General features: G+C 38.7%; 2 long non-coding RNA genes across 2 annotated transcripts in view; one reads left to right on the top strand and one right to left on the bottom strand.

The window, feature by feature from the left end:
- Positions 1–3,000, bottom strand: part of LOC122992593 — a 3,573-nt gene extending 573 nt beyond the window's left edge. Inside the window, exons 1-3 of the long non-coding RNA XR_006406075.1 lie at positions 2,499–3,000; positions 1,978–1,991; positions 795–869 (exon numbers count right to left, since the gene is read on the bottom strand). This is a non-coding gene — a long non-coding RNA (uncharacterized LOC122992593). The remainder of the gene's footprint in view (positions 1–794; positions 870–1,977; positions 1,992–2,498) is intronic.
- A 15,807-nt stretch (positions 3,001–18,807) lies between these two features.
- Positions 18,808–44,841, top strand: LOC122992898. Its single transcript, XR_006406171.1, has 4 exons — positions 18,808–18,897; positions 24,702–24,711; positions 35,133–35,139; positions 44,831–44,841. It is a non-coding gene; the product is annotated as an uncharacterized LOC122992898 (long non-coding RNA).
- Positions 44,842–72,089: the final 27,248 nt, after the last annotated feature.

Below are 72,089 nucleotides of genomic sequence, written 5' to 3'. Positions count from 1 at the left end.
GCATAGATGTTGGAGTCAGGGTCATACATTACATAAAACACTAAAAGAAGTAGCTTGTCAGATGTCCTTTTACAATATACGGGAATCAGAATTCAGATCCTAACAGTCACCATGGACAATAAGAGTATTATGGTTGCAGCTTTCGGTCATTTCACACAGGAAGAGAAGCACCGGCACAGGATGTGAAAGAGACACTAATGAGCTGGGGAATGCAGACCAAAGGTAAGTAATATAACTATTAACTTTTTTTTGTTTGTTTGATTTCTCTCATACACATATAATCATACACATGTGTCAGTTTTAACAATTGAAACATTTTGATGCCACACTACCTTAAAACCATGGTAACCGATTTGCATATTACCATATTATTGTTATGACTGTTATGAGTACTGTGATATTTTCATCTTTGTTTGGTTTGCCTTGTTTTTTGTACATATTATATTATGTTTTGTGCATCAACCTTTGTCTGTCCTTATGTAGTTTATCTGTTCCTATCATTGTTGTATCTGTAAAATCACTATTTTCTGTTTTGATTTCTCACCAATAAAAGATAAAAAAGTGTAAAAAATGTAACTATCTATTTTAGTTTTCCTTTTTATTGACATAAAATTAAAACTTAAAACTGATGATGACAAATATGACCAATGACTCTAATTAGAATGTGTTTTCATATTTTATAAATAACAGGCTCACAGTTTATGCAAAGCTTTAAAAAAATATTTTTGCAAATAAAAAAAAGTTTTTTCTACAACAGGCCTCTTCCTTCTTCTCTTCAATTCCATCCTCTTTACCTTTTCTCTTCTGTTCATTCTTGCCTCTTCTCTCTTTTATGTCCTCTATTTGCAAAGGCAAAGCTGGTGAAAGCCCTACATGGTAAAAACATAGTTTCTATAGTTATAGGTCCTTGAATGCCTCCGTTTTGCCCCTGAAATCTATTCTCCTAGTGCTAAAGTAAGAGCCAAACTGAGGGGTCATCATTAAGCCATGTCTATTTGTGTCTTCTTACGTTTATCTCTACCTCGGTATAGTGCCATGTGGATATGGAGAGAGCTTGTGTTGAACATGGTGCAAAAAGAGACAAGTGCTCAGTGACTCCTAGACAAAATAAGGTCAGTGGTGAAGCTGTTTCGGAAGTCTTCTGTAGCAAAGAGAATGTAGCAGAAGTGCGGCCTCATTGTTGTGACTGACTGCACCACTTATTGGTTAAGTACATTTACCATGATCAAACGCCTTCCTCAAGTGAACAACACTCTCTGCCAGATTGCAGATGACTTGACACGGGATGCTTCCCAGTGCAGGGCAAAAGCTGAGAGCTTTGCATGACTTGCTGATGCTTTTCACAGGACACACCAGTAGTGAATAACACTAATAAAACTGTAAAAGCTTTCTAAAATTTGACTAAATATTGTAAAAATTAATTGACTAAAATTAGAATAAAATGTTTTTTGCTTTCTTTAACTAAAACTAACAAAAATTAAAAGATTAAAATGCGACTAATATACATTTTAGTCAAAATATTAAGACTAAATTGAAATCATCTGCCAAAATGAAAACTTTCTCTCTGAATTCCAAACTTCTTGGCTACCTGCACTGCTACTAAACTCCGTTGTTATTGTGAATCAGGACACTAACATAGAAAACCATATGTGGCTGGGCTGTGGTAGGGCCCGGATTTGGTTTTAAAATTTCAAGTTACACTGACCCTTTAATATGCAACTCAAACCAGCTAAAAGCCCACAGATCCTGTATAATGATACATGTGACAGTAAATGATAGACGGAGACAAAGAATTCCCCCAAGATTACAGAACTGATTACTTAATTAAACAATTAAACAACAACTAGCAATTAAACAAAATATAAAAACAGGAAATTTATTAAATTTAATTGGTTTAAAAAAAAAAAACAACAACTTTACAATACAACGTTGCTGTGGATCGTGAGGGGAGGATTTATACTGAGACAGAGTACTCACCACACTCCTATGCCCTACACACACACAAAACATACACACAGCAAAGCAAAAAAAAGAAGGGAAAAAAAGAGAAAAGAATGCAAATTGTGAAGGAAGTGCAAAAATTACCACCAAACACACAATTATGAGGGTGTGAAGCACAGGTGAGAAACTCTATCACCAAATCCCCAATGTCTGGGTAGCAGAGAAAACAAGTTAAATTGACAACATTAGCGCCATGTGGCAGCTACAATGATCTATGTTATTAACTGCTTGGAGGAAAGCAATGAGTGCCACAAAGGTGCTGAACTAGAATATCTAGAACAAAAGAAACTATGACTAACTGAACTAACAGAAACCACCTAATGGAACTGAAGGCTAAATAATGTAGATGAGAATAGAACAGAGATAAAACAAAAACAAAGCAACTGTATTAACAATTATACAAAACAGCAGTCAAAGTCTACAAGAAAACAGATTAAATTAATTAATAAGCTGCCAAACAAATGTATAATATAAACAAATATAACATCGGCATTTACATCTCCTGCCTGATTATTGCGCAATACTCATACAGATGGTTCAACAAGTTGAAGCGGGGGTTGCTTTGGAGCGGGACCTAGAGTATAGCTGTATCCCAATTCAGGGGCCGCATCCTCGAAGGACGCGGTCTACAAAAGGCGTTTCCTTCGTAGACTGTGGAGGCCGAACCGAGTGTTATTGAATGAGATGGTCTGGTCTACGGAGGATTTCTTATTTGCGTCACCAGCTGTTCCTGCCCTTACCCTTGCATCACGAAACACCGCTCCTGTCGCCTAGCAACCTTGACAGCTGCAGTTGACAATCAGGACACATCTAGTGGACATGGAGCCAGAAATTTTTGTTTTATTTACTTTTTGTTTTACCATTTATTAGAGGAAATGGAGATGCTTCACCACCAGTATCTCAGGCTGAGAGAGGACCATGGCCAGGTATATTAAGACTGGTTAAGCTGTGTACTTTTAGCCAACAGTAATTCTGACCTTAGCTAGTTAACTACAGTTAGTTAACATAGTTTATATGGCTAATGTCATTTAACTTTGACAATATAATTTAAATATTAAATATATTTAAAATAGCCCCAACCTTACTATAATATTAAAAAGGGTCTTGTCATTAATCAGCTAAAACAAGTTGAGATAGATAGATAGATAGATATTTCTCTATCTTCTTCTTTCCCTAAACCAGCCCAGACTCCTATACTGAAGGGTAAACCTGAGTGTCCCTGTGCTGGACAGGTTTTTGAACCAGCAGGACACACGGCCTGATTTTCAGCTGAGCAGGGAGGCCCTGGCGGTGCTGCTGGACCTTCTCAACCAGGAACGGAGACACGGATGGGGTGCCACAATTGAGACCCTGTTGTTTCTCTTCTGGCTGGCAAGTGGGGCATTATACAGGGTGGTCTCCAGAATGTTTGGAATGCCTCGTTCCACTGTCTACCGCATGGTCCACAGAATCACTGAGGAGGTGGTGGCCATTTGCCACAAGGTCATCCACCTCCCAAAGACCGTGGAAGCCCTGGAGGCAGTATCCCGTGGGTTTGCAGGGCTGGCAAGACACAGAGCCTTCATGAAAGCTGCCATGTCCACATCAAGCCACTGAGCGGCCCTGATGATCAGTAATACAGGAACAGGAAACTGTTCCCTTCAATCATCCTGCAGGCTGTCTGTGACCATCAGGGCTGCTTCATTGACACCTATGTGGGCTGGCCTGGGTCAGTCCATGACTCAAGAGTGCTCTGCCACAGCCCACTGTACAGGAGTTCACTCAACCTTCCTCCAGGGCACTTCATCTTTGCAGAGGATACCTGTGCCTCCAACACCCACTCCCCCTCATCTTCCTACAAGAGGCCAGTACAGGGTGTGAGAGCCCAGCATTTAAATGGCCACCATTCCAGGGCACACTCCATTATAGAGCATGCTTTTGGGATGATGAAAACTAGGTTCCAGGCCATCTTCCTGCAGCGCTGGAGGTGCACCACACCTTTGTACCTCACGTAAGTAATCACTCAATAGGACTTTTTTAGAATACTGAAGTAAATAAAACAGGATGAATTATTTTTCAGGAGGTATAATTTCTTTTCTTTTTTAACCTTTTTTTTTTTTTTTTTTACCATTTTACCATTTCAGGTCATAACAGCATGTGCTGTCCTCCATAACATCTGTTTTGGGGCTGGTGACATCGTGGCCCTGGAGGATGAGTGTGAGGAGGATGTGGAAGAGGATGAGAATGGGGAAGAATGGGGAGAATGGTTTAGAGACAGTCAGTGGTGCTCCCTGGCATGACCAGCTGTCCACAGAGGTGTTTGTCCTGGAGGAGGTACCCCCACGGCTATTTTATTTTGCCTGTTGAAATATTTGATGTTGAGATTTCTTTTGTCATAATAAGGTTGTGAAGTAGTATTTTGTATGCACTGTCTTTTATTCTTGCCTCTTTCTGAAAACATCTTAGTGACACAGCAGCCGTCGATTGACTCAGCCCTGCAAACCCAGTTGATGGACGATGCGGTGGACAGTGGAGAGATGCATCCCCAGACACGCTCTGGAGACCACTTCAGATGATGACAGAAGACATCAGGGTCTTTATTGTGGCAGCCCATCCTGGTTCAGCAGCACCACCAGGGACTTCCTGCTCAGCTGAACCAAAATATACATGAACACATTTTCTAAGGCCTAATATTTATAAAATTTAACTTAAGACTTTTTGAGGACCTGCAGACACCCTGTTATTCCACATCTTATGTACTTTATTCATGTTGTAAATAGTTGTAAAGGCCGCTGTAATAAATGAATGAAATAAACAATGTATTTAACAATTACTTTATTTATTTACTAACAATTTTAATTCATTCATTCAACATTTTTTTTTTATTTTTCATCTAATCTCTTGAGTAGAGGGAAGTGTCTATCCATTCTCTCATGTCTTCCTTCCTGAGCTGAAGAAGCTCATCCTCTTTCTCTCTTTCTCTTAAGTGGCTTTGGCTGGCTTTCTTCCTCCTCCTGGTCATCCACTGTTGTACTTGGCCCTGGTGTGTCCTCAGGGATGGAGGCAATTAGGACAGGGGGTGTGGTGGAATGCCTCTGTCCCAACACCTCATCCATGAGGACAAACCATGGCCAAGTTGCAGTAGTGGGTTTCCCACTCACACCCTCTCCTGACCCTAGACAGTTGCAATCCTACGGAGAGGAAATCAATCATGGCAGTTGACAACAACAACAACAACAGCAGAAGCAGCAGCAGCAGCAAAGCTAATTTCAGCAAAAGTGTGTGTATTAACTTGCATGATTAAAATAAATATGATTTCAATTTAAAATCATATCTACATACATTTTTTTAATTATCCCTTTGTTTTTTTTGTTTTTTGTTTGTTTGTTTGTTTGTTTGTTTGTTTTTTGCTTGCAGGGGAGTCATCTTGTCTAGCAGGCCAGTTTTCTCCAGAATTGTCCTAATCACAGAGAGAAAATAAGAGAAAAGGGAAACACTTATCATGTTAAAACGGAGATGCAAACTTAGGAAGATCTGAAAAGGTGACACAGCAGAACAGACAAAAAATCCCCCAGAAATCATTTACTTGGACGTGTGGTCATGTTAGGAGCAGAACTTTTTGGTCTGGAAATGGAGAGTTTGCTGGGTTTTGTTGCGTGATTCTGCTTCTTAGCGGGGACATTCATCTAAATCCTGGCCCTGTCCATGCTCAGCAAATGCCAAGTGATGGTTTTCAGGATACATCCATGCTTTGTGAAGGAGTGGTGGGTTGGAAGCCGTTTAATCTTTGCTCAGTGTCCATGGCGTTAACCGAGGTGGCGTCTTGCCATTGTGGAGCTGTGATTTTCAATCAGTTGCACCCAAGCCTCACATGGCTGTGCTGTGGCTGGACAAACCATGGTTCTGACCTGCAGACCCACACAGATCATTATAATGCTACAATGCTACAAGGTAACTCTGTCATCCATCCTGAACTCAAATTACAAGAAGCTAATGATGAACAATTATTAAACTTTCAGTGCACTATTTGCAATGTCGTCGAGACAAAACAACAGAAAATGAAAATGTTTCAAACTGTAAATCCTGCAAAGGTGTTATGGGATTCAAATGTTAAACCTAAGGGTATTTTTGTGGACACTTAAATGTCAGAGGCATCTTATCAAAAATGGAACAACTTGAACAGTTATTAACAGATTCAAACCTTGATTATTTATGTCTTTCTGAAACCTGGTTAAACCATGCAATTCCATCTGATGTTAATATCCCGGGATATAATATCTATAGATGAGATTGCTCTCATGGTAAAGGAGGGGGTGTTATGGTTTATGTTAAGGAAAGCCTTCAAAGTAAACTAATGGAATTTTCTTGTGACACTCTTGAATGTGTTGGAGTGACCATAATCCTCCCCCCAGAAATGTCTTTTAATGTAATTGTATTGTATCGACTGTCAACTGCAAAGGAAGTTTTCTTTGATCATTTTACTGGTGTTCTTCAACAGTGTGATGGTAAAGAAGTATTCTTAATGGGTAATTTTAACTTTAACTGGTTAGATAAAAAATGTGGTTAAAAATTAAAGTTAAAGGATATTAGTAAAGGATTTCAGATGACTCAAATGATTAAAAGTTCAACAAGAATTATAAAATCCTTGCAAACCTTGTTGGATTTAATTTTTACAAATAAAGTGGTTTGCGTCTCAAAAACATACAATCTCATTACAGGTATTTCCAGTCACATACTCACTTTAGTTGCTAGGAAACTATCCGAGATGTGCTACAAAAATTGAAATATAACAGAAGGGGGAAAAAAAATCATATATTCCAAAGCAAGACCTGGGAATATTGGATAATGAATTAAGGCAAACTGACTGGACTGATTGAACATATGGTAAAAAAATGTGAGTGGGCTTGTGATAATTTAAGGTCTACATTAAAACAAACCATAGCTAAATATACAAAGGCAAATGAGTAGACAACTGTTACCAACTGTTTTAATGATGCCCTATGGCAATTAATGAAAAAGCGGAATGCAGCCCTTAAAAATCTTTAAAATCAAGTTTGTAAACAGATCACTTCACAAAAGTCTCAGAAATAAAGTTACAACACAATTAAGGAAGGCTAAAGCATATTTTTTTCTTGGAAGTAATTAAGTCTAAATTAGATAAGGAGGGGTGGTAGGAGCACTGTTTCATGACCTGCATAAAGCATTTGATACAGTGAGTTATCCAAAACTTCCATCAAAATTGTCCAAATTCAAACTTTCAGCTAGTACACTGAATTGGATAAGGTCTTATTTATCTGGTTGTTCACAATGTGATCGTATCAATAATGAATTGTCATCAATAAAATTTTGCACAATGGGAGTGCCACAAGGCTCTATTCTCGAGCCATTGTTGTTCAGTTTATACATCAGTCGTCTCCCGTCTGTTTGTGAGGATGTGGATATTCAGATGTATGTTGATGACACAGTCATCTACATTCATGGGCGAGATGCTGAACAAGTAGCCACTAAGCTCTCATTAATGCTTCATAAAGTTGCTAAATGGCTGAGTGACTCTTGTCTTACATTAAATACAACCCCTACCCCCCCCAAAAAAAACAGTGACGATTTATTTTGCTAATAAACAAAAACAAACCATGTATCCACAGCTTAGTGTTAATGGACAAATAATCAAAAACATTAATGAGGTTAAATATTTAGGATTCCTACTTGACTTAGTATGAAAAAGGTGAGTAAAAAATTGGAATATAACAATTAAATTTAGACATACTAGGAACTCATTAACAATAGAAGCATCAAAAACATTTTTGCATGCTATGCTTTTTTCACATCTTCATTATTATATGTCCTGCTGGTCACAGGCCAGTGAGACTGTGCTGAAACCAACTGAAATTCTTTTTAAACAAGCCTTTAAAGTTTTTGACAGGAAATCATTAAACCACTATCATTGAAACATATACAGGCTCTTAAGTTTTGAAAATCTCATTCTGTTTTCAGAAGTTCGATTGGTATTCAAGATAACTCACAATGCTGCCTTTCTACCATTGAAGAGCTCTAAGCAAATGAGCAAAACCTCTCGATCTGCTCTAAACTCAGACGTAAACATCCCTCTGCGGTCGACTGCCTTTGCACAATCTGCTTTTTCATTTACAGTCATCAAACATTGGAATATGCTTCCAGCTGAGCTAAAAACTTGCACAGACTTTCGTTTTTCCCAGGGTGCAAAAAAATGGATATTGAGCAATCTATCATGTCAACATTAATTTTACAGTGATTCAGATTTTAAATTGTAATGAATTGTGATTCTGTAGTTGTACTGGATGAATGTGCTGGTATTTATATGTTGATGTGTGTTTTTAGATTTGTCTGTAGAATTGTTAGTGTAATAGAGACTATGTAATGGTGTAACATATAAATGAATGTTTTTATTATCTCGTAACTGTTCTGTGTGTACCTGCCCAGGGACTGCAGATGGAAATTAGCTAATAGCTAAATCTGGCATCAATCATTTCTTCTCATTTTGAGGTTATTTTTTGTGCATGGTCCTTGTTTAGTGAAGACTAATAATGACAAAGTATAATCGTTGGCTGCAGTTAGAGTTGGAGACACGATTCCTTTTTTTGAAAAAATTGAATCATCACTGGTGTGCAATGAATCTTGGGATAGGTTGGGCCGCAAAGAATCTAGCCGTTGGATCCTCCAAATTCAGGAAAAGAAGGCTGCGTTTCTCAAAATTTGAAAGAGCCTTCGAAATGGGATGGCCTTGTCGTGCTGCTGTGATGTATTTGGTCTTCAAATGTAGCCTTTGAAGGATGCAGCCCCTAAATTGGGACACAGCTAACATAAAACAGAGCTAAAAGCACAAAGCAGCTATGCCTCAACTTAATAGCTAAAATTAACACCTACCAGGGCATTACACATAACAGTCACAATCTGTCGCCCCAGGGACCAGAGAGGAAAAGCAGCATACCGAGGGCTCATCAGTACGGCTCATATATTAAATCAAACAAATTGGAAACACAGAAGTAAGGAGGTGCAAAGGCCTGTCTAGCCCTACAGTGGCCCAGGAGGGACATTGCTTTTGCTGGCTAGTGGCTACACATTCAATATATGACAACAGTAAAACTGATTGCATTTTTCTTTATCCAAATTAAACAGGCGAGGACAGCCGTGGAAGAGTGGTGGCAGTTTTTGCAGTATTGTACACATAATGGTTATACATCCTTGATTTAATGGCCCTTTATGGCCACAGTATGAATGGCACACAGACCCAGCTAGACCATAATACTGTAAAACAAACAGGTGCACTGGCTACATAGCCAATGATGCAGCACTAGACTGAAGTCATGTGTGCAATTTTCAGTTCATGTAAAATATTTCAGCTGTTACTTTTGTGCAATCAGCTTGTCATTCATGAGACACTGTTTTCTGGATTTAATTTTGTTTTTCTTTCACATTGTAACAAAGAAAAAATGCGTAGTACTTCAAAGTAGTTCATAAATTACCCCTAAATAACTACTCTGAGTCAGAAATATTCATTGTCTAACTCTGACCAGGGTTTCCCAGGAGATTCTGAGATATTTGATAAATACAAGGCCAAGCCTTCCTTCTTATACTGACATCTTTTCTTCTTAGAATGAAATGGTTTCTTGTTAAAAAGTTCTTTCATCTCAGTTCATATTCATATTTTCTCATATGTCATATTTTCTTTTTGTTGCTATGTGTTATGACCTTTATTTAATTTCTAGGGGAACACAGGGAGTAACAAAACAAGTTTATCCAAAACCTTTGCAAAAATGGAATCAAAATGGCAGGAAAAGGCTGCTAAAACACTTAAAGTGTAACAATGAATGACGTTTATTTACAGAAAATGATTAACAGAGATAAACCAACTAAAATTGCAGAAATAGAAGCAAATATGGTGTCAGGGTCTAAATAATAAAATAATAAACAGAAAATCCCCACACTAACTAGAAAATTAAAAGCCTAGTTGCTTGACAGAATCAAATAGAAAAACAATACTAGCTCCCTAACTAACAGCCAAACAGAAAAGAAGGGGAAACAAAATAAATGACAAAGAACCCCTACGAGACTTCTTTAAAGTTACTAGTTCAACAAGGTACTTCTACCAACTATTTAGCAAAGATAAAGGATAAGATAAACAGAGCCGTATCAAGGTGCAATCAAAAACACAGAGTTTCAATAGCAACAAGCATGACAACAGCAGCACCAGCCCAACAAACAGCTCAGTGCCCAAATAACAAGGAGCATTGGGGGTTGATATACAGCTCCACTGACAAGCAAATGAATTTCAGGTGTGGGTGATCCAAGCACCCAGAGAGAGGTGTGGCAGACCTGAAACACAGCGAGAGAGACAGCTCTCTTCCAAAATTAGGCCAGTGGAAAGTCAGTGGACTAACACTGAGATATTTTTGTTATGTTAAAAGGATGAGTAATAATGACATAACAAACTGTCACTGCTGTTAGATTTAACCAGTTCTGTCAGGCATTATGGTCACAGAGACAGGTTTAGCATGCTACCTGGGAAACAAGCTCTGGGGAATTTATGATGATCATCAGCTCACCAGCATTTATTGTAGCTACAACATCACCGGCTGACAAGTGGTAACATTCAAAACAAAAAGATGAACAACACTGTTACATAATATATTTCAGGGGTTATGACTTTCGCTCACCCAGTCTCATAAACGGTAACACTGATTAAAATTTGCAAATTTGTTGCAGGTAAATCCTGATTTTAACATAAGAAATTTAACAAAAACAAAGAACTAATATTTGTGTTAAACTTTCCCACTTATTTCACTTTATCTGATATTCTCAATGCCTATAATCTCTCAGCTGTAAAACAGAGCTGCATGATGATCTCTCCAAGAACATCATAAGCCATAAAATTCAATGGATTTAATATATTCTACGTATTCTATTGTGAACTTTAGCTGTTGATGACTCCCTCCGCATCCCACCCAAACATTTCATAAACTATTCATCATCTTTTCATATATTTTTAATATGACCTTAGACAAAGATGAATATTTATGGAAAATAATGACCTGTTCCTCCAGCCAACAACTTCTGAACCAGAAACTGGAAACTTATCTTTAAAATACATGTATGTAAAACAAAACTACTGTTAAAATTACTGTTATTCTCATCTCTCTATGATACTGGGGATATTCAAATGTCAACATAAAATATTTCATGGTCAGATAAGACAGGAAAATAGCTAAAAATAGGAAGCTACCTCCTTTTTCTTCTTTTTACATCTTTTTTTCTCATTTTGCCTGAAGAAAGGGATCATCATACCTCCATGAACTTCACCTGCCACCTATTATCTGTCTTCTCAACTTGACGTTTATTGGTCCATCCTGACGTTTATGGCCCATTCTCATTCACTTTGAAAGTATAGACAGTCACTGAAAGCACCCATCTGGCTTTGATTTCCTTGCTGCTTGGAGCCCTTTGTCTAACCACTAGACTCCGATCCCTCATGAAAAGTGCACATGCACAAATACTGTACATAAACAAATCATTTATAACCCTCATGAAGATGGAGATCTTCAGCAGCAAAATGTCCACAGCAACTTAGGCAATACCTTAGTTAAAACAAAATTTGCAAAGATTTTTACATACAAAACAAAAAGAAATAAGTCACTTCAGTTCCATCACTTAAACATAAAGACTGAGTGAGAGATGGAGAGGAGGAAACTGAAGCAACATCCCACTGTGGGTAAACAGAGCAGCCAAGCTATTTTTATTAGTCAGCTCAATCTCTATGGAGACTTGGGGTGGGGATGGAACCTCCTTTATCGAAACCTGGCAAGTCCTGATCAGAAACCTGTGGGGATTTCTCTGTCTAAAAGAGAGAGCTCCCATAATGACGTCAGACATCTCTGAAGCATGAGGTCATCAGTTAGGGAAAAATGTCCCACTGATTTCATTTTTTGTAACAATGTTGTTGGGTGGGAATCGAAGGTCAAAATGTCTTTCTTATGTTGTTAAGACATTTAAAATTGACCCCATCTGTAGTTGCAAAATGTATAGTATATCACATGCTTCACATGTGTATGGTTGAGTTCATTCCAATCGCTGTAAGGTACCTGAAACTAAAGGCAGGGCCCTCCCACTTAAACCTTCAGTCTTAGATGAACAATACAGCTGAGTAAAGCCAGGATCATCTTCCACCAGGTCTGTAACTCCAGAACCAGGCATAACAGTGTACCTAAAATGAAAAAAAAACAAAAACAAACATGTTTCAGCACAAAGAGATTTTACTTAAGAATATGCGGGAATGATTGATGAGTTAGCTGTCACGTGTGGGGCCCAGGATCACGGCCCCTGTGCAACAAGCTCAAAAGCTGTCTGACATTCGGCACAAGCTGTCTCTCAAACTTCACCACACAGGAATTTTGGAGAGCATCACTTTTTATGCTATTAAAAGTATTCCGCTGTGGTCCAAATGTTGAAGAAAAATGTGATGCATTTAGAGTGCACTTAAGGTTAAGCCTATACTATTGGGCTGAGCTGTGAACTGGGAAAACCTTGGTGACCTTTTCAGTACTGTGTGTTCAAGTTCTTGTGTGTGTTAATATATATGCCTGTCTTTTCCATGCCAGAGCACATTTTCTTATGACACAACTGAAGCGCACAAATATGGATTTGCCAAAATACACATGTAAATCTAGCTATCTGAACATATTGTTATACAGTGTGAGAGATTGATGAGGGTGCCTTCAATAGACACCAAGAGAAAACCCTCGGGGGAGCAGAAATGACTCCAGTGTCTCAAAACAATTATACCTGTAAAAACTTTTCCATGGATATATAGATATATAACCCTCTTAAAATCCATAAATATATTTACTGAATCTTTTTAAATGCATAGCATGACAGTTGCCCTGTTTGTGTATATTGATGACATAATCAGAAACACAGTCTTAGCTTATATTGAACACTAACAAAAAACTGCCAAAGGCAAAGCCATTAAGCTGTACTCACAAGCTTTTTATTCTATAAAGCAGTTATAATCTTTTTTTAAAAATAATAATAATGTATCAAATGTAGAATGTGCAATGTCAGAGGTGTCGCACATAATGATGAACCTACGGAGAATTATCAGCGACTCTGCAGCTCCCCTCTGCTTTACAGAGATTTGTAGCGAGTCTCAGCTAATGGTTTAACTGTACAGCTGCAACTTTACTGTTTTGGTTCACTCTCAGCGCTCTCATAGCGTTGCTTTTGGTCACGGCAGGTAGCTGCTTTCAGAGAAAAAGCTCTAAAAACCCACTGTACACTCTCTACTCAGCACCAAATGGCAGACAGACAAAGTTAGTGATTAGCTGGTGAACATAATGGAGCATTTAGCAGCTAAAGAGATATTGTCCTCTAAGGTTGGTAGTGACCTAAAAGAGAGGGAATACTGGACTTACATTCACCAGGTGGAAAGAAACGCATCTCTAAATGAATGATAATGTTGCTCCATAACCATGTGATGTTTAAATGAGAAACTGTTGCTAACAAGTTCAACATATCAACTTAAAAGGTGATGATATGTCAGTGTTGTCTTCACAACGTGTTTCCGCTGCACCCAAGTGGCCAAAAAAAAACTGTTAAGCAGGTTATTGTTTGACATTTCAGGAAATACACTTAGTTGCTCTCCTGACAAAAGTTAAATGAGAAAATTGATATCACTTTTGTATCTGTCCATATAAAGCAGCTGGCTCTGTCCAAAGGTAACCAAATTCCCCTACCAGCACCCTAAAGCTCACTAATCAACACATCTTGTTTATTAAATCCATACACAAACCTAAGGACAAAAACGACAAGTTATGGATTTACAGTAGGTTATGTGTTGAACTATTTCTTGGCCGGGTGCAGTGAATTCCTCGAGTCTTGTCATCACCATGAGGTTCCCAGGCAACCAGCAGAGACTCTTAAGGCACCACATTTAATGGACAGATATGACAGTGGTATGGATCTCCTCATGTAACTCTTCATAAGAAAGCAAATAAGCGTGTTTCCCAAAAAGCAAAACTATTCCTTTAACGAAATTTCAAATATAAAAGGTATTTCTCCTCCGTACGCTGTTCATAATAATCTGCCCATGTTTTGTGGCTTTTCCTTGCCACACTGCCACAGTGAGGCTCCATAGAAATATATATTGGCTCATCTCTGGCAGCAGCATGCCTGTAAATAAATGCTTACCATCTCTTGTTGCAGCTCTAGAGGCATTCCCTCGTGTCCAGTTACCTTCCCATGTCAGTAGAATGCTAATATGCTCGTACGGCTTCATCGGATATGCAGGGTATGCCTAGGACGCCAGCCTGAGCATGAGCAGGGTCCCCTTGTGGAATGTTTTCCTAGGTATCATTTTCTCATTCCTTCCGACGTCTTTGAGTGCATGAGTTTAGGGGAGTTCAAGTACACTGAAATAGTATTGGGACCAGTGTTACGCAGTGTACACTATGGTGCCATTGGCCTAAATCCAGTTGATCTACAGTAGTAAAGTGTTTACTGAGCTTTATAGATAAAAAGAAGTAAACTGAGGATCAGGATTATTTCAGACTTGCCAGAGGGTATTTGTTTTACTATGAAGTGCAAGAAGGAAAGGACTTCATCTGCTTTTGGCCTTGTTTATTTCACTTTCAGAGATCTATAAAAAAACGAAGATGAGTTCTTGATTTAAATGAATCCAAGAAAACTCATTACTGCCTTTACCACACTGTTGTTCAACCTTGACAAGTACACACTGAATTTCTTTAGAACAACTGAACCAAGAATTGCCATACTCTTTGTGAAATGTGGTTGCAAGAATCCTGAGGCCTGTCATCTCTAATTTGTAATGCTGGATGGAAGGTTGGGACCATCAGCATTTTCATTGTGCATTTAAAATGTTCTGGAGCATGCCTGTGAACCAATGACCATTATGGATCATGTCAGTTTCTGTGGTTATGTCATGTCAAAATATGTATTCAAAATGTTTACCAGTGCTGTGAAAACAGTCACAGTGTCCAACGAGCGCCTAGATTCATACTATTGCCTCGCAGGACAAACACAGTGCACACAGTACCAGTCAAAAGTTTGGACACACCTTTAGTGTTTAGTGTTTTGACTGGTACTGTGTGCAAGTTCAATCTTGAAACTCTGAAACAACAAAACAATCTCACCACAATGTCCATTTAGTTGCTAGTCTAGAGCTTTTCAGCTCCCTCAGCAGATTGAGTTTTCATGTAATTGTAGATGTTCACATTTCCAGATTTCTGAGCACTTTAAGGACTTTTCACCTATATTGGCTTAAAGATTGAGATTTAAAGTCCATTGTTGACCTTAAAACAACAGCTGCCAAAAAAAAAAAAAAAATCAATGCAATGTCCATTCAGTAGCTTGATTATTTATACATGAAGTTTTTTGGACCAAAATCTGTAGTCCCATTTTGACTTACAAAATGGATCAATGACATAGCAGACAGAAACTGTCCCACTGTCAAAGCTGTGTGGGTGAAAATCACACTTTAGGATTTATGTATTTTATATTGAGTAGATTGGATTCTGCTTATTCAAGAAATTACTTGGTGCACAAGGTGTACCAAACCAAAGAAAGACGCTTGAATACATTACACGTAATACTCCAAATTTTATGGCTCTAAATAAGTATGTATTATAAAACAAATATATAAACATACACATTTTATATGTGATACTTGAATGGGTTATTTCACACAATAAGATAGTACTTTCAGTTTACTTTTGATGTGCACTACAAATACTAGTGAATACGTATTCCCAAATTTCTCATGGATGGGAATTTTTAAAGTAAAAAAGTAGTACATGTACAAGTTCATCTTAATTATATTTAGATGAATTCCCCTATAAACTAAATATTGTGCCAATTTAGTCTCTGTATAGCTATTATTAACTACTATTTTATGTAATATTACTAGTACATAAAATAGGATCAAGATGAATTATTCAACTATTGGCAGTTTAAGTTTATAGTTGTAATGATTGATTGCAGCTAGATGGTTTCTGTGAAGAAAGCCACACAACTCTTTGTCTTTCTATTTGGCAAAAACACACAGCAGTTTTTGTATCTGAATACCAAAAACAGAATGTGTGTCTTTCTGGATTCTGTTGTAGCCAGTGCTAAATACATTTACTAGAATTACTTTATCAACGACAGCTGATAAAATCTTTCAGGGATGGTTTTGATGTCAGTCAGATAAACTGAAGATTGTTTATTATACCCTGCATTTTCAATCCTTGTACAGTTTTATTGCCATGAACAAGGCCTTTTCAGCCTTGTATCTAATGAAACCTTCAATGATTTAAAGTATCCTGATGGCAACCTAGAAGACAAGAAGACCTAGTTAGTACAAGAACTAACATAATAACCCTTACGCAAGTTCAATCAAATGTTGAAAATACAACCCAGGGATTCAAAATTGAAGACTTAGGAATGATAATGATAAGATCTTTCTTCAAATTTATGTTCATTCGGTGGTAAACATGTCACCAGAACATTATCTTTAGAGCAGAAGTTACTGTATGCAAATCATATTCCTTGCAAATAATTAAAAACAATAAAACATCACTGCTACGCCGATGATGTTCAATTCTACATATCCACTTAATCCATCATCACTGTGACTCATTTCACCCTGACCAACTGCCTCACAGAAATTAAATCATGGATACAAGCAAATTTAATCAAAGTAAAATCCATAGCCCTCACTAAAACCATGCCCAACTTCTGTATCACCATTCATGCCATCTTATTTGAACAGCATGTGGATCTCATTACCAAAACAATCGTTTTTTCCATCTGGCTGTTCTGCCAATCTCTCTCCTTTTCTACTGCTGAAATTCTGATACATGCTGTCATTACATACCGACTTGACTACTGCAATAGCATTTTTCATGGTACATCATGGTGTATAGTACTCTCGTGCATCCAGCACTCTGCCTCCTGACTCACTCCTGCAACCACATCTTTTATTTGACATGTCAGGTCAATGTATCCTACCATCCTACAAAGAGATTTAATATACTTTAGGTCAAAGAACTTGATAGAACAAAACAAAATCACATAAGACCCTATTGACTTTATATGCCATCACTGATAATCCATATCATAAACAAGCAACAAGCCTTACAGGTAACTCAGGTCAGTAAAGAATCATGCACATGAATAATTTACAGGATAGATGGAGTTAAAAGCCAGTGTGAGGTTTTTCTGACGTTATTGTGCGTGCACAGTATCAGTGTGTTTTTGTACACGGTTTAATCTCTTTTTAAAGGATTTTTAGAAGGTTTTCTTAATGTAATAAAGTATTTCTCTTCCCTCTGACTCATTTAGCTACCCATTGCCAGACACAGCTTAAATTCTGGAACTCACTGATCTCCACTGTTGTCTAAAAACTGTTTAAAGTAGTGGTCGGCATTACTCAACATGACAGTGAACAAAGGTTGTTCTTTGTCCTAAAACAACATAATTGAGGACAGCAAGTGCTTTTTCCACCTTTTGAAAGTAGGTCCATTTTAGGCATATGAAACTTCAGTGTAAGCAAGGCAAAGTGCATGCTTAGGGATTTCCAAATCATTCTGTTTCCTTCATCTTCATGCATTGATGAAGGATATATACTCATACTTGTGTAAATATGTGAGTTGCAGTGATTGATAGTACTAAAAGTGCTGCCATATTAGCCAGTGTTTTTCAAAAAGGGTATATAGCTAAGACAGATAGACTAAGGGCAAGAATTTGAGTTGAGTTTTTGCCAACAGAACTGATGGCATTTTCTATTTTTATCATATGCACATGTCTTCTTTTCATGTCATCTACTTGAAAATAGCCTTTTCAAATTGACAAAATTTTGTCTTGTCAGTCTTGCACAATACCTTTGCGAAAAAAACCCATTTCTGTTTAGTTCATATTGACAAGTTTTGAATAAAAGAGAAGATGTAAGTACACTTTCAGACTCCAAGATAGTCCATGAATAAATGTAAGAAATACAATGTACTTCTATGTTGTATCATTGCCATATGTATGTCCACAATATCGTCAAAATTTTTTTAATTTAACTCCTACTTGTAGGATGAAAAAAGTGTGAAAGTGCAATAGATTATATAGATTATAAAATGTAAAATATTTGTATACTGTCAGGTAAAATAGCAAGACAGTATCTTTCTCCTCTAAACACCAGATCTTTGAAAATGCGTCACTGTGTCCAAAAACAATCTGGGAAACAGGGCAAACCATTTGTTTTCTGGCCTGTGAAAGAGAACCTTAAATTTTAATATCCTTAAATCTTAATATCAACAACTCAGCTATCTAGTGCAGTGCACGGACAGAAACCACAACATCTGGAAACTATAATCCAAACAAACACATGAACCATGACAGTAAATGCTTACATGCTGACTGCCAAGATACATTTTTTATCCATTTTATATGTCAATTACCACAAATAATTACCAAAGTGTATCATGCTATTTAGTACGTAAAACATCAAATGCATCAAGAGAGAGATGCAAAAATAGATGAACTTGGATTAACTCCTTTTCAGTGGCCCCAGCATCAACGATAAAGCACTCAGCTGTATTTTAAGCAAAACCATATCCTAAAGGCAGCAAGCAGCCTGGATTAAATATAAGGACATTTAGAAAGGAACGTCTCGTGGACTTTGGAGAGTTAGAAGGACAGCATTAGATTCCTTACACAAACAGTTTATGCAACCCTGTCTTCTAGATATTACATTCACATACAACTAAATTGCAGCAAAAAAAAAAAAAAAAAAAACAAGAAACATAATGCTGGCTGAAATACATTTTCTCTAAATATAATGACAAAATGTTTGTTGATTAACATGTTTGGCATGTTGCAAAAATTTTGATACTGAACGCATGAGTGAAATGTTCAGACACACAGTTCACAGCTTAGTTATTTTTTTCCCACCAAATTATCTGATCTTGCAGCACAAAATCTGCTGGAAGAAACTACAGCAATATTAAACCTTTTATGATTATTTTTGCGCACTGGGAGCACTTGGTTCCCAGTCCATAGTCTGGGGTTGCTTTCTCTGTGTCTGTCATTGCAGACTGCTAGGGCACACAAATGGTGTGAAAATAGTAACATTATATGGCTCTTGAAGTCTTTAAAAATATATTGTACTCAAGACTTGAGATGTTGTTAAAAGTTAACCAAGGTGGGTGATGTCAAGTTACTGGCCAATATGGTGGGTAATTAATCCATTTTTAGGACCGATATTCTAATAGAACAATAATGGCATGTAATGACAGCGAGGGAGTATCCAACCCCACCTGCTGTTTTCATTCATACAAGCAAAAATGCTCCAATATGTAAAAGGGATAAACTAAAACATGTTGTGGTGATTAATTATTTACTTTTCAACCAGGCATATCAATCATTTTGTAACTTTCAACAGCTGTGCCAAACAGTTATGCATGAGGAAGAGGAGAGACCAAACCAGCCTCAGTGTTGTTGTCATAGAGGTTCAGAGATGACAAAGGGCACACATCCACCACAAATGTGCTTCTGTAGGTTTATGATGTTGCTTTGGTAAACTGAACTTAAATGTCACATTATAATAAATTGTCCAAATTAGGATATAAAAGTCATATATATTTGGGAGAACAACAGACAGACCAACTGAGAGAAAGTAAGCATTGAGAAACTTAATGAGAGCCAGCTAATCCTCTTTTGAAGCTTAGTTTGACCAGCTTAAATTTTACCATCTCCTTATATAGCTATTGCTACCTTCCTTCCACTGTGAATTTCCCTCCCACCCACTCACCTCCCTTCCTTCCTTCCTTCCTCCCTTCCACTCCCAATTAGACGTATTTACTTCCCAAATCCTAATCTCTAAAACATCGGCAGAGGCTTTAGCCCTGGCTCCCTTGAGGCAGCTCTGCTCCTCCCAGCGCCTCTCTCTTCTCTGCTTCACGCTGTCTTTTGTTCTGGCTGATGAGGTCATGTTCGAACCATTTCTCTTTGGGACTTTGTGTGATACAAGCCCAAACAGAGGGGAGCCAAACCTCTGTTCACACATGAGATCAAGATAGTCGGGGGCATGTTTCCACAGATTGCCCCTGGGTATATGTCTGTGTAGGTGTGTCTGCGTGTGTGAGAGTCAGAGATACACTCACGAGACCTGATCATTAGCTTGTTATTATAATGACGATAATGATAATGGAAATGTAATAACTCTTTCATTAAATACTCTTTTGAAAACTCAATTGTGTCATGAGAAAGGAATCCTAAACATACCGTAAGGGCCTTAATTAAAGAAGTACAGTACATGGTTGTGAGGAATTCCTTTTGGGGGATGTAGGACACCACGTACTACATCTCTGTAATTGCTGCTTGTTAATTTGTTTCTGTTGATTGTTTTATTTTATTTTCTTACTCATTGCTGTAGAGTTGCAAAGAGTGAGAACTTATTTCAAGCGCCCCTGGTGCTGGAATTACAGTAAAAGTCCTGTTCATTTTCTCATAGACAATAGTAGGTGACTGACAGTTGGATGTGACTGTAGTTGGATGTGACTGTTCAAGGCTTGGACAGATTGCCATGAAACTCTCGCAGCTGAATCATCAGTACAAAAGATTAACAATTGCGTTAGAGAACATCTGGTTCTTTAACAAAAAGTCAAAGGTGGAAGCCTGTGTGCATAAAATCTTAAGGGAAGAGGTTAACTGCAATTCCTAAGGTGCATTTTGGTAAATTGTTACATGTGCCGCTAACGACAGACTGAGGTCAAAGATTATGCTGAATCAGAAAACTGATTATACAGTCTGACCCAGAATTCAAAAGCTTACATATTTCCTCTTCATATTGCATGTCTTGTGTTCTCCTTTGAGAAAAAAGCAGAAGCCAAAAGGATGAAATTTATCATGTTCTGGCCCCCATTCTTATTTATTTAATGTTTATTTGTGGGACAGGTATATAGCATGAATTAATTTGCATTAATTTGACAGAATAATGTTAGTTCCCTGTCTAGAGCCATACAGCAGACAGCCATTTAGGACACTAAATACTCAACACTTCATAGATTTATGAATCAGTTCTGAAGGACCATCAGTAATATAAATGCTGAATTCAGCCAAAGTTCACCTGCTTTAATCAAACAACTACAGTATGCTGACATTTCATGGTTTTTTTTAAGGTTTTTGCAAACCTCTGTTCAGCAGAAGTATCTTTGTTTGATGCCTTTTTCATACAGTAATCACTGGCCTGGCCTGTTACTGCTGCCAGTTCACTTCTCAGCACGACAAACTGGCCACTCTTAGACTTGTAACTTGTCCGTCTATCCCAGAACACACCTATTAAAGCAGACTGCTTCATTTTGTTGTGCCCTTGCCCTCCACTCCCACGTCCCACAAGGCCACTCACTGGGACTCATAAACACTTGGTAACACATGTAGTTCTTGAATGAAGTGCAAAGTCACTGCCTCTGAGTAATAGGTGTTTTTTTGTTTTTTTCGCTGTGGCTGCCTATAACATTTCGTCAAGTCTTTGCTGTGGTTTATATGCTGTGACTTTTTCCCCAATAGAGGGAATTAGAATGAGGGGTTTGTTTCTGAGATGGCATGTATGAAATTAATTGGAAAATATAGTTGGATTTGTTGACATATCTAGAAAATTGTAGCATTTATTAAAACAGATTAATGTGTAGGCGAAGTAATTTTTTTGTCCATTCAACCATCCATTTTTGAGCTGCTTAGGCCAGTTAGGGTTGCTGTGGCAACAGGGCGACATGAGTGGTGGAGTAATTTCAGCAGCACCACAACAGTTTTGCGTATCAGCCTCTACATGTGTTGCCAGTGTTGTTGGTTTTGTTTTGGTTTCCACTTTGTGCAAATGAAACTCATCTCAACAGTCGAGAGCCACCGCTGCAGAAAGAATGAAGAGGTGAGGCTGAAAGAGTAAAGTGCTTAACTCTACTCACCTTGAGCTGAAGATTTTGATGGATAAAAAGAAAAAAAAAAAGTTAAGCAGGCTCTATACTGTCTGCATGCTGACACCATCTTCTATTAAGCTCGAGACTTTGTCATGTGGCCCCTGCTTGTTCTGGTTTATTTTTTTTGGAACTGACATCGGAGTCTTGGAAGCTGCAAAGATTAAAAATGCATGCCTCTGCCTGTCTCGTGTAAGAGCAAATGCATGTTAGCAGTGCAACTTCATTTTACTTTAGGCGATCACCATTTTCATATCACTGACACTTAACACATTAATGAGATGTTGGAAGCAATTTGGAGATGTGGATGACTGCATGGGTGTTACACCTCCCCTCAAATCCCCAATGTGGTACTTGGCGGAGGGTTGAGACAGCGCCTGTCACGTCATTTTGAAAGTCTGTGTTGGCAGGTGGTCCACCAGTGTGTATGGGTCAATGGAGATCTGGACTGTCATCTCTTTGCTCACACTGACATTGACTCTCCAAGACTCAATTGGGACTTCACTGAGTTTTATGGCCTTAATGCCTAAACCTGAAATGAGGTAATTGTAAAATGATGTCTCTGCCATCTAAATCTTAGAAAGTTAGTGATTGTGCAGAGGAGTTAAATATTCAGGAGATAGACGTTTGCTCATTCAGCTCATTTTTTATTTACCCTCTTAATCAAGAGCGATGGCAAAGACCACGAGAGCACATTATTTACAAGGGGAGAAGGGAGGGAGGGGGAGAAACATTGACAGACACAAACAGAGAGAAAGAAAGACAGCTAAAAAAGGCTGGATGAAAGATTGTTTTATAATTTTACATTAAAGAGTGCAATAAAAACAGATGTGGACACGAGCACGAAGCTATGTATTAAAAGAGCTAAAGAAGAAGCTTGGTATTCTAAAACAGGGGAGGGTTGGGCCATTTGTCAGGTTGGTACTTCAGTGCAGACAGCACATATCTTGATGTCAGCAGTGGCAGTGTTTGTTTTGGATACTGAATAGACATGTCCAGCAGATAGCGTTTCTTGACAATTAGTGACATGTAAGAATTTTCTTTGGCACTATGTCAGCTGCTTTTTTGTTTTTGTAGCCTCGAATGAAAAAGCAAAGACAGATTTTTTTTTTTTTCGATCCCACACACCAAATAAAGATAGTCAGTGTGATAGCAGTGTGCACAGCAGTACATCCTTTGTGTGAGCTAATCCCTCGCACCAGCACAGTTTCTCCATCTCACTGCTACATCTCTTGTAACTCAACACACCCAATAAAAAAAGGCCCTGCTAATGTTTAAAGGCGCTGTCTGGAGACAATGGTAATATAATACCAGCAGTAACATGGACGCTGGCATGGCTGGCAGCAGTGCCAACGCGGATAAACTGCCTCATAACCACTGGGAACAGTCGTTCAACTCAAGGACTGGCAAAAGGATGTTGCTTTTGACCATAGGGCGGAGGGTGGAAACCATGCAGGAATTTAAGTCAGTAAACTGGCAAGATGGACAGCGGTATACTGTTTAAGGGCAGTGCCCCTGTGGAATCCAATGGTGATGGTCAAGAAAAGAATGCAGAGGTTGTGCCAAGTAGCCTCCGTGGCGGCGAGGTTTCCACACCGCAAAGCTCGCGAGGCATGTATACAGATATGTCTCTTGGGGGTGAGCGTGACCTCTTATCCCTTTGCTTGATCATATATTAAATGGCCATGCGTAGCCAAAGACTGACATGTCCATCATGAGGGGCTGTAAACATTAATGACTCTGTCAGTTTCTGGGATTATAATTACACCGGTGGTGTATACTAGTATCACAATGAGCATCTAAGGCATTCAAAAGATCTTGCATGCACAGACACACAAACACACACGCACACACACACACACACACACACACACACACACACACACACACACACACACACACATCCACACTCACTTACACAGGCCCCTGTGTGTTTTCATGTTTTTTGTTTTTATCGTTTTTATTAGTTTGAAATGGGTCCCAGACAGTTAAATGTCATCACCCGAGGTATTCTCCCAGTGATTTTAAAGCTGTTACTTCCTGGGAATATATCACTCTCTTCCTAAAAAATCAGAATTCCTTTTCAGTGAAACAACAGTTCCTTTTCAAATACACTGCCTTTGAGGTCGAAACATCATGATGCCAAAACTTACGGATAGATTGATGATCTGTGTTTCAGTTTACCCTCTTTATCAGTTTTTATGTGTCTGACTGGCTGTTGTGGAGCATATGAGCGTCTTTACATACAGGATGTGAGCAAAAAGGAAAATAAAAGTGTAGCATCTTAACGTCCAGCATCCCTCATGCTCATGATAGTCATTATTTAAGGCTTCAACTGTAAAAATACTTTTTCAAATCCATCAGTGATGCAGCCTGTCAATGAACAAAAAAAGTATTTTTCTGTGCTATCATGGCATTTTCAACTCACCTCTTTCTCTCTCTCTCACTCACAAGGTGTCAAATATTGCGCAAGGATTCATTGTCTCTTTAAATGTCTTGTCATATCTGAATAAAACCGCAAGGAACATTAAGAGGAATATGTCTGAGCCATCACTTTAACAACTTGATGAAGCCAGAAATGTGACGTAGTCCATGTCTGAAAAGGACTTATGTTACATCCTGGTTGAATACTGACAGAAAGTCTTTAAAACTCTGAAAACTCTGTAAGTGGCTTCTTTGCTATTAACCTTAGAAACAGTGCTTCCATATGAGTGTTACTGAACTACTGAACTAAAGACAGAATCAGGTCTGTGTGAGTGTCACACTGTTATGAACACCCTCATCCATTGACTGACTGATATACATACTGGTGTGCTTTTGAATGATTACGCAATCCCTTCTGGAGGGATGGAGGCCTGCATCTCTGATCAAGCCACTTGTTGAAAAATATTTTGCTATCTGTTTTATGCACTGGACTGTCACCATTGCCATTTTACCATGAAAAGTAACTTGAGGAAACCACTACGAACTTGATCCAGTTACTTATGTGACAGTAAGCATTAAAGAGGTTTGTAGATGGCAGCTTTGTTGCAGTAGGATTGTATTTAGCAAACACGCAGGCACATACAAACATACAAGGAAATGCATTCCAAAAGTCCTCAGTTTCCGCTGGAATTTTCTCAGAAAAAGGGACTAAATTTTGGTTAGAACTTGCAGGAAAAAATGGGATCCGATTTCCCTGTATTCAACTCTGATAGTCACCCAGAAAATTATTGCAACTATAGCCAAACCCAAACCCAAACCCAAACCATATAAGCAAAACATCCCTGACTTCAACAGACAGAGCACAAGGTCTGGTATCGTACTGTTTTTTTAATCTCATGCCGTCATTGTGACTTTATGTGCAGTGGGTCAGCGGATCTGATCCTGATATCAGCTGGATTTGAGTCATAAGGAACAGGAATAGTACAGTTTTTCTGTCATCCTGTCTCCACAGAGACTCATTCAGAAAATACGTCACAGGATGGGCTGAGTGAGTGTATCCAAACACACCTCTGTTAACACAGGACATCCCTGGGTGACCTTTGAGTCTTATCAAAATAATACAAACGATCAGTTTTTCTGTCACATGGACTCAGTGTAATTGCTAGATGATATCATTGCTTATAAAAGCTGCAGTATGGATTTGACATTCTGACCATTTGAGGATCCTGCTTGGTTTTTAACCCTATGATGGCCACATGATAATATAAATTAATACAAAATATAAAGAATAACTTAAAGTCTAACTGAAATTTTAATTATCCTCACCATTGTTGTGTAAGGAAATGCAAATTATAATGATACTGCAGCTATTATGCATGTTTTTTTTTTCCATTTTTCACTGTTTTATGACATATTTTTGAAAACAGTGTCTAAACCTCAAGCTTCTGGGTGGCAGTTATGGTCGCGGTTGACTTATATCTGCTAATCCAACTTCCATTACGCATTGTGCTACTGAAATAATCCACACATCATTAACTGTCAAATCCAGAGATTTTTCCATTTATAACATTTCAACATTTGGAGGACCCATCATGCTGTGAAGTTTGTATTCCACTCAGGCTTACCAGTGGAAAGTAGAAGGTAATTAGCTTAGCTTGCTAACCTTAGCACTGATTGCCACTAGATGTTACCAAAGTTTTTTTCTTTTTCAACACAATCTGAGTCATCATCAGTTCTTCCACACTCTAGGGGGGTCTAGCTAGCATTAACTGTCTTTCTTTAATGCATCCAGATGTGGTGATAAATAACCAGACTGTCAGAACTCACAGCAACAAGTAGTCTTGTAATCTCAGCACTATGTGCGTTGCCCTATGATTTGAATGACAACATGGAGTAATGCAGTCATGGAGAAATGAAGTGAGAGCTCAAATCACAGATGGGATAACGGCTAACACCAACAGCCCTCCTACTGGTTAAGTGCTTGTGCAGCCATTGGAAACTTTCAGTAACCACCCACACAGATACATCACCAGTCAAATTACCATTACCAACATTGTCAGCTGGAAACAAAAAATTCACACCTCTGAGAACACTAATGTAGTGAGAGCTATCGCGGCAGATAAATCTAACTATAAATGAAGGAGTCTGTCTGTCCATCACTTTTCTCGACAACCGTTCATCTGATCTACTTCACACTTGGCAGGTGTATTGCCGAGGACCCAAGGAAGTGCAGTGTGGAGTGTGAAGTTGTTTAGATGATAAATATTCAAGATATCTTTAAAAGAAAACATTTAGCAGATCTTGACCTCTCCAATAAGGCAGCCGCACAGATGCATAGCTGCAACATACAGCATACTGATGCTACTCAGCCAATCAAATCTGTGAAAACAAAGCTTTTAATTAAGAATAGAAAGACTCTTACATGTTCATTCTTATAGGATGGGTCCGAATCCAAATACATTATTTGGTAAAGCATGGATAGTGGGTTTTTTACATTTAAAATTTTTAAACATTTATTTTGTACAAATATTTTAACCTCTGCCTATTTATACACCCATAACACAGAGACAGCACACCGTTTAACGTGTATGTGAGAACTTCAAAGGTGATTTGCCTATTTTTTACAACCTAACTTTGTGGAAAGGAGAAGGGGAACAACAGGTTATGGAGAGTCCCTTGGGAGCACTTTGCATGTGTCAGTAGCTCAGCTCTATCTCTGGGGAACACCCCCAACTCCGGGAGTGACGTCCATATTAGGAAATGTGCGTCATGTAGGAGGTGGCTGTGATTCACCTCGTTGAGACCTGCTGACAGACGAAACAGCGGAGCAGAGGAGAGAGACTGAGATAACAATGTAACCAACCTGCACGCTGGTATTGGACATGTTATTTTTTCTTCCCAAAATCAAATAATTTTTAAAATATTTGTGTGAAACAAATATCCATAAAAAAACCCACTATTTGTGCTTTGTCGAATAATGTATTTGTTTTCAGGCATACCCCTGGTGGGGACCTCCTTCATAAGATAGTTTATTCATGAACACTTATTGTAAAACTTTAATATCCTAAAATTAAAAGCATAATAAAAACAAAAACAGGATTTTTACACCTATTTCCACTTTTATTCGAATATAAACACAAATACGGTGCTCTCTGCACATCCCTACATTCTTACCACGTGCAATTCAAAACCAATATGTATCATATGATCCGAGACTGTGGTGATTGTGAAGCTCCACTATGAGACAAAGCACAAATCTTCTAAGCAAACATACCCACTCAAATCTGAACTGAAGGCACAGAAAATAAACGATCTAAGAGCCCAGTATGATTGATCCACCTTATTTTAAGATGCACATTTTTTCAAATGCTCTGTTATGTATTTTATTTTTATATGCAGCTTATTTTACTTGAAATAAGAAAATAACATTTATTTACTATTATAGTACTTATTATTTATAACATCTGTGTATATTCAAATTGGCATTTATTCTTTTTGGTGATTACAATTCAGTCAAAACAAACACCAAAGAATAAAGTTTAATTTCAACTTGACTTTAATCCAATTACTAGTTGCATGCCTCAGTCTGTTATCGGGGCCCCCAAATTTAGTGATTTGTGGGCCGCAAGCAAACTCAGGCATGGGGCCTCCATTGCTCGTTGGTATTGGCAGCGGTAGAAGAAGTATACAAAGCCTTTAGTTAGGTAAAACTAGCAATAACACACTGTAAAACGCAGCTGTTAAATATAACAGAGTCCTGCATTAACATTTTTCCTTACACAAAGTGTGATAACATTTCATTGGAATGTTTCTAAGTTAAGGATCTAAAATACTTACTGGGACCAGCATGTTGCTGCACACTCACTCTTCCTCTTTCCTGTAATTCTCATATCATCCTTATCTTTGTTTATCAACTATCTTTTTTTTTTTTCCTTTTTCACAGACATAAATTATTTTCCATTTTTGATGTTGTGATGAATTGCACATTATTTCATCGCTTTAATATCTGAGATTTAGAAAATAAGTTGTGTGCAGTGCCGTTGCAGTAGCTCATCTAGTTATGGAATGGTCCATTGATCTGTCATGAATTACATGCCAATTTCTTGTCATTTTGCATGTTATCACTACGCATTTTAAGCTTTTCAGGTGTCATTTCATGCCATTATGTTTGAGTGATTGTTTATGTTTATTTTATAAGGTGATTTTGGCTTATTAGGAGGAGGCGGGTTGGGTGAATGGCTTGATAGTTTGTTGGCAAAAAGTTGCACAAGCAGCAGAAGAGCACCATTTGAGACCACCAACCCTCTACTGTGACGTTGGGACATGTTTACAGGACATTTTGAATGTCTTTTAACCCAAACCATGATTTTTCCCTAACCTAACCTAGTGGTTTTTGTGCCTAAAACTAACCATTTTAAACCATACCATGATCTTTGAAATCATAGTACCTCAGAAGTTAATAGGAAGAATTAGCATATCACCTGTATGCAAAGCTGCACCAGGAGTGGCACAATGATGAAAGACCCACTTTGAGGGAGTTTTATAAGTATTGCAGGGTATATACAGTATCTCTCAGTTAGAATAGTAACATCATTTCATGTTTTTCATTCTAAACAATAAACCTATGCTCTTTAGGGCCTCTCTTAGTTGGGGACAGGCAGTTGCGTCCCATGCCTAATGGTAAAGTCCGCCCCTGTCCGTTTTCTATTGGTTGTAATATAAGCAGCAGAATTGCTGGTAGCAGAGCTGCAGATTACATCTTGAAGTTACCATTTTGTGTTGGCACTCATCTGCTTCCCTCTAACACTGTGGCCTTAACTTGCAGTTGCAAAATGGCATATTGCATTACTAAACATCCTCTAAAGGTATAATTACAAGATAATTATATGCATTACATCAAGACCAACCCAGTGTGTAATTGAAGTAGAACGAGAATACGAACAGCTAAACAAGCTTTCCAATCCTTATCACAACAGTAATCCTCTAATTAGATTTACTGTAACCCAATACTCTGAGGTATTTTCTTTTCATCTGACAGTGGTGCACAACCTTTGCCGTCACCCCTCCACCCGTGAACACACACACACACACATACACACCTATTTTGCTCATCTGGGACTCCTGCACCTCAATTCACAAGGTTAGAGTAACAAACTTTTAGTAATATAAACATCCCGTCCACACGATCACTTCCTGCTCCTGTCCTATGACTAAATTAACTGGAGATTTGCCTCTGTGATTTCAGCAGTTTCCCAGTGTGGGCGGCAAAAGGACAGCATTGAACACCCCTATCAACATTATGCACAGTTTCCTTCAGAAAGCTCTTGATACTTCCATGATCCAGATGTACTGTATCTGGTTTTGCTTTTTAAATCTAAAAAAATGTCAAATAGACCACGAAAATAATTGAATCACAGTTCAACTAGATCTCCTACTGTGTAGAACCACATGGGCAGGTCAGCTTATGCAATAAATTGGGAAACTGAGCATCTGTATTGTTCATGAAAATACGCAATGAAACTCTATCCTCTTTAGATACAGATGGTGCGACTAACCACGAGAATCAGAGCAGTGGGGTGCACACTTATTCCCTCTTAGATTCTCATCCAAACAAGATGTTTTTGATTATAAGTGGGAGGCAAAATCCTAGATATATTGTGTTGAACTCTTGTTACCCAAGGTTACCTCTATGTTGACTGTGAAATGAAGCCTTTTCAAACTACGAAATTACACTCTATTTTGAATATTTCAGAAATGAACCGCCATAAATCCTGTAAGATTTCAAGTCAATTTTATTTATGTGGCCAAAAATCACAAAATTGCCTCGAAATGACTTTAAATTTTACAGCATGGGATGCCCTCTATCCTTCCATCTGTGATCTGGATAATGAAAAAACTTTAAATAGGGAAAAAAAAGGAAGAAACTTGAGGATGAGAAACAAAGTAGGGATTCTGAGGACGGACAGACATTCAATAGATGTTGTATATATAAAAAAGACAGAAATAACAATAGTAAATTGACAAGCAAAACAGAATGATTGATAGTTAAATGCAGAGTGAACATATAAAAAGAATAAAAATATGGATATGGGACATCGAGCAGCTTCTAGTTGCCACCAAACATTGTTAGGACCTGAGTCACACAACCTCCTCTCTACCGCAAGGACCTGGAAAGAGGACATAGTACACATACACACAAGAGAAAAAAACATGAGAACGCAATTCACACAAGGGGTGAAGAGACTAGATTTCAGTACTGTTTGCTTATACAATAGCTTAAACTATAAGCTATAAGCTACAAGTGTGAATTGCAGCTTTTATGGTCAACACATCACAGCAGCAGTACAAGATACTGATCACATAAAGCAACAAAAAGTAAACAATGTTTACTTGAGGAATATATCTAAACATTCAATGCTGACTGAATTATAGTATTTATGATTGATAATGAGATAGAAGTGTGAAGATTAACTTTATTATTATCCCAGAGAGAAATTGGTTTGCAGTGTGGGCACAAATTTAACATACACAATAAAACTGTACACACTAAGAAAGAAAGAGAAACAATCAGCGGGCAGTCCAAGACATGGTCCACACATGGCATACATCCTTGGAACTGCAGTGTTCATGATGTACAAAGATTCAACATGAGACAAAAAAAAAAAGGTGCAAAAGAAGGTGGCCTTCCCGCCTATGCATTTCAGACATGAGACATAACTGTGTATTCTAAGCATTTTCCTTAATGATAGTGCTGCTGTCTCAATCTAAATCATTTGTTTATGAAAACTAGCTGCAGATCAAGTGTGTTGAAGAGAAATCACACATTTTATCTGAGCAGTATGTGCAGTGTTAAACTGTTACTCAGGGTTTTTTAGTAAAATCGTCAATCAACTCAATCAATCAATCAACTATACTGATTACACTGTTTGAACATTTTTCTGTCCTCTGTTGTATGGTAGAAGAGACAGATATGTTACAATAAAGTCATCTGTACAGTAAAGGATACAGGTATGACCCCCCCCCCCCCCCCCCCCCCCAAAAAAAAAAAAAAAAAAGATTCAGATTAGTGTTAAGGACTGTTTTGGGTGGCTCTTCTCTTCATCAGACAGTAACTAAATCTTTACTTCTAAGTAACGTTGGCATTCTAAAACGTTCTAAAGCAAAGTAAAATACCTTACTGTCCTGTGATAGGACCCCTCTGTCTCTTACATGGATCCTGAGCGAAAGTCCTGCGCAAGTGATGAATGTGTAAAATATCGGGAAGCGCATGACTAAGCATCATAACGCCTTCTGGAAGAAGCATAGTGACATCACTTCTTGGCGTTTACACCTTCACACCTCTGACATTACATCAAGCAAGGACAAAACGATATGGGTGTAGATGTGATATATCACATCTACATCAGACAGCTTCTGAGACTGAATAATGATGAAATTGAAAACGATTTGCTCTTGTGGTGGCAAGAGATCTTATGTTTTTATTTTACCCTGGAGAGGTGACCGTGAGAGCTGGAAAAAAAATTGTCGGAGAATAGGAGCAGGGTGGGAAAGTGACAAAAAGTCAAGAGTGGAAGAGTTTGACCTGCAGGAGGAGGAACAGCAACTCAAACAGAGGAAGAAAGAGTTGGAGAGACTAAGACAGTATGAAAATGATGAGTGAATGGGGATGGTAGAAGAAGAAAGGTTTTGGCCTGGGAACACCAGCTTCCCTGCGGACCCCGAGTTTGGCCGCTTCGCTCGAGATGACTTCACATAACGCACCTGAATACACAGATTTACACACAACCCTGGCCGGAGCTTCTGAGCCGGAATATTCGACACACTGCCTACTGACATCACTACAGCTGGTGTGAATTTAGCAGAACTCAGCCTAGGGCCGCCTCTCAGCAACTCAACCCCCTACATATACACACACCAACTCCCAGTATGTGTTCAACCTCTCTCTCACACTCTTTTTGCCTTTTTTGACCCTTGAAAGTTGAGCCGATTATAACAGCTCCCAACAGCTTAGTGTAGAGGCCTATCTACTGTGATCTATTTGATGTGACAAAAAACGTGGATTCAACAGGAGATCATTCATGCCCATCATGTCAACAATGTACTGAAGACAAAAGGTTGCGTATTACATTCTTAACTTTTTGTAGCTCTCGTGCAATTTGAGTAAAACTTGCTTTAATTTGTAAACTAATGATGTAGATGGATGTCAGTTATTCTTTGTTACTGATAATAAAGAAAAACTGTTTATTTTAAGTTGTTACATTAATAAAATACATATTTATTGTACCTCAATTGTCTATATTTGTGCAAATCACCAAAAAGGAAAGTCACCACTCCACTGTCAACCCTAAAAATTCAAATCCTTTCTAATATTCCTGTTGGATTATATGGCATCCCGTACCTATCACTTGGACATGAGAAAAGCTGAAATCATTCAGTGAAAAAGTTGGCAGGGCACAAGTGCCTCGTTTATAAACAAACTTTATTTTCCTTCCTTCTGTCAGACGTTTTCCACTGCAGGGATGGATGGTTATAATGAGAGTTCCAGCGTCTAGCTATTTTTAAGGTTGGAGACAGGCTGTTATTGCGCTGGAGGTAGCGAGGCCTTTGGGGTGGTGGATTATTCCACAGACCTGCACTCCAGACTTTATGGGCCTGAAAATAACTGTCCTACCTAGCCCTCCCAGTGCTCCCCCCGGTAATCACAAAGTGCAGTCATCCATAAATGAATGTGGTATCTGCTTAAACTGTCATCTCACCAATATTAGGTGAACCCAAGTTCAACTATCTACGTCAAGAACTGGGAAAACAGATCCGATGTCTAAAAGCGTCCCCCCTTTCTAAGAATCTCTGAATTGGATTTGTTCATTCATGCCGCAATGACATGTGCTTACAACAGAAAGAAGGTGTTGAGCATCAGTTTTCAAGTGTGCACCCTTAGTGCTTTACCAGACAACCATTTTACCAGGAAGCTTCTCCCCATTCTTCTACCAGGAAGTTATATTATCCTGACTGTTGATAGCAGCGTAGGAGTACAGGTACCTGCGCATCTACCAGCAAATATTGGTTGGTATTATATCAGCTGGAAGAAGACGACAGATGGCTCTATTTAAGTATCTGCCATCATGTATGCTGCACACATACTGTATGCATGTATGCTGCATAGTGTTATGCTGTTCTCGATCTAGTAGTTACTGCATCAGTATATCTTTTTATATTTTAATACAATAGTGTTGCATTTCAGTACTGACTATAGGTTTCTGTGAGGATGATTGCATGTCTTGTATTAATCTTAATGGGTCTGTATGTATCATTTGTTGATTATAAGTATTAGCTGGAATAGCCTATGATATGTTGTTAAAACAGACATCTGTTGGAATGTTTTGGAACATAAAGTATATTAAACTGTTACTCTAGGGTATATAAAGTTGCAGAATTCATACTGTATATACAAACCTTTGAAGAATAGCCAAAGATACCTGTTAATGGTGGCAACAAAATATCTCAAGTTACGTGGAATATCCAGGGTGGACGACCATGTAACGTCAGTACAACTTTCATTTTGCAACCTTGGAATATCTGAATCATTCGGGACGTCTTGGGGGAATGTTTAGACAACAGTCATTCGATGTCTCAATATTTGCTGGAAAAGAATTTATGGCACAGATTTTCTCCAGGTCACTATCAGAGGTTGTTCATTTTTTAAAAGACATATTAGTTACAGCTACGCACAGTTTATATTATAAACGACTGGCTCAAGTTTGACTCTTCATCATATATTTTAATCTATCCCATCTTTTTCAGTTTATTTGTCATGTGGAGTACTACCTAACCTGTGAAAACAGTTGTATAATGTCCTCTCTTAAGTCTGTTTGAAAGGTCTGTTTGGGTTTGAAAACTACAGTTTTTTTTATGGAAATCCATCCTAACTGGGAGCATGGAGTTTTAAAGACATGGACATAATGACACAGGCAGGGTCAGACAAAAAGACACCATAGTTGTTGTGAAGTTTGACCCAAACTAGGAACTAAAAGTCAGGTTACCTCAGCCTCTGGTACTTCAATTTTGACTACTCTTTTTGTAATCTGTCTCTAAAGTTCCACAATTTTACTGAAGAGGAATACTGACTACCATTCAATGAAAACAACAATTACAACAAGAATCAGACAAAAGATCTGCACACTGTAATAGCTCCCAGCAATTTTAATTGAGCCACGTTTCAATCTAACAGATCTTCGTCAGTCATTATCGGATCACCATTACAAAGCAGAATAAGCAATATGTAGACAAAATCGCATTCAACATTCAGGCGATTGTGATCTGCATGATTGAGAGTCTACTTTCAAGCTGAACCAATTAGAGCAGAGCTGGACAACGCTGTCTGATACTCCTACATGGGGGACAGAGCATGCCTCTATGAAAAGGGCAAAAACAAGTAGAAGCATCAAGTTCAATATGATACAAGCACATACTAAATTCAACACATCACACAACAACTACAACAACAAAAAGAAACAGAAGCTACCTACCTAACTCTAATTGCACCTTCAGTGTGAAAACAGATGAAATGTCTTCAGTGATTTACTTTGACTTTCTAGGTGCACATGAATTTTAAAAATAATTAAATGTATCTGTCACACATGAGGCTATGAAGAGCGTGACTAGCTGTGTATTGTTCTCGAATGAGACGTCAACTAAATACTAAAGGTTCGATATAAATCACATAGATGTAAAGCAGCAGTTTAGGAAGGAAGTTATAGTATAGCCTCAACGTTCTCTCCAGCAGGTGTGGTCAGAACATTTACAAAGGACGACAGGAGAACATGAAACCAGCCCTGCTCTGATATAGTCCCTTTGAAATCTTTCCAGCCGCCTTGTTGTGCCTATGGCCATCAGACAGGGTGCAACAAAAGCCTTGCTTCTGCGTTTCCTTGCGGGAAATAGCACCTGCTGTTTCTCATTTCAGATGTCATTCACTCGCTGGATTGAAAACCAAACACACCTCATTACTTTAGTTTATTTTGGGAATGCCTTTGGGAGCTTGACCCCAAGTTCCTTGAGTTAGGTTCTGATTGTTTGGCCCTCTTTGTTCCACTGGACGACACGGTTGTCTGGATGCTACCGCGATCTATATATCACCTCGTTTAAACAATTAACAACACCAGTCAAATCAACCCGTTATCTGTGATGGTATGTCAGGGAAGGTCAAAGGTCATGACCTCTACTAAGAATAATTCAAGAGGCCTTAGAGCACATTAGTGTTAGCTCTTAAAAGTGCTGCATCCTCTCTTACATACCAAATTTCCCTCACCGTCATTGTAACATTTCAAAAAACCTCAACAGCCCTACAAACAATGTGTTACACAAGCTGTGTTACAAACAAACAATGGTGTTAAGTGTGACTGTGAATGTGTAATCAATAAAGGCTTAATGTTAAAAGTGAACGGGATGGCAGACTGGATTAGAAAACAATTCAGTCTGTGGTTAATCACATTATGTCCACAGAGCTTCCTTGAGTTGGTTTGAATCTTCATATAAACAACACAATTACAAGTACAGCTTATTACCACCTAATCAACATGCTGCATTTTTTTTTTTTTTGCCATCTACGATGTGAAACACATTCTTCTCGTTTGTATATGGAAATGGTCATTTAAACAAACAGTGATTGGACAAAGACCCTCTGCCAGTGGCATCTGTTTAGCATTTAAAGTTACTGGTAGTGATATCTTCCACCTGCAGACCCAGCATAGTGTAACAGCAGCTTAAGACTGGACTACATGTGTACTCCCCAGTGACTGGGTTAGGAGTGCAGTACAGTACTTCTTTTAGAGAAGTTGTTTTTTTAAAATGTTTTTTTGCATAACACAATTTTTAAGATAATTAATTATATGTTACAAAGCAGTGTCAGAATTAACATTTCTACACGACAGCAATAACAGTTACATGATACATTTTCAAGCACTGACCATGCTGAATTGTCATTTTTGACATGTACAAATTTCATTTGAATATATGAAGACATTTCAGAATGTGTTATAACTTCTAATTTCAAAAAAATACTGGCTGTACCTAGGATAAGCGGCTCTTTGAGTTGAATGATAATGTTACCATGCTAACATCATCACAATGATAACGTTAACAAGCTGTTTAGCAGATATGATGTTTACCATGGTCACTATCTTAGTTTCCAGGGATCCACAAGAAAACAGTGGAAAACGGCTTCCCAAGCAGGTCAGTGAAAATACCCAGAAAAAAAAGGAAGGGAGCTGTCAGATGCAAAAAAAAGTGAGAGAATTTAATATGCTCAATATGTGCATGAATACTGACACTAAATGGCATGAAGAACACAGAAAAAGGCTTAGATCATCAGCTACTCTGGATTGCAATGTGTTTCAAGCTTGGCGCTCTTCCTCAAGCAGCACCAAGAGGTTTATGCTGACGTGTCTCCAGAAATAGAAAAAAGCCAGGAAATTACGCAGTAAATACATCACACTGGGAAACAGTGATGGGATGGTCGCATTATTGATAAAGAGCTTAATGACATATTTAACACAGGAACAATGTAAAATATACTGTATGTAAGTATATTGTATATTCATACATGCCAAAAAACAGTCTGGATGTAGCCCACTCAATAAGACAAAATATGTCAAAATAAGGTGATTAGACAAAATATACAGAATTATATATTACAGGCGAGGTTTAGATGAAATGAGATAGTTCTAAATGCTCATTAAGTCCATGAGGAGATACTGTTCCCAGGCTGAATATCCATGTTGCATCCATTTGTAAGAGGCGGCAATGGTAAATGAACTGCACTTATAAAGCGCCTTTTTAGTCTCTTCCGACCACTCAAAGCGCTTTACACTGCATGCCAACATTCACCTATTCACATTCATACGCTGATGGCAGGGGCTACCATCCCAGGTGCCAACCTACTCATCAGGAGGAGAATCTAATGCATTCACACACACTCTCACACACACCACAGCCATCGGGAGCTATTTGGGGTTCAGTATCTTGCTTGAGGACACTTCAACATGCAGACTGGAGGAGCCGGGAATCGAACCGCCAAACTTCCAATTAGTAGACAACCCTCTCTACCTCCTGAGCCACAGCTTCCCCAGTCAAGTTCACCGCCTCTGCTTGTGAGTGTTATGAGCCCAGATCTTCAGATCAATGGAGGAATGTCCATGATAGATAATGGCTCTCTTCATTTTTTCTGAGCGCTATCTTAATTTAGCATGTTAGCATGTTAACATTTGCTAATTACTAAAACTCTAGGACTAAACACAAAGGACTGCTAAAGCTAATTGTCGTAAAGTTTTGCAGATTTTTGGTCCTGAGTGGAAATATTGGACAAAATAAAATTTTGACCTTAGTTCATTAGGATACATGCTTTGGAAACCATGAGTGTCTACAAAATTTTATGCCGATCTATCTGGTGGGGGGTGTCCTGGTACCCAGTAGTTAAGGTGCATGCCACATAACTACAACATTCCAAGTTTGAGTCTGGTTTTCTAGTGTGTCATACCCATCTCTCTCTCTCCTAGTAATTTCTGTATCTATCTCCAAACTTTATAATAAAGACAAAAATGCCCCTTGCCCCCCAATATTCATCTGGTAGATGTGAGGATATTTCACTGAAGAAGTAAAACATTTTGACCGGCAAACGATGCTGGAGCAAAAGTTCAAAGGATCACTGAAGTCAGCAGGATTTGATGAATGTCTGTACAACATTTCATGGCAAAATGAAGCTCAGTTGCAGCTCATTCAAATTTCCAGCAGGAAGACTACGAGAGAGACTCCACAGTAATCTCATTTTTCCCCTGTCCTGGCTTCACTTCACTGGCCTCCAATCAAACTTAGGAGTGAACTTAAAATCATCCTCCTTTATAAGTCCATTAGGCCCCTTGAGGTCTCAGTTAGTTGCACTACACTCAAAGCTTTGAAATGTAGGTGATCACTGTTCCAGTTGATCTGGACAAATACTTAATTGTATGATAAATCTCAAACAAAAGACTGACATTTTCCTATCAGGCTTTTTATTGATGGCCATGCTTGTCTGTATTTAATTTATTTTCTAATTTTACACAACTTTTTTCCCTTCTGGGTACTTTTATCTCCCCTCGTGCATCGTTTTCACATCCCACATACCGGTATGCATCTTTTTTTTTCCAACTTACAATAAACTTACAAACATTGCAGTCTATTCACGGTCCATTTATGCGTGTAATGATATACTGTTCAAATAATGTGGTCCCCAAAACCCTTGTAGGCTGTCTATGATGTTTTTCCAACTTAAAATAAACAATCAGTCATTTACTTAAAAGACTTTCCATGCTAAGTGTCAAAGTAGACATGAATTAGTTGTTCAGAGCGTACATGTGTGCAACAGATCTGCTCTTGTCCTACTTGGGCAGGAAGCTAGAAGAAATTTGATGAGGAGTGAAGAGGGAGGTGCTTACATCACTGGAAAATGAGTGGTGTGAAGCTGTTTAACAATTTCATAATTTCATAAACAGACAAGATAATCCTTCACAGCACAAGGTAATCAGGTCACAAACCAACCGCACAGTGCACCGTTGAGCAAAAGGAATGTCACACAAACACAGGTGGTTTCCATTCCAATTTTCCAGCTGAGGAGAGGAAGCAAATTATTTCTACTTCTTCAGCAGCTAAAGACACAAATGTATCAAAGATGATGAAATATAATTCAATCAAGGAGGGGGAATAGAATTAAATTAATATACTATATATGATGGTATTTACTATCGTAGCTTGCAGTTTTAACTCCTCTTATGAAAGTGTCTCTTCACAAGTGTCATTAAGTTCAATGTCATTAACAATACATAACGGCAGTAAAAAAAAACAAAGCACTGCTTCACAGTATGCCTGGTATTGAAAGTATTATTTTGAAATATATTGAGCAGGGCACACAAGGTCCCTTGTTTAAAATGTGAAACAAAACAATGGGGCTCTGAAACGAGAGATAGCTTTGCTTACTCGTTGCCATAGAAGCAGAGGAAGCAGCCTCCACTGAGCAGGAGACCCCGGTGGCACGAACACACGTAGAGGCCTCACTGAATGTTTGTGTTGATAATTGCTTAGCTAATCATAACAAGCGATTAATCTGGTCTTACAATATGTATTTCCTTTTCCACAATGTATTTTTAAGGGTTGCTGGGGATATCTGCCGTCTGTAGCCTGTGAATGACTTTTGCAGAGGCTGAAATATCCTGACAACAACCTGGTTCCCTCCCGTTAAAACATAAAATGAACAAGTCTCCAAAGAGTCACATAGCAATTGATTTGACTTTTCTCTGGCACGTGAATGTATCGGAATAAGGAGTGGAACACTGGTTGATTAAAGCCATATCCAGTGCTTTTGTGTGGTGATGAAGCAAGCAGCTGGGTGTTAATACCATTGAAATTAATCATTTTGATGGACTGGACTTTACTGTATACAGTATATCACAGGTATTCCCTTAGATATGCATCTATTGGGAATTTAAGTGACACTAAACCTGGACTCTAAGTGTATGAATGTCACTACATTTTCCTTGATGTATTGTTGAGCACTCTTCTTGAAAAGAAATCTGTGTTTCACTGTAGATATTTGTGCTTCACTGTAACTTTATTTTGACTCCCATACTTCAAAGTTACATTATCCACTTAAACAGAAATGCAAGGATAAACAATTTAAACAATACTTTTGCTGTATAGCATCTACTGGAAGTCTGACATTTATTTGAATCACTCAATAGGTATTATACCAGCAGACCTGACGCTTCGTTTGCAGTGTTATCTGATGATGTCCGATGTCTTGCCCACAAACGACTATCTGTTCCATAGCCTTTGTTGTTAAGGTTGTTGCTAGGGTTGTTGGCGTTGCCCACTTACATATTACTGATCAGACTTCAGTTCAGACATGTACAGATGTATTTGGGAAGTTAATATTTTGAGTAAAGAATGAGAATAAGAGGTGAAATTCTACTGCTACTGTTTGTTTATGCAGCCTCCAGAACCGCAGAGGGGCAGCTTCCTGAAGCTAACTTATCAGAACAGAGTGGGCTCATCAGGAAGGGGGGGCTTAAAGAGACAGGAGCTAAAATGGCCTGTTTCAGACAGAGGGTGAACTGAAGGGCTGCATAAAGGGCCAGTAGAAGATAAATAAGGAGTTTTTTTTAAACTGTAAAGCATGAAAAGATTTTCCAGTAAAGCCCCAGAATAAAAAATATAGATCTGGAGATGTGCATGATCCATTAAGGATTTTGGTCACCTCTGCCTGCACTGCAAAGATGACACAGATTTAGTACAGTACAAATATAGTATATTACAGATGATGTAATATTGAATTATGTACTATCTAACCCCATAACACTCTCTTTGCTGGAAAAGAACTTTCATGCACAAATGTACTTTGAAAAAAATACAGGTTGAAAAAATAGAGACTTCAAATGAGTTAAAACAGAAACATGGACAGCTCTCAACACTCCAAACTGACTTTCAATAGACTATAGCTACGTGATAAAGTGCTTTAAACTAGACTTGATTTACTGACTTGTTCTCCATTTTAAAGTATAATTTTGGATTTTTACATGTAGGTTTTAGTACAATACTCACATGCCAATATTAACATTTAATGAACTGTTGGTTGCTGTAATCATTCCTCTTCTGGCCCTGAAGAGATGCAACTACACAGTAAAAAAAAATAAAGGACAAAATCCATAGCCATCATTCAGTGCAAAAATGCAATCTGAAACTCAGATGGAGAAAATATGAGTCTTCAGCAGCCTGAGTTAGACAAATTCTGGTCCTGAAAGTCATGTGTTGGTTTATTGCTGGTCTTGTGTCAAGGTCTGTTTCCCCTTCAAATAATGTTTCCCCATGTGTTTCCTGTAGCACTGGGGTTAGGTCTTAGTTTATGTTAAGGTTAGGCATCACAGAGATAACTGATTGGGATTAGGGCTAAGGTTCAGGTTAAGGTAAGGGGACTACCAGCAAGTATTGATCTGGCATGGCTCAGCAGGAACCCAAGGACCCTAACCCTCTTCAAAAGATGGTGACTTTCACCACTTCACTGATTCATGCATACATGCATTTCTGCCTGAAACAAAGATTAAGAGAGATTTTGTCCCCTACTTCTTAAGGAGTGGAGGAGTGTTCACACATGCTTGTCAGCACATACGTACTGCACGTACAGACCATGCAGTCATAAATGTTGGGCTGCATGAAAACAGTGCATATGGACTCTTGCAGACAGGATGAAATTTATGTCATGGACCTTCGAGACCACTCATGTGGTATGTGCAAATAAGCTTTTGTAGTGAATAGTCATTCACATTAGAAGGGAATCACTTCACAGGCAGAGTGAAGAGCAGAAATTATTACCCTGACCAATAGCTCTTTCAGTGTTCATATGTGAGTATTGTAACTAGACAGATATGAACACACTGGAATATGTCCTTGAGTGACACAGGCCATTAAGAATTAATCAAAATATTTTTAGTCTCTCATATAAGAAAGCTAAAGTTGGAACTTAGTTAGTTGGAACCTCAATTTGAACTAACTCTGAAAGTCTCACAAATAGACCTAATTAGGAGCTTCTCTTACCAAAACAATAAAAACTCTTATAATACTCCTCAGCTAGATTAATTGAAAGGCTATTGACAGGATCACAACTCTGCAACTGGCAGTGTTTCATGACAATTTAGTTACACAAACCTCTGTTCCTGCTCCAGCCTAATTAGAGGGAGTCAGAATTTTCTGATTAAAACAAAGCCTGTGCCAGGATTGCTGGTCTTACATCATGAGAGTATTATGCAGCAGAGAAACCTTTGGAGGGATTCAGATGGATTTAGTATGGAATATAAGATCAGTTTCACACCATTGGAAAGACATGGATAATTAGTATATTTATTTATCTCACGTTATGGTCTACTGTGAACACAGTCGTCTGCTTCCATTCCAATCAAGTGGCATAAACAACAGAACATATAATGGAAATGTCACTTATACTAAGCTGTTAATGTCATTTCATGTTAGATTAGCAACATTAAATGTGTTAAGAAGATTTAATTGTATTGACCTAAATGATGAGTGGAAAAGTGAACTTTTCTTGTTAAAGGGGACCTATTATGCTTTTCCTTATTAAAAGTCATATATATAATGTTACAATGTCAGATGTTCATATTAAAAGTAGTCAAAGTGTCAACTAATGAGGTAAATGAATGTGGAAGTACAGACTGCTAAATTTCAAACAGTTTTTTCTACTTTCAGCCTGAGCCGATGTCGGCTTGTGCTCCACACACAGTGCTCAAGTTCACTGCTCTGCTCTGCTAACATTATGGTGTTTTTCCATTGTTTAGGTGGTAGTCACGCCGAGCCATGACTCGAGTTGAGCTAGCATGCTGTGAATGTTTTTCCATTACACAGTGCGGCAAAGTAAAATAAGTAGTTTACCTGATGGAAGTGTACTGGTTGTCTGCAGCTGTTCATCAAACATCATCATCACTGTGGTTATTTCTGCCCGTACAATTCCTCTCTGCATTACTTTTAACTGATCCTCTAAACAAATAGCTCCAAATATGTTGTTTTTAGCGCCACAAACGAATCTTTGCTAATTCAGTGAGGAACACGTTCCGTTTCCTGCAAATTCTTCAAAATAAAATCTCCCGTTATTTAGTCATTTAAAAGCTTTTAACATGAAGCAGTAAAGCAGGAAATGTTGGGTTTTCATCAGCAGTAACTTAACACAACTCTGATATGGCTGCCCCTCAGCAGGCTTCCAGAAGGCTGGCCAATCAGAACAGAGTGGGCTCATCGGAAGAGGGGCCTTAAAGAGACAGGAGCTCAAACTGCCTGTAAGAGACAGAGGTTGAACTGAGGGGCTGCATAAACGACCAGTATAGGATAAATAAGGAGTTTTTTGAACTGTAAATTATGCAAAGCTACTCTAGTGGAGTCCCAGATTAATAAGACTAGGTAGACTGGTATATGGCTGGACTGGGTATAGTCATTGTGCGAAACTTTGGCCAATTTGTTACAGAGCTAGTCAATGGTAGTGTTTACAATGTGTTAATCTGCAATGTTCTTATTATTTGCAGATGACTTATTTTATTTCTAATAATAACTATTCTAATTATCTGTTTCTATCAGCGGATGTCTCCTGTTTTTCTAAGACTCTCTCTGTATTGAGTGTTTTGTCAGAGCGATTGCAATTTGGGGTGCTGTAACTGTGCACTTTCCCTCATGCCTCCCGGCGCATGGAGAGCTGTTTTGTCTCCTACTCTGCAAGCTTGCGTTGTTTGTCCTGGCTTGGATGCAGCCGAGGCTGCGCAAACCAACATTGGATGTTTTTCATGTGCAGCAGCCCCAGGAACACCACAACTGGGTGAACTGCCGACATCATCCCGGAGCAACATGATGCTCCCTGCCGCCCAGGTGCCAGGTCAGCCACAGCAACGCCTCCACATACTCCTCCGACAGTCATGCAGCCATGTTGTGGGAGTCCAGGTGAAGACCGAGGTAGGGCATCAGCTGGCTCGGCCGCAGGGTGCTCTTAGGGTGTGATAAATTTGGAATGGGCCACATTTAGTGGAACCGCTGTAAATGCACCATGAGGACATAGAAAAACAATAGAAAACTGTTTGCGCTAATTCATTTTGAAAGAGCAATGGCCAATGGGGAAACTCCAATACTCAGCTGGCTGACCAATGACGTAACTTCATCACTCAGTGAGTCAATCAGTCAGTCAGCGACGGACAGACATTCCCATGTGTAGGGCTGGCTCTGCTGTTGTAGTCCAGCCAAGAATATAGAACTGGAAATGAGCATAATTTTTTTTTTTCACAATTTTTTTTTTTGTTTGTTTGTTTTTTTTTGGGGGGGGGGGCTTTTGGGTTTTTGTTTTTGTTTTTTTTTTTTACCAGTTTTTTAAAATGGTCTGCTTACATTCAAAGAAAAAAATATGACTAACTACAGAAAATTATCCAGCTTTGGGTTCATGCACAAAAACAATTTCACTGTATTTTTGTAGAAAATGTGAGCTGTGAGCATATTAGATCTTTATTTCTCACTGTCTGTCTCACTCATTCATAAACTACATATAATTTGCATACTATATTGCATTTGTGAGTTTCATACTCAGTACCACATAACCAGTACTACATTAACATTTCCCATCATGCTCACACAAGCATCCTTTCAGTAACAATGATAACAAGTAATACCTCAAACTGAATGCAGCCAAGTGAGACTAATACAGGAACACAGTAGCACATCATCAGCAGTAACAACTTTATAAAAGGAAGTCCTGTGATTGGCTGCACTAAAAAGTAAATTGTGTTCTCCTGTTTTATCATCGGAAATCCCCCGCTGAGCATGATAACAGCATGTTCCACTGAGGAAAAAAAAAACAAAACAAATCAAAATAGAAGAAGACAAAACACAAAGCCACAAAAAAACTGTCACAATTACAGTCATTTTTTGGATGTGTTCCCAAAAACTGTTATCAGGCTCCCAGTTTTCACACACTTAAGCTCCAGCCAGCCAGGCCCTGTCACTCGCCATCTAGTCCTGAGTGCTGAGAGGCCCGTGCTTCTGGTTTCCAAAATAAGTCATCAACAGGAGCCTCTCTGTGGGACGAGACAAAGGGAGGCTGATAGAAGCCCAGAGCTCTCACATTATGGCCTCCAAACAGCTGAAGACAACCGCAACAGGCTGAAGCTCTGCTGGACTATAGCATTGGAATAGGGATATTGGACTCTTAAAGCGCTTCTAACCATAAAAAAGCCTTTAAGTGCTTAGCATCAGGCCAGAACAAGTACAGTACATTTTGTTCCCCAAAATTCCCCCATCCCCCCTCCGACACACACGCACGTACCTCCTCCTGCCCATGTCATTAGACGTGAAGTAAACTGGTTTTACTGGTGTACCTCATCTGAGGTCACTCATTTAAAATATTTAAATCTGCTTGGTATGGGATTTATTTTCCCAATCACATAAAATTTTAAGTGAAGCTGGGTAAAATTGTAGCTGCAAATTAAGTGCTTGTGTTTTTTGACCGCCATAAATGTCTGGCTTATGCTGTTGGGACAGTTCAGACAGAAAGACCATACAAAGTTACTGCATGACTCATCTGAGATCTCTTATTCACTAAAGCTTACCTGTCTATATAGCTTTCCTGTTATGACAGGGGTATAGGAACACATTAATTCTAAGAATGTCCTTCTTATCACTGTGAGATATCAAAATACATGAAATGGATCAATGTGAGCATCACTGAAATCTAATTCAATCAGCTGCACCTACGGTAAATCCAAGTCCCAGAGTTGACTGTAATTCAACCCATGTGGTTCCATATCAAAACAGTCACATTTGCTTCTCCATCAGATATCACATCACACACCAAACCACAGCTGTAACACATTTTCAGAGGATCATAGACTCTAGTAACTGGAAATTAGTCCGTAATCACACCAAACCTGGAGAATATTCTCACTGACAAGTACAGTTGAGTATTGTTTGATATTTTATAAATTATGAATCCATTTCCAATTCTGATTACTGGGTCAGATTCTTTTGTATCCTGGTTGGTTGAAATTCCTACCATATAAAAAAATAAGTAAGAATTTGTTGAAGGCAAAAACCACCTTTATTTTCAGTAGATTCAGGCGGCTAATTCTGGCACATTATGACTACTGGGAATTTCAAAGACACTGCATTATTATACCACACTGCAGTACGTGCTCTGTCATGTTATAGTGACCTCTCCTCCTTGAACTATATTGTTTTTGTACATTACTGTTATTTTACATCAAAATGTCAACAGTATAATCCTGTTATCTTTAAATGCAGTACACTACTGTTACTTTGGGTTGATGACATGGCTCAGACGAAAGATAATGATATTTTACAGTATTGATTGCTTGGAGGAAAGTAAAGAGTACTTAACAGTATTTTGGATTGCATTTTGGGGACACAAACAACAGTAGAGAGTTGGCACATGTCCTCCTGAACATTAGAGCAAGATTTTTCACCCATCCTCATCCAGCAAATCAACAAGTGAGTTCCTTTTTACTTTGCTTGGTAGCATAAACAAAATACATTACATTCCCAATCAAATTGAATTGTGCTATATGCCCTTACTTCTGTCATGATAATGATTTGGTACTTTGCCATCTGATTACAACATAAAACAAAATAAGCTATTGTACTAGTATATAAGTTTTCACTAAGCCCGAGATCTATTCTTTCAAATTCTGTCTGACTTACTAACCAATCTTGATATTTTGGAGTTTTTCCTCAAATTGTGTCTTGAATTGAATTTTATTCAGATCAAATGCGAGAAGCATTGGACTTGAATTAAGTTTTGAAATCAGAGTCTTGCTAACTAGCTACATCTGTACTGTTGCTAAAATAATCTCTCATTACAGTGGCAAGTCAACATTTCTGAAAGTGGAGCTGGACTTGTGATTCTAATGCTCTAAATTACACGGTGAGTTTCATTTCACTTTGTTTTATATTCCAACGTCTCCAAACAACTTAATTTTATTTAGATGATGTCCCATTACTATTATTTTTATTCTTATTATCTTAATAAATAAAACATTTTTACACCCTCTCTGAGCACACTTTTTTTTTTTCAGGCAGTTCATAGGGATAAACTCAGAGAGGCACCCCGGCAGGAGTCTGGTCACTGAAGACAAAGAAAGTCATACAGAAAACGATGACATCAGTCAGCCCTTGTGTGCTGAGTCTACTAAAGATACTAATGGACACCGGGGTGGGACTTTGTATAAGTCAGTGAACCCTCTCACCCACCCACACAATCAGTCTCTAAGCCACACTTTTCAGTTACTCACTCACTCACTGATATGCACTGACCAACTGATTCACTCAATCATGTTTTTAGTCATTCACTCACTACAAACCCTTATAAATACACACTTAACTTGGACAGTGACAGCATGTGTTTAAAGTCTTTATTTGTGTACAATGTCCAGACAGTCTGCACTACTTGTTTAAGTATTTACTTTTTAAATGACTGAAATGCAAGTTTTATTACCTTTGTTTTTTCTATTACTTGCCCATTTTGTACAAACGTTTAGCATCATCATTTAAAATGTTGATAAAGTGAGACATGGTTTGAAAATAACATCTTGAAGTTGTATAATTTGTCTTAACATTTTAAGTCACAATTTAAATGGCTGTTTATTCGCTGTTGTAAATACTGTCAATGAGTAATTATATCAAGTCACAAGGTTTGGAAAAAAATACTTAAAAAATTTAACAAAACTTACTGTACTCCTCACTGCTAGTAGTCATTACAAAATAGTGTGTTGAGTAGTATGTCATACATATTGCATACTGTTTACAGTATAAATCTGTAATTTTACCTCTTGTGAAAAAGTGCAAATTAACAGTAATAAACTGCAATCCTTTTGGTAGTATTTTACTGTAAAAGTGGAAAAAAACAGTTGAATGCTGTATTTATAAAAACAGCAACAAACTGTTAATTTCAGCAACTGCAAGACACCATTAATTTTACAGTAAAATAATGTTAACCCTCCTGCCAGTTCTTTACCGTTTGTTGACGGAAAAATCTTTAACAGTGCAGTCATAACATTTTACTGTTCATTACTGTCATTTGTGAAGCCATGCTTTGAGGGCTTCAGACCCCCATTTTGGAAATACTGTACAAGAGCATTGAGGCATGCACACCTGGAGAGTTCGATGGAAGTGCAGTATGTCCAAACTTCACTTTCAGGAATCGATAAGTGAAATTGAAAAGCATGTTACTATGACCTTTGAGCTGCAATTCAGAACTCAAGACAAAAAAAAAAAAAGATTAGCATTTTTGAGAGAAGAATTAGATTTCTTTCACTGTCTGTGCATCTAGTTTGGCAGCCGAAAGGAAAGACTCTTGGAGACAAACAAAGAGGAAGGAGCAGTCAAAGACAGCAGAGTAAAGGCACCTCAGAGAGGAAGCCAGATGCAGCCAGATAGACAGGGAAGAAGGGGATAGATGGAGTAGAGTGAATAAAGAGATGAGGAGGAATGGCAAACGGTGAAGGAATCTCAGGACGGCTGCTTGGAGAGAAAGAGCAGCTCCTCTCACCAAGCGCCTATTTGCTGTGGTACAAATCACTGCTAGGCCCAGCAGGCCCAGAGGGGAAAGCACTTTTCTTCACCTCATCATCAGGCCTTGGAATCCCGTTCCACTTTTCCAGATGGCCTCAGCAGCAGCATACTGAGCTGGTCCTGCTTCCGCTGACCCGCCCAGTTATCCCATCTGTCCAACCCAAGCAACACAGTCACTACTGGCTGCAACTGTTTGGGACTGGGAACTCAATCCTAGTCCCTCACTGGAGACCAATTTGTGAGGTGGTTTGATGGAAATCCCTAACCCCATTTATGGCCCTAGTTTGCCTGTACTCAGCAAATAGCCTAATTGGTTTATGGTTAACCAAGGGATGGAGGAGGAGGAGGGGTGTAATTTTCTCACCTCTCTGTTGGCCTGGATGTCAACATGCAGTGTACAATGTAACATAACCGCTCTCCTCTAGGAAAACTAAACTACTGTAGACTTCATAGTATAACTTACTAACTGAAAATCATTTATATTTGCTGTACAATATATTTATGTACATGTAGGGTGCTCCGCTGACACATTTACTCCTGGCAGACACAGATAGTACTCAAGACTGAACACGAAGCAAATTTTTGAGGCAGAACAATTGCATACAAAGCCAACTGAAAGACGCAAGTGGACGCCAGCAGTGAGCAAATTTATTCTAGGGAGCAGAATAAAGTTTCACTTATACAACGGTTTGTATGACTCCTCTTCATGAATGATCAGACGAGAAGAAAAAGAAAGCTGCAGTTTCTTTGTGAATTTTGAAACCAGTCAGTTTCCAAACTCTCACACAGATTCACCTCGTGTACCCCTGCACTGCTCTGCTCTTCTTCTTTGCTGGAACGTACATTTAGTCCTCTATCTCAGTAGCTGTTGTGGAAATATTTTATTTAAATGTTGTTGTACTTGTTGGATCACAAAAAAAAACTTTCAACAGCAATCTCTTGCTGTATGACGGGTAAAAAAATGAATCATACATAGTGCTGAGGTGGCAAATGGAAACAGCTGATTCCCAGCATTACTTATGGGCCAACATACTGGAACCAGCTTACTCCAGGGACGCTGTTTCTGTGAATTAAGGGGGTAAGTACAAAAGGACAAATTCTGTTCTTTGTGACACTGGGTGTGGGTTGACCAAATTAATAACTATCTGAGTGGCAGACCAACTAGTGTATCACAGATACTTAATAAAGCTATCCCCATGCAGAGCGCTGCATGCGTGGACATCCAAGACTATTAATTGAGGCTTGTGGGGCTCTAGGACCCCTCTTAGTTTCCACTTGCTGAATAGGACTTTCCAGTGAGTTTGGAGCAAGCTGGAAAGCACAGTCAACTAAGAGCCACGTTTTAGACTCTAGGTCAAAATTTCCCCCAGTTGCTTCCACCATACAATATGCAGACCCAGGTGTTCAGACAAGATTTGAAACACAAGCCCAGAAGTGTTAACTGTTCCACAACCCCCCAATCCCATGTCTTCCCCTCTGTTCACCCCTCCACAATGCTGCTCACCCCATATCTCCTGTGGCTCACAAAAAGTAGTCTTTCAACTGCATGTAACTGTAACTTTTGAAACCCAGATATAACACAATCGTGCTCTTAAGATTTGTTTGAGGAAAACTCCTTGATATACTGTATATAAAAGAAATGGATACAATGCTCTGCAATGGCACGATAGTTATTCCAGTAAAATTTGCTCAACCCGGTGCATACACCAAAAGAGTTTTTCAGGTTTTTGCATCTATAGTCATTTTTTGAAATCGTCTACATTGAGCAGTACATCAGAACACCACACTGGCATTAAGATAATAGAGACCACTAATATCTGTTTATTTAGGCTGCACTTATATCCACAAGTCTGACACATTTATACAACATTTTAACCTCACATCTTTCTTGTGGGAAATTTAAGTTATTGCACAGAAACTGTTAAGGTCATGCAGTGCATTTGAAGGAAGTCAAAGAGAAACATATGACAAAGAGAGTGTCAAAGGGACAAGAAGATGAATGTCATAACTTGAATTATATTCATCAAGGAATAAATTCATTTCATTTGTAAGCCAACTGCCAGTCAACTGCTAACACTCTGGGTGCTCTTCCCTGACTGATGAATGTGAAGGAATGGATTCATTCATTCATTCATTGAAATTACCTATTCACATATATAATACATCCCATTTTGGATATGTCATATGTTAGATAAGGGAGGTAGTAAAATGTATGTGTGTGCACGTGCGCATTTATTAGGGGGGGAATTAGGTTAATGAGAAAAGTTCACACAAAGTCCAACCTCCCTGAGTCCATCTTCAGCTTGTAACACAAAGGCAAGCAAAGTTCTCATGCAGTTGTAGGGAAGAAAGGCGAGGTGACAGGTTCAAAAGTTCAGGCACTGCTTTAGACTCACTTCGCATGCCACTACCATTCGGCACACCCTGATACTTTGGAAATGTCAGGGGGAACCTCATTTACTGCTCTGTATCAAGCTCTGGGTGGCAGTGAGCTCCACAGGGGAATACCAAAATGAGAATGAGAGAAGAGGGGGGCTTTGCAAAAAAAAAAGAGCCCTGTCCCTTCCACATCCTCCTTGATGAATTTATAAAACAGATCCATGATGTCTCACTGAGGACAAGTTGTGGCATGGCCCCCTTTTCAGATGCGCTAATCTCTGAATGGTTGTTACCATCACATGAGATACCGTGAAATCAATTCCTTCACCTGTGACCTCTAAATACTGTTGGATATTTAAGTGTCACAGCAGGAAAATAAAATAAAATTCTCAAAACAGTGCTCATTCCCACTGCACAATGCTATACTAATTGTTGTGTATTGACAGCATAACCCTTTTGAGATATGGTCCCTCCTTGTGTTACGTGCATACATTATTGTAATCCTCAGTCCTGAGTTTGCCACTCAATACTGTTTAGTATTTGGTGATTTAGTAATATATGCAAAAACACTGGATCATACATTCCCTATAATGCTACTCCAATAGCATATTTTTTCTCTGACTGGTCAATGCTCATATCTTTCAACTTCTGTACTGCTGAATCCCAAATCAAGATAATTTAGATGATATTTTCTCAGACTTTAGAAAGCTTCTCAAGAACCACAGAAGAAACTTTTTTCACAGCCTATGTACCGTAGTACTCTCTGTGACAAGTAAAGAGAAACACCTAAATAGTGGTGTGTTTAATGTATCAATGTGTGTGTGTACATGTGCATTTGTAGTGTTTATAACATGATGTCCATCTCAAGTAAAAACTTAAGTGTACATTAAACTTGTACATAGCAAGACTAGAGAATATAGAATAGAACACAACTTTATTGTTTACAGAGGTAGAAAACACACCAACACCACATAGCAACAACAACAAATGAATATGAATACCTCAAGTAATTGAATCGGATTGAATTTGAATTGTATAAACTTTATTTTGAACATTTAAAAAAAAAAATATATATATATAAGTAGAAATACAACAAAAATAACCAATAAAATTAACAATGAACATATACAACAGACTCTCAATAAGCAGCATAAATAAACATTTCATGTCTGAAAAGGAATAGGAAGACGCAACAAGCTTGTCTGGTCTTAGACCTACTCTATACTAATCAATCAACTTAAAGATTCATAGTCCAATTATCCGCCCCAGTGTCATTATACACAACTAATCCTCTATGTTCATCCTCTTCATACATAATCAAACACTACCAAATCAAGACTGTCAAAAAAATTCCCCTTCCTCATTTCTGTACCTTTCTGTTTTTTGTACATCTTTTTAAACTGTGTGATATTTTTTTTCTCTTTTTGATTTCTTCATCCAGACCACCCCACAAATTGAAATGCACACAGGCCTATTTTTAAGATTGGTGTAAACACGACGTTGTTTCATAAGTTATAAATCCCCTCTCTGACTAAGAACATTTTTTATATGTTGCCAGGAAGTAAATTATTTCTTCCTTTGTACATTGTTTGTGCAGTCTTGAAATTCCACCGGATCAATGAACTTCAAAGCATGTGACTTTGAAAACAGCTTGTTAGTGTGTTCATGATGTCCTACAGTGTTTACTATCCTAATGGCTCTCTTTTGTAGTATGCATTGATTGATTGTAAGGTGCTTTTGTAGCTGTTGCCCCATACCTTCACACAGTAATTCAGATATGATAATACAAGTGAACAATACAGAGTGTACAATGCTTCATGAGGAGGAAGGGGGGGTGGGGGGTTGGGACAGGACTGTATGGGAGGGGTGTGGGCTGAGGAGTTTTGTTTAGCAGCCTGACTGCTTGGGGAAAAAAAAAAAACTGTTCATCATTCTGTTAGTCCTTGCTCGGATAAACCTGTATCTTCTTCCTGAGGGCAGGAGGTCAAACAAGTGATGGGCTGGATGATTAGTCTCTGATGATGCTGTGAGATCAGCGTAGGCCCCGATGATTTTCCCAGCAGTCTTTATTACTCCCTGAAGAGCTTGCTGCTCCGCCTTCATGCTTCTGGTGAACCACACTGACACGCAGTATGTCAGCACACTTCCGATGGCACAGTGTAGAAATTCACCAGAAGCTTAAGCGTTAGGTTTGCTTTCCTCAGTTTTCTCAAGTAAAAAAGGCACTGTTGAGCTTTTCCCAGTCACTGAAGCGGTATTGGTGCCCCAGGACAGTTCCTCAGTCACTGTCAGGCCCAGGAACTTGAAGTTGGCGACCTTCTCCACTGTCTCGCTATTTATGTGTTGCCCTGACCTGCAAAAGTCCATGATAACTTCTTTGATCTTCTTGATGTTCAGAGCCAGGTTGTGACTGTTACATCATACTGCCAGCCTTTGTGCTTCAGATGATTTGAGATGAGGCCGAGCACTGTGTTATCATCTGCAAATTTAATGATGGAGTTAAAAGGTTAGGAGGGGGAGCAGTCATGTGGAAAAAGGATATAAAGTAGTGGGCTAAGCACACGTCCCTGTGGAACACCAGTGCTCGGGGATAAAGTGGATGATACATGCTTGCCAAGTCTTATAGATTGTGTACAGTTTGTCCAATAACCTGTTGCGTAATGAGGTATTAAGTCCCAGATCCTGTAATTTGGTACTGAGTTTGTTGGGCAGGATTGAGTTTGTTGAAATCAGAGCTATGATAGAAGAAGAGCATTCTTACATATGTGTACTTATGCTCCAGGTATTCTAACGCAGTATGAAGCACAATAGCTATTCCATCTTTTGTCAATCTGTTCTCCCTGTAGGCAAACTGGTGCTGGTTGAAAGACACTGGTATGACACTTCTGATATGCCTCATAACCTCATAACCAGTCTCTCCAGACATTTAGCGAGTAAGGGGGTAAGCGCCACAGGCCTGTAGTCGTTCAGGCATGTGACAGCTGACTGTTTAGGCACTTGGATTATTGTTGATGTTTTGAAACATGCAGGGACACATGATGAGGATAGAGAGAGGTTAAAGATGTTTCTGAAAACCTCTGTAAGCTGATCCGTGTAGTCTTTAAGGACGTGGCCCACCACTAGTCCAGCCACTTTCCTGGGGTTGATGTTTCATAGGCAGTGTCTGACTTTGTGAGTCATTGATATCATTGATTAGTAGCCTGCTCACTATATTGTTTTGTTTTCCATACTAATTGTAAGTATATTGTCTATTAGAGCAGCACAGTGTGATGTTATTCTGCTTGGCTTAGTGATCACTGGATATAGACTCTTTCTATACAACTCATCAGTCATTTTGTGTTTGTCAGGATATAACAGGTCTATACTGAAATCCCCATAAATGAAGGTAATCTTCTGATCTGTCTTGGCAAACGTTCCTTACATACTATCCTTAAATGTTTCAGTGTTGGATGGAGATGCATGCAGCTACACAGCTAACAATTACATTTTTCATTTTTTCCATGCAGATTTCTATGGTAATGCATTCCATCACATCATCAATAGTAGTTGTCGTGCTTTCCTCTACCTTATAATTGAGGCTTTTATCCACATACAGAGCCACACCCCTTCCTTTTTTTGTTCTCCCTATTCATGTAATTCAATTCATATCCATTCAACTCGAAATCCACACCCTTCTCAGAATCGAGCATGTCTCAGATATAGCTATGACATTGAATGGTTTCTTGGATTGACTTAAGTATTATTTGATGTTTTGAAAGTTTATGTATAAACATCTGCTGTTAAAGTGAATAACTGACATTCCACGATCTGACTTAACATTGAATAATGAGAGTAATAAGATACAATACATGATACAATTTAAAAGACATTAAAAAAACACCTTAAGGAATGTGTTTTTTTTTTCCCCTTTGTTTTATCTTTTTTTAAAACTCAACAATTTTTATGTTTAAAAATCTTTATCAGGATCACTATGAACCAGAATTGATAGGTAGTATCAGTATTGATCAAATTCAAACGATACTCAGCCCCACTTAAATGTAGGCTTACTTCATTCAAAAATTTTCTATTTCTAAAAGCCTTTCTGTTTTATACCTATTTGGCTTTTCAACACCTAATCCTTCCTCAGTATCCAGACTGCATGCCTCAAGTCAGGGAGAAGATGTATGATTTAATCCAGGTGTGGGCGTGTGTGAACATCTACACTTGTCTTAGTGTGACTTTGTGTAAGTCTATACGGGGGAGAGAATTAGATGGAGAGATAGGGTGAGGATGGAAAGGGATGAGACTAGCCCGAGGTTTCCATTGCTGTGCACCTCTTAGCACGGAGGAGCCTTGCCACGTCACGGAGCTGTTGCCGTGTGGCGGGTCGGGATCCTTGGCAGGTCTCCAGCCTCCTGACAGTCTGTCTCCATGCCTGCAATGGCTCCCTGCCTGCCAGTTCACTTTTAATTATATCTTAAGTTGAATGCACTCTGAGGAAGTCCAGGAGTGCAGTATCAAAACCTTATGGAGCTTTTATCCCTTAAGGCTCTACGGTGGTCACCTTGAAAGAGTCACACAAAGCTATATTTGTGACATCCTGCTCTGCATAAAATTCAGGATTATGAGACATTTTAAAAGGTGCTTCTTCCTGAAGTTTCCATTTTTCAGATTGCAATTTGAGATTGTCTCAGCTCCCTCTGGATGGATGGACATTACGTGGCTCTTAAGGAAGAATGTTGGAGTAAAAGTTGTATTTTGATTTAGGATGTGATATGTAACTTGACATTTTTACCGCAGCGCTACTGTCAGGGCGCCATGGTCATTAGGCAACAAATTCAGTTCAGTCAGTCAGGCTTGCGACACTCCTCTATATCTGTCTACTATCAAACTACGTCAAACAGACAACTCCATCTGTTGTGTTTTATGTACCTCCACAAGTTCCAACTTTGTAGAATCTGCAGGTGATTAAAAACATCTTGTATCAGGGCAAACAAGTCTGTCTTGGGGCAAAGTTATGCGGATGCAGCAACATAGAAATAAATCTAAGTGATCTTTATGTGTTTATATGACTTCAATCTAGGTGACAAATTAAATTCTTGGGCACAGGACTCATCGCCTCAAGAGAGATGCATCATATGTAGCTTGACGTAGGAGGAGAGATGCAGTGTTTTGGCTTTTCCGCTGAAATACTGACGGATGAAAACAAGAGAAATGAATGAGAGTAAATCCACACGACCTTGTGTTGACTCAGGATTATGGTTACTTACTGAGTCACCGATACTTTGCTGTGCCATTAGTAAATATTTCTTTCTACTCACTCACACCCACTCAAACACATACACACACACTTTAGCCCATGTTTAAAATTAGAAAAAAAGCAAGTCTTAACAAGCAACAACGAGACACAACTTTAAAATGTAAGACACAAAAGGAGACGGAAAGGAAAACATCAACAACCTCCGGGGCAGAGAGTTCTCTTTTATTGTTAGTACATTCTTCCAATTGAGATAACACATTATTAATAACTCCCCATATTGTTTTGTTGACAGCAAAGAGCTCAGAGAAACGCACACTATTTTAAGTGCTTTGGTATGCGGTCGGAAGGCCAATTGGACTGCATATATCATATGCTGAAATCAAGCAGCTGCAAAATTAAAGTAGCGTGTCCTTACCACAAGCTGAGATGTGCAATTAATCAGAGGTTAACCCCATAACCCCACAAAACTCGTGCATAATCTCTCATATACATACCGTCTCTGTTTACATGCACAAATATAAAAACACACACACACACGCACACACAAACAAATTGAGACACTAAGCCTCAAATGTAGACACAGACGTGGAATTCTCTAAGTAGATGAAAGCATCCAGTAAAAATGCTTTGGGGTATGTCATGCAGAAAACAATAACTTGTGAATTAAAAAAGGCAAATATACAAACTTCACATTTACTTGAGAGTTGTAAAAAAAAAAAAAAAAAAGAGCTAACCTGCAGCAGACTCACAAACGAGGTGCAAAATTATGATGCATGTCCTCCAAGTTTTGAGCTTGTGCATGAGTTTGCTCCACAGATTCCTCAAACACGCATCCCACCATTAATCATTCCTACTGTGGACTAATAGCTTTGTTATCTTAGTCTGACCTTCCTGTATTCATAGCCCTCACACTCTAAGGCAGGAAACCGATGGACAATACCCCATTACTGCATACAAAGCATCTGAAATTAACATTACATGTGTCAAGTGTGCCGTGAGGAGGAAGTCAAGCGAGGGGAACGGATTCCGGTTCAGGTCAGGGTCAGTAACTTTACAAGCTGTTAATAAGATTAGGTGATTTAATGATATCATGAAATAACAATAATATAATAATAATAAACTTCATTTATATAACACAATTCATGCATAAAATGCAACAAAAAGTGCTTAAAATAAAAGCAAAGAGTCAGCATTTTTGATAAAACGATAAAAACAAGGATGAATTAAAATAGGGTAAAATTAAATTAAAATGACAGGATGAGACAAGATGAAACAAACATTAAGCAAAAACACTTCATTTAAAAGTGTCAACAGATTTAGACCCTCGGGAAACCGTTCCACAGTTTTGGGGCATAATTAACAAAGGCTGTCTTTCCACGCCTTTTGGTTCTGACCTCAAAACAAAACATGTTTTTTATCAATTACAGTGGATTAGAATTCAAAATTGAAATATGTAACCTACCATATACTGTTGCTTTCAAACAAAGCAAAGATGACAGAACCTTTAATGCTGCAATAGTTACAATGTCTCACCTCAATGAAATGTCAACGGTCCTCCAGGTAACCTAAAAAAATATTTTATTTACTTTCATGGCAGCGTTATAAACAAAGAAAGGCATGAACTGACGTGTCGATTAACATTTCTCAATAGCATGGTAAGAGCTGTACATACAAACAACGTAAATGTGCCAACTTCAGGGTTTATAAGTACCACACTCCATCATAGAGCTGTGATATAAGACCAATATGTAAGTTATAAAATATATGGACTCTATAAATTACATCCGCAGTGGAGCATTCTGCACCTCACAATGTATTTCCATTGTCAATGATCATTGTCAGTGCAGGAAATAGCAACAGACAAAGGCCAGAGGGTGACTTTCAGGCTTAATTAATAATTTTTATGAACTATGACCACATTTCTTTTTACCTAAGATGAACCAAGTGTTTTAGTTCTCAAACCGTAACCTTACTTAACCATCATTTATTTTCCATAACCATAATGTTATCCTAACCTTTAATATACCACATTGGCCATATGCAGATATTGTAGAAAGCGAGAATTTTAACCTGTACTATCACACTGTGGTGCTTTGAGCCAACATTTGCTAATTGTCACTAAACGCAAATAATTGATGGGAATGTCATTACTTCTGCAGGTATTTGATTATTAACCAATATATTGGCCGACTGGAATTTTGACCTGATGATGGTGCTGGATGGAAAGTTAGGAGATCACCAAAGTTTTTATAATTCATCCAGAGGGGAACATGAATTTCTCTACTAAACTCTCTCTAGCAATCTCTCCAATAGTTGTCAGCTGTCAAGAATGTCAGCCTAATGGTGGAACTAGAGGAAAAGTCAGGTCATTAGGATTCATCCTCTGAGGACCTTGAATATATGTTTGTTTCTTTTTATGAGATCCATCCAATCCATCCAATAACTGTTGAGATATTTCAGTCAGGACCAAAGTAGTGAATAGACTTGCATTGCCATCCCTAGAGCAACACCATTAGCATGACAAAAAACGCTGGACATTCTTGTCTGGTGATAGGATTGGAAAATATTCTCAATTGACCCATCAGATTAAAACAAACTCTGCCCTGTACCCTGATCTTTTGACAGTGTTGTACCTTGCAGCTGTGTAGTAATGTTTTTAATACCTCTTCATTTGTGTACAAAATCCCTTTTCTTCCATAACAAGCCAATCTCTTGTGCCAGATTGCACAAGGCTTCTCCATAACACTGAGTTTACACTACAATATCACATTTTTATCCTCAATAATCACATTAGTTGACTTTGCCTCTTGGAGGTACTCACAGCACCCCATCAGCACATAAAATATTGCTGCTGAGTATTTCTTATGGCAGTTAAGAGACTGCTTTGTGAGCAATAAGCTTGTATTATTTGAACAAACTTTGAGTGAGGTGGCTCCATAGTATTGCTCTGTGTGCATGAGCAAATGGAATGCAGTCCTTACTTGTCCTCGGAAGTAGCCTCGTTTGAGTCAGGTATTCTTAAAGTGATTGTTTTTAAGTTCATCCTGTTTGGAAGAAAATCTCAATCCCTTTTTTTCTCCTAGTTGGTTTTTGTGACGGCCCTTGTTCATTTTATTCTATCGCAAAGGAAGGAGGAGGGGAAGATCCTTCAGCATCCTCGTCATGGATTAGTTTCTTAGTGGATGACATCATTTTCTGGGGCTTTGCCCTGCTATGTAGCATTGTGCTGCCCTTGGACAACGGAGAGCTCTGGCAAGGATACACGCAGTCCACAAACAATATCAGTTTGGAACAGAGAATGCCACCTCTCAAATTTTCCTTTGGGCGCACAAAATAGGGGGACTGGCCAGAAGGTCGTTAAAGCATAATAATTTATGACTTTTATTCTGAAAGCAAGTTCCCTGATGTTATTTTAACCTATCTTTACTTTCTCTTCACTATATCATTATTCATGGTAGTAGCACTTTGGATATCCTGGGTTTCCTGTTTACCATAACATTAGTTCCAACATTAGTTTTTCCAACAACACAACGGTGAACTTTAAGGTGTTGGTTACAGACCTGAAAATCAGTCACAATCACCAACATTTGCTTTGATGAAGACCTAAAAATTACAGGTTCAAATGTCAAGTTACTTGTTAGACAGCCTCTTATTTCAATATACAAGCACTAAAAAGATTAACCACATACTGCGATATAATTTGATGTTCTACTTTACATTCGTACCTGTGAGCTGGCCTCAACTACAGTTTCACTGTTGGCCACTAAATAGCTAACAGATACAGAGATCTGCTGAGTTCTGGTTTCCCACCTCTGGGAGCTCATGGATATCACCAGAGGAAGAGCAAAATCAGGCTTTCTCAATTGCAGGATTAGTTTTAAGCCGTTTGTGATTCCAGTTGTGCAGGGGATTTATGTGTTACACTGTTGGTGTAGCAAGAAGTAGCTAATGAGATAACGTTCCCTTGTGAAATGAACTTCCAACCTGCAGATGGTACTGAGTAAACAGTTTGACTTAAGTTGGAGCTATTGGCAGATGACATCATTGTAGCATTTCTTTAAAACATTGTGTACACAGTACAAACTGTTTTTTTTGCTGTGATTGAGAAACTGGGTTGGTCTTAGATAGAGTATATATTTGTTCACTGGTTTATCCCCTGCTTTTCCAATAGTACGTATTTATTCATGACAGCCACCTCATCGCTATCTTTGTTGCATGTTGTCACCCACTGGATTGAGTTTTGGGATCTAACTTCAGCTCTTTGCTCAGTGCAGCTTGGAATCTCTCAACAGCTTAGTCAATTCATTCACCATGAATGTCTACGCACTGCACAAAGGCAGCAGACATAATTTATGACACTCGTTTGACCTTTGACAACATGTTAACAGAACAGTGCTGTTCTTTATTGTCACTTTCAATTGAGCAGCCAAAAAAATCAGCAGTACCCATTCTCTAATCATCATTCCAGTTGATTTAAACTTACAGATATAGTTGTAAAGGACACAGTTGTAAATCAAAACTCTCACATCTCCATTTGTACAAGCCTGTGATGAGTTATAGATGACATCAGTATTTGGGGGTAGTAATGATTTTTTTGTCTTATTAATTTACTAAATTAAGATTATCAGCAGTGCACTGTAAACATTCAATAAAATGTGTGTATTAAATGTTTCAAAACAAACATTCAATAAACCAATTTAATAGATTAATGTATACATCTACATGTAGATGGGTGGATATGTAGTAATGTGATTATATGTTTGGATACGAACACATAGTATATCCCTCCTGTCTTTGATTCATATATGCTTGCTGGGCTTCACTCTATACATGTAACATTATTATTATTATCTTTATTGTCTTGTTTTTTTTATATGTTTCTTTGTTTGTGTTTTTGTTTATTTATTATTCTCCACCATCATTATTTTCATTTTTGATGATTAGAGCTATTACTATAGCACCTAAAACAATTGAAGTGTGATTAATTGGGGGTTGTGAAACCAGTATGAACATTGTCGATATATTCAAATGATGTTCAATAAAGTATAACAACAATAAAATAAAATAAAATACTGCAGTGCATAAAACCACAACCATAGCCAGAATTTTAAAAGTTTATATCTCCACAAAGTACCAGATACCCTCCAGAAAATGTTTACCAGTCGTAAAAATAAAGTAAGAAAAAGGAATTTATGGTTTATTCTGGGTTTGACTTTTATATAAAGCTGAATGCATTTCAGGTTGATGTTTTTGATGAACTTTATACGTTGGAACAGTATCGTTTGGATCCCATAAAGAGTCCACATTTTCTAGCAATGGTTGTATTTTTAAACACTGCATATGTTAAAAGAATGAAGATACAATGCAATCGAATTGTCAAGTAGCTTCAGGAAATTAAGCTTAAGTGTTGGATATCTTACCGGTCCCTAATTAAAGTGACTCTTTTGCATGCTGTAGAGCAGAACTGCAATAGCATTTAAATGAGCCAAGTCAAACAGCAATGCTTGTGGTTGAAACATCTGCATTTGTTTGCACATGGGTGCTATTTATAACCATTTATTTGATATGCTGCAGTATATTTAAGGATTTATATTTGGTCAATTCTGGATTAATCTCTGTTGTGGAAAACACATTGTGGCTATGAACCTCTTCCAAACAAGGGAGGGGAGTTCTGGAATTGTAATTGCATGTATGCTGTGCCTGACCAAACACATAAGAACTCACATAAATTCAAGACTGAAGCTTAACACATGGCAGATGATGAACCTCACTTCCAAATCTAACTTCATTAACAAATGATCATCATGTTTAATTCCAGGCAGGAACAGGACAACTTGACTTCCAGGCTGTTACCGCTGCATTTGGAAAATGGCTCTTGAGCTGGAATGCAGCCCTTGAGACTCATCTGTAACAGGTTCAAGTTGAAACCGCAGAGTGGTAGAATGGGGGAAGGGAAGACCGAGTTTTGAGGTTGAGGAGAAAAGTGTGTGCATCTGTGTTCTGGTGTGCGAGACACAGATTGGAGAAAGCGAAATGTAGAAAGAAGTGTGTGTCTGCATGCTTGTGCCTGTCTGACTGCGTGTGTGTATGAGTGTGTGTTTGAGATCTAGATAGAAGGAGCAGACAGCATTTACTGAGGCACAAGGGGTCACAGATGTGAGGAGAGAAAGTGCACATTCAGCATTTCCCAGGGAGGGGGATGAGTGGTTAGACAGTTGGAGAGTTAGAAGATGCAGGTGGTGCTGCTGAACGTGCTGGTAAGCAGCAAACCTGACAAGTCTAATCAGGTCTTATCTGGCTCTGCTACAATGTCATGGCTGTTTGAACCAAGTGGGCCATGTTCCTCAGATCTTTGGTCGAGGATTTTATCTAGAAAAAATGTTTCCATAAACCTTGTGAAGCTATGTAGAAAGAAATGGGTTCTTTCGGATGATAGTAGTGTGTGCTTGTAGAGATGTCATTTCAACAATTATGAGTCAAGGTCTTTTGAGCACAGGAAGGTATTTTGAAGAAAAGCCTTCAAATTAGGGACAAGGTAACGGCCCAGTAACACTGGGTGGTACAGTGGGCTTTTGAAGATATAACACATAGAGCATATGATGTAATATGACATCGCTAGGGCACATTTACTGTATTACAAAATAAAATAATTAATAAATCAAAACAGGAGTGACAATTGGACTAAAAACAGCATTTGCAAAATAAACTGCTGTTTAACTAGTTAGACATACTCTGGCAGATAATCAGAAGCTTGTTTTTATTTTCCCTACATTTTTATCGTAACTTTCTATTACATGGATTATTTCATGAGCTGCTCCCACCACCAGAGGACTTTTCTTTTACTGTAAAGTGCAATGAAGCAGGATGCAGGAATCATGCCAACTTTTGGGTATGTGGGTAAAAATCAGTGTTAAATGATTGGTCTCTTTTCAAAAAAGAGTCATAGACGTCAGTGTGGCCAGCAGGGCTATACCCAGGATTTTAGAGATATTATGGACTTCTGAGACCTCAACATTTCATTCTGGCTTTTTAGAGGTTGAGGTTAAATAAATGGTATTGGTAGAAAGTCATTATAGGTGACACTTTTCATATAAATTTTGACATATAGTTACTATAGAATATAGATTCATTGCAGAAACCTTATTCAAAGGAGAAAGTTCATAAAATGTTCATATCTGTGTATAACTGCTACCTAACACAGCACAAGATAATTCAGTAACAAGTGTGTGCTTAAGTTAATGTTGAACAAGGCCAAATATGTTACATGATCATAGTGCATTTTTTTGCCACCTTGGGAGCCATGGAGCACCTGTAAGCACAAAAAGTTATTAATATGTTAGCAAATAGTTGCCTATTTACAGAGGACACGGAACAAGATAAGCATTCGTTTGGAGTCGTGTTTTTGGCCACTCCACAAATCTTTTTTTTTTTTTTTCATTTGCACAGTAAAAACAAAACAACATAAAACAACACAACAAAAGAGAAGAAACAAATTGTGCAGGTGAGATTTAGAAAACCCCTAGAGGCTTATTTCATTATTCACTCTTTTAGCTCTGTTTTGGTGTCCACTGACCCTGCATGGAAATATGCTGATGATGAGAGCGATGAGACTGAACCACACCAATAAAAGTCTGTGCCGTAAAACCAAAACAATGAGCTAAAAGATGCTAAAACATTATGTAATGCTAAGGGAAACTGTGCAGTAGGATGATTCTCTATCATTATAGGTGACACTTTCACATACATGTAGTCATTTGACCTATAGCTCCTATAAAAGTAATAATTATTGCAAAAACATTATTGGGGAAGGTTCATAAAATGTTCATATGTGTCTATAACTATTGCCTACCAGGCTGGTTAATTCTGTAACAATTGTGTGCTTGTTTGTGGTAACATTGAACAAGGTCAACCACTTGCACATTGCGTTTTCACTCAGATTAACATAAACCAAAGCAGATTAGAAGATAAAAATCGATATTTACAGTGAAAGCAGAGGCTCATTTATACTTTGTACCAACTCACAATGACCCAACACAAAATAGTGATCGCTTAAATGCTCCCTCCCTGCAGCAAGGATCAGAGCTCATGAACCACAAACCACGCTACTGATCGACCTAAATAAAAAAAACAGGGTCCAGAAGCCATTATTTATAACTCTGTAACACCAATAGAAACCCCCTTAAAGACCACTGATGAAATAACAATGTGATTTGTTTCAACTTACTCCACGTCTTACTGCAACAAGAAAAGCTGCACGTAGCACAATGTGTAATTTCCGTTGTATTTGTTTTCTTAAAACCAAACTGAACCTCCAAATGACGATTTCTTGGAACAATTGATGTCTGTCTACTCACATGCAAAGTCTGATTCCTGGTATAATACAGTCACTGAAGGGTCATATCAAAACACAAGCAACCATCTGCAATGCGTGTTTAACTGTGTACTAAAGAGACGTGAATGATGAGTGTTCTGCATGTTTGCTTTTTTTTAACTTGAGTTGACCACTTTGGATTATTGTTGCGGTTTGCCTGGTCATTTCTCAAGTAGAGCATGCACATAAACTTACACTGACAACATGAACTGGTTGACTTCAACTGTTCAAGGGGATTTTGTTTTATCTGACAAACCACATTCATATCTGAAGGTCAGCATAAAGGGTAATTCTGGTATTTTTCAACCTGGACTCTATTTTCCCATCATTTGGGATCTAAGTGAATAATGGGGACAAAAATTTTTGGAATTGGTCCAGTATTAAGCAAGATCGCTTCAGCCAGCAGCTGTGAAATGGGCTGCAATGTAATCCTTGGGGGCAATTGCGCCCGTCAAAGTACGTCCACTAAAAGTGTTTGTTTTTGCCACTGACAGGCTCTGACTGTTATTATAAACTAACCCGAAACAGAAGTCACACTCAAGGAGAAGTCTTGCACTGAAATCTCACGAGGGGTGAGTTGTTGCAGGAAGACACGGATGGAAACATGAGTAAGAGTTGGAGAGAGGAGTGCTGGGAAGAGTTTGTTGTGTTGGGATACAGTAAGTGTTGCTTAGTGTTATCTAAATGATTTAAAATCTAAAAAAGACAAAAAAACAATGGTTCGTGTTTGCGCATTTCCGAATTGTGCCAACAGAGTGTTGCACCACACTTGCAGCTCTCGTGGCGTTGGTTCTGCAGTAACCATTTTGGCCAGGATGACTACTGCCAGTCAAAGACGAGTAGCAATCCTACATCTAAACACTTTTTCTCATTGAATAATTCTCTCCAGCGTTGCCAAGCCGTGTCTCTATGACTGTGTAATATTTACACCACACATCCATACTATATGACTAGTTTGACTTGGAAGACAGGGAAATAATTGTATACTTAACTGTTTTCCTACCCTCTTAGGACCTGTATGAAAATGAATCTTAATTGGAGCAGTAAAATAGAAATGTTATTCATACTCGGCTGTGGGAAAATTCTACTTCTTCTTTACTTTTTAGGGAAGTGATGGTGGTGATGTTTCTCCAAAAGCAACATAATTTGCCGCAGTCAAATCAAGATGGTTCTTGATCTGGGCCTTGTGACTCCTCTAGCTTGACACTTCTTTCAAGTCCACTTTAGACCACACCACATACCAAGTCATTATTATCTGGGGTATACCTCACACTGCCTCCTACTTGGACAAAATCATGCGTAAGCTAAGCAGTGCTGACACTTTTTCTGAACAATTGACTGTCCCACACATAGCCAGTGAAAATGTATCACAAGTGAGTTGACTGGTTTGTCTTGTCATCTTTGTAAAAGGAAAAAGAGCATCCATCATTACAGCTATCAGCTCTGCATAGTACTATTGCTAATGTTAGATTCAAAATCCATTATCCATCATCATTGCTGTTAATTATAAATTCCACAAGTATCCTGTCTGTTCAGACTCAATGGGAAGATGCAGCAGAACCTGCAGTGAGTGACATGAGCATGAGCTTAGGGGAGATGGATTGTCTGGATCCCTTAGATGTTAGTTTAGCATCACCTAGCACCAACTGGCCTTCCAGCCCAGGATCTGGTTCTGGCTGAAAATGAACAGGTGGTGAACAAATCAAAGCTCATGGAACTTTTTAAAACATGCAGCAAATGTGGCTTTTGCATAGATGACAAAATTGTAACAACAAATTCCAGACAAATTAAAATTCAGTGGACCTGCCCAAGTAGACACAGAAAAGAGGGCATTGTGTCCTGATCGAAAAGGGATGGCTGAAAACAATCTTCTGATATACGCAGCTACATTTTTTACTGGAGCAACACACATGGACATAATGGACTGGGCTGAACTAGGAAAAATCCAAGGATAAATGTGTCACGTAGGGTTTGTTCTCATTTTTGTTGGATTGTGTGCATCGGTGCAAGTTGCTGCTGCATCATATTTGTGGTGTGCTTAAATGGGAGGAGAATGGTGTTGAGTACACCTGTCATCACCCAGCCATGACTGAGGAGCAACAGAGAAGAAAGAAGTGTCTCCAAACACATTCAACTGCTTTCTGGGCTCTCAAAGCAGTTATGATGGACAAGAATCTCCTTCGAGACTTGAAGAAGATGGCACGCTTCAAGCACACTGGTATGCAAGGCCAGCTAGAGACATAGACCATATTGGTGGTTGCCTAGAGCGCCACCTTCTGGTGGGTGCTGGTTGGCCTCAGAGGAAAAATAAATAAATACATAAATAGGTGGCTGCTCTTCCTCATTTTCTGCTTCGAGGTAACAAATGAACAAAGAAAAAAAGAAAAAATGAAAGAAAGAAATACACTTCATACCCGTGTTCCCCACAGTTCTTCACCTGCCCTGGCCTGGACTTGTACTGTGCACACTGAAAGTGGGTGATGGGTCACCATTTGATGCACATCACAGACAGTCCAAGTCCGGGACATAAGAAGTGCCAGAGATTGCTAGACTGACTAACTGATGGACAAATGTCAAGAGGCAGATATCTATTTTCACATTTTATTTCATAATGAAAAAGTCCAAGTCTTCAGGTGCGCAAGGAAGAAAACCGAGAAAAGAGGAGGAAATAGCCCAATATAGAGGTATGTCGTCTTGTGTTAACATTAAAAACCTGTTTTGAGTGAAGATCTTTCATTTGTAGTAGCAAGCTAGCTAAGTAGCAATAAAGCTAACGCTAGATAATGATGCTATGATAGCTGCTAGATGCAGCTACAGATTGAAGGATATGAATCTGAATGGCAAGCCAGTCGCTAGCTATCTGGCTAACAGCTCCTTCCTAGAAGGAAGAAGGCATTGGCTGAAATTTCACTAACCAATATCAGATATAATGGCTAATGCTATGTCCATAAAAACATAGGTTTCTGCACAGGGTTACACCAGCTATGTGTAAGTTCTCTCCTAATTTAGGGTGTAAAGTCGATGCTAGAGGCTTAGTAAATACTAGTTAGATTGTAACCAAATCAGCTACTAAAATTTGTTACACCATGATTACTTGAGGTATAACCTAACTATTTTGGACTTAGGCAAATGGAGATAGAGTTCTATCACCATTGTTACCGTGTGCATTAGCTCTCTGGCTGGCATGAACCACTTGGCATTGTAGGACATCATAATAAGCTAGATCGATATTGAAATATCATATCAATAAATTAGGTCTATACTGGATTACTGTGTTGCAAAATGGCATGTAATTAATGAAAGAATGATGCTGTGTGGCAGGAAAACTGCTATTTTACCATTAGTGAGTATAATTCTGTGACATTTTATGATTCACACCTACCCTAGACACATGTGTAACTATTTAGTTGCTACTTAGTTATGTTGTAACTTATGTCCATGGTGATACTGCTTTTATTTTAGCAATGCATAATTCACAACTTAGTAATCATTTAAGTTATAACTAGGCTAAGTTTGAACTTACACACAGCTGGTGCAACAGGCTGCAGAAACTGTTTGTCCTGCTCTGCAGCTCCATGTTTTTGCTTATAATAGACTAATATCTACTCTACAACTGTCCAGATGGACTCAGGAAATATTTGCAGAAGCCCCCAGCTGCTGGAGAAGGGACATCTGATCTCCCATCTTGAAACCATTGTGGTGTCTAATGTTTGTTGCCCACATTTTTACTGTAGAATGAGTGGGTGAGGCAGTACTGGGATAAAGTGGTGGTGGTGGTCCAGTGAGGACTAGTACCACTGTCTACTGTCTACACCACAGTAAGGTCCAAATCCACAAATAATGGATTGCGCCTGCTAATAGCACTGTGAATTGCGCAGTATTTGCACCCGCAATCTGCTCCGTTTTAAAGTCCAATCCACAAAAGATTTTGTGCTAATGCCGGCGCAAACACGCCCATAAAGTTTTGCAGCTGAGTGCAATATGCCCTTGTTTTGCATCTGTTTGAGTGAGTTTCCAGTGTTTCATGCTTTTCTCCACATTTCAGCACACAGATTGGTTCATAATGAAAACTGCAGAAAGCACAAAAGCCTCAAATTGTGTGTGTTTAATTGGCAGAGGTGCGCACACACAGAGCTCTCCACAATTACAAACCAGCTTTCATGTATTTTGCCTCTTTTACTCCTCTAGTATTTTGCATCTTTAACACAATCTACTGAAATGTCCATCCAAATAGGCTACAGCTATGAATGTGACTCAGGCAGGTCTGAAACATGTTAGATTAATGTCTGAATCTTACAGTAATGTCGTTCAGGTGTCACTAAATGTATCCAGGATTTCGCAGAAACATCAGTACTGATGTTCTATTTGTTGCCCGCAGCTGGCTGTGTGTCACAGCTGGCTGCAGCATCACACAGCAGCTGAAACGATCAGTGTGTCTCCAAACTGAGAAACAGGCTGTGCACATTTATGCGTGCGGCACAGCAGCAGTAACTTCATTAACACCGGATCAGTCAGGATCTGACAGTAATTAATTTTCTGTGCTCTGCTACACATCTACACAGATCAGCTGTTACACACAGATTCCAGGTTTATACAGTGAAATTGTGTGTAATAAAGCAGCCCTAATGGATACATCCTGAGTTCCAACAGAGCTGTCATGACATTTTTATTTTTAAGTAGCTGAAAGTCCGAGATAAGCCTACAACCCCATACATTTCTACCAACTTGGTTATGAGGTAATTTGTCATCTGTGGATGTAGCGCCAACTGTGGTTTTCAAACTTGCACCAACACAGGCTCTCTGGAGGTGTACCATTCCTCCATACTGAAATATGCTCAGAAGAGGCTACACTTCAGATATGACTCCATGAGCGTGAACCAGGTGGTGATCATGAATCATAACGCCAACATTGGCAGACCACAGGCAACAACAAAGGAAGGTAAAGATGTGATAAATTACTGGGCATGTCTAGTGAAAGATACAGCACAATCTATATTGATTTGTTATGCTGTTATTGTTCACTAGCTTGGAAAATATGTGCAGAGCTCAGCAACATGTTTCATGGGATATAGAGTGGCATTAGGGAAGTTGAGAAATGTTGAAATCCATGAAACATCTAATAACCACAATGTCTGAAAAAAAAAACGGACTCATACTTGCCAAAGATGGGCCTGTTAGTATTGTTTATACTTTACTGTGAAAAAAATCTATGTTCTTGACTGTTTATGGTTTTCATTGCAAGGCATTAGTGCAAGCTATGCACTATGATACTTTGTTATATAAAAACAGACAAGCAGTCATTCTGAATCTGTGCTCATGATAACGTAGAAAAATCTTTTGTACACACCAGTATTGTGCTCAACTCTATTTCCTGGCATAACAACCGCATTCACCGGAAACTACCTAATGAATCCATGTCCTTCAATCAGATGGTTAACTAGCACTAGACACTGATATTGTTGTTTTTTCACTTAGGAGAATCCCAGTACAGATGTTCATATTTTTCTTACTATTCACATATTTGCTTTTACAGTGATTGCATTCAAAAATTTGAAATGGAAGACAAACAGATGTCCTGCTATTATTATAATCAATGGAACAGGTTCAACAGGCTGCTCAGCAGTACAGTCAAAAGTGCAGTTATTGAAGAGTCACTTGTGGGATAGGTGTGATACTTCCGAATATGTCTACTGCCTCCTTGAACCCAATGTAAGTGCCAGTGGGGGAGATTAACTTGCTTCTGATGGCAGTGACGATGCAGGTAGGCAACACTCCTCTATTGCCACGACCAAGGCGCATTCTTTTGAGCGCCCACTCCAGCACCACACGGTAGGCCACAAGTCTGCACTGACTGGAGGAGAGGAAAGGGTTGTTTTGTTGATTTGTGAAAAGTATAAAGCTAAACTAAATCATGCAACAGTAATTACTCATCAATCAGAGATATTTCTAGGTAATTATATGCATGTAAACATGTTAGGTATACTTACTCGATGGATAGTTGCCCATCTGGGCCCTGTGGTCTTGGCTGCCTCTTCCAGTTTATTTTTGGCACTTGAAAGAATGTCTCCAGCACAGCCCTGTTGGTCAGAGGGGGGAAATCCTCGTGAAGACACAGTGTAGCTTGGTGTCTAAGGTATCATCCCTGGACACATCAAGATTACAAAATCGGGCAGCAACAGGTCTCACTCTGTACAACATAAGCATTCACCCTCTGTGGGTGTAGGGTCACAGCACCCACAGGAACACCATCAGTTTCCTGAGCTTGAGCGTGCAGCAGCTGGTTCTCAGGTTATGCTACCTCAAATGAATAGTTAGTTCTGATAAGATTCGGCGTGACTTCTTCTTTTGTAAACATTCAAAAACACACCTCCGCATGCAAATAGTAGAAGAAGTGAAAGGGATGTTAGAACAGAGACCAGAAGGAGCGAAATGTAAACAAAAAGGTCTATCTCTGAAGGGATCCTTCACTACACTTATAATAACAATCTGAGCCTGTCACTGGTAAAAATAAGCACTTTTAGTGGACGTACTTTGGTGGGCACAATTGCACCCAAGGGTTACACTGCATCCCATTTCATGGCTGCTGGCTGAAGCTATCTCGCTCAATATTGGACAGATTCCAAAAAAAATGTTGTCCCTGTTTTTCAAAATTTTTGTCCCCATTAGTCATTTAGGCCCCAAATGTTGGGAAATTAGGGTCCAGGTTGCAAAATACCAAAATGACCCTTTAATAAATACTACACATATTCAGATACACTCTGAACTTCAACAAACCAAAATTGTCTCCTTGTGCAACATCAGCCTTGCAATAAAGTATCCTGTGTCCCTGTTGAGTACATAAGTTCTCTCTTCATGTGTTTGCACTAAAATTTGATGATCTTGCCTCCCCCGTGTAACTGTCTGAAAATCTTCTGACATCCTCGATAAGAGTTCATGTGGGAATGGATGTATGTGAACTCCAAGGCCTATTTTCATTGCTGCCTGCACCAAATGGGAATGATAACCACACCCAAATCTATAACACAGTAAATACTACATTCCCGGAGACCAAGTGGAATAGAGGTGCAAGTAACAGGTGCTTCTCAAGTACAGCATTGGGCTTCTTCTTGGGAAAATATTTGAGAAATCGAGCAATATTTCATAATATGTCAAATAACGATGTGCATACAATGTAGCTGAGAGCTCACAAGAGGACCATGTTCTTGGCAAAATTCTGATTTCAAAAACAAATACTTTTCTCTTTGTGCATTTTCTGCCAAAGAAAGGTTGACTATATCACAAATCAAGATTTGAAAACTCGAAATCACAAAGGCATTCTCCTTGTTCAGTTGTCAGCGAAACTATCACAAAGACAGGAATTTTGTTGGTGTAGATGAGTTTCCATCCCTTTTATTTGAATGAGGAAAATGCACCATAAATAAATCTTGTTGTGGCCAAAACAAGACAACAAAGCCTGTAGTACTTTTGTGTTTTGAGTTTGAATCTGAGAAATGGCTGTTTCTACAGCTTGGAGATCATTTACCCTCACCTGTTGGTGTTGAGCAATACATCATGGCTTCCTTGT

The sequence above is a fragment of the Thunnus albacares genome, chromosome 11 (genome assembly GCF_914725855.1).
Source record: "Thunnus albacares chromosome 11, fThuAlb1.1, whole genome shotgun sequence".
NCBI classification, from domain to species: domain Eukaryota; kingdom Metazoa; phylum Chordata; class Actinopteri; order Scombriformes; family Scombridae; genus Thunnus; species Thunnus albacares.
The sequence above is the reverse complement of the archived record's forward strand: the minus strand, read 5'-3'. Positions and strand labels throughout refer to the sequence as shown.